Genomic DNA, 72,089 nt, shown 5'->3' on the forward strand with positions numbered 1-72,089 from the left:
TGTAGTTTCTTTAAGGAATCCTATATGGCAACCTAATTGATTGAAATAATTCACAAGTCTCAAGAGGAACAACATGGATTTACTGTGCCACAGGGGGGAAACCCAGCTTGGGAGAGATTCAGTGGCAGCCAGCTGTGTACATGGCTGTCACTAGTGTGTCAGCAGACTTCAGGAAGAGGAATAAATCAGGATTCAGTGCTGAGTATGATGGTGAAGTAATCATTTTCCTCAAGCAGAAATCGTCTTCAATTTTCAGCACTTCATTTAGCAATCAAATAATGAAATCTCAGTTTTAGAAAATGATTTGTGATTGCTAGAAGGGCAGTTGGATCATAAAACTATATAAATAAAGACTAGGCACTGTGGTGCTGTGCCGCTAACAATTTAAGGAGCAGACAGTGTGACTGGGTGCTAAAGCCATTAAAACACAGTGTCTGCCTGTACTCTTGCCTCCCGCTGGTCTTATGTTAACAGCACAGCACCAACATTTGACATCATGCGGAGTGGCACAGGAGCAGAGACACAACAGGAGTCCTGAGCGTGTTTTGTCTGGATCAGAGAGAATTAACAACTACATGCCCCCCACAACCACACTGATTTATTCTTAAACCTGTCTAGGAAATGCAGAGATTCACTTCCATCATTTTTGACACATTTTTTTTTTATCATCAACAACTTTTCAATTTAAAGATACAGTCTGTCCATTTCATGCTTTACATTGTGATATAGATATATTATTAGGTACATATTTATGTAGCTGTTGTCATATTTTCAAAAGTGCTACAAAATAAATTTCCCATTCAGTCAATATAAAAACCACTTCCCCATTACTCAGGAGTCCTTATGTCAAGTAATAATTTATCACCCTGCAATCAAACATAATATAAAGTAACAAATGATCTGCCATTACTGTTATATATGCATTCAAGAAAAAATAATTAAATCCGATAATTGAGTAATGTTTTACTTATTTGTACTGTATGCTCCCCACTTGTAGTAACAAGTTCTGAGATGTATACGTCAATAAGCCTAAGATGATTTATACATTGGACACTTTAGCTGGTTGCCTTCGTAATGATCCTTTTTACACACTTCCATTGGAAGATTAATCAGCACGTTAAGCTTTGGATTTCCCATGTGGGACATTATTATGAGATACCCCTATGTCAGGAACTAGATGTCCCCTACTAATGATATGTCTCATTAAGTCCATTTAGCTGAAATTCTGTTGGTGAGAACACAGAAAAAACATGTGGTAAAAAAAACCTTTACCATAATGAAAGAACAGCTACAGCAAATGTGAAGCCTCCATTGTGAGATATATAAGTTTGAGTGGGTGGATTCAGGTGCTTTGTGTGTGTGTGTGTGTGTGTGTGTGTGTGTGTGTGTGTGATGAAGATGCTGTTCTGACATATCTGTAACAAGCTGAACCTTCACTGCAAAACAGCCAGACCCAGGTTGTCCACTCAGACTGAACCTTTTCTGCTACTGTATGTGTATGTGTGTGTGTGTGTGAGAGAGATAGAGAGAGGTGGGGGGGAGTGTGAGAGAAGGAGAGAGAGAGAGAGAGAGAGAGAGAGAGAGAGAGAGAGAGAGAGAGAGGTATTCATAAAAGAAGAGAGCGAGAGAGATGTAATCCAGATAGGGAAATAATGAGAAAGCAATAGCTTGGAGAAAATTGTGCACTGATTGCTTCAGCTTAAACAGAATGCTGCTTTATTTTAGAGGCTTTACAGGCTTTTCTTGTTGGGAAAATATTGCTTAGGAGCACTAATCAGCCATGGGGTGAAAATAAATAGGCGAGGCAATCCTGCCATTTCAACAGTATTGATTATTGTAATTAAAGCATACGGAGTCCTGAAACGTACAGCTTAATGAGTGGCTGGTGAAACCCCTTATTTAAACTGAAGCCTTTTCCTCTATCTCTCTCTCACATGCTCTCTGAAAGAACTGATCACCAGCTTTTCTCTGCTGTATCTCTGAATGCATAAGCACAGTTATGTCTTAATTTGACCAATGTTTATATTAATTATCATGCTAGGCTGATTACCAAGCATTACTGTTTTTTAAATCACAATTAAATGAGAATGACACCCAAATAATTTATTACAGTCTAGTGCTGATGAGTTTAAATAGAGTTTTCATTATAACGCTTTCTGTAACTTGGGATGCATTGAACTATGAGACAAACTATTTGTTTGATAGAAAGAGCACTACCGACATGTGGAGATATCCCCACTGTGAACATATTTTACTCTGCAGAAATGCAAGGCTACAGATTTCAGACAAGACAAGGCTGAAAAATCTTGACAAGACTAATGTAAAGAATATTTGAAAGTGGTCAGTAGGGAGTGCAGTATATTGAGGAAAAAAATCGAAGAAATAATGGAACAGTGTAAAAAAACATGAATAAAAAAGTAAAGAAAGTCAGGGAAACAGGATAGAAAGGGCTTGACAAACAAAATCCTCACACAGGAATGAGGTTTTCTTGTTGATGCACATGCTCTATCTAACCTCCTCTGACCCATTAAATCCCTGTAATCAGGGATCTGGCACTGTGGCTGTAGGGAGGCTGATGTTGGGGTAATGAGAAAACCCATGTCGGTAACACTTTAGAATACCGATCCATCATTAATGATTAACTACACAGGAAGAAATGAATAACACAATATTAACTAACTAGAAACTCTGATAAACAAATTAGCAAGTAATAGCCCACAGATCAATGCGGTAGCTCACTGTTAGCTAATCAATAACTACATTACTGACCAAATAGTAGTTATTAATAGTTTCTTAGTAGTTCTCTTAGAGGCATGAAAGAAATAGTAGTTACTGATTAGCTAATAATGAACTACCGCATTTATCTGTGTGCTATTACTTACTAATTCATTAATCCGAAGTTCTAGTTAGTTAATAGTTGTTACTAGAAAGTTAATATTGCATTATTAATTTCTCCCTGTGTAGTTAATCATTAATGACGGATCAGTATTCTATAGAATTACCCCCATGTCTCATATGTAGCTGCAAGTCAATATGGCACGTCTCTCCATTAATCTGGATCAGTTCAGGAACACTCAGATTTACAGATATGTATATCTACACTCAACGGCCACATGAAACTGCACTGTCAATCAATATACTCAGCTTTTAAGTCTTACTTTGATGCCTGAGATATGTTCTAACCCAGAGTTTCACAGACAGATGTTTAAAAGTCAGACAGAAGTTACTGCTTTACAGAATGGGTTTTTTTTTCTTTCCTGTGAGTAATCCTTACATCTCAGCTGTCTCTTTTTTATGTGCTTCAAAGGAATTGAAAAATTGCAGTAACCATACAAAAGTGGCTAGGTTTACTAGGTTTACAGAAACAAACTGTACTTTTCTGCCTGACAGTGCAGTACGTCCATATCCATACTCTGGTCAAGTGTCCATTTCTTATCACATAACGGTATCTGTGAAGGTAGGACAAGTTCTGTAGAGCTTGTGGGGCAAACCAGAGAACAGCATTAACAATTTCACATAGTGTATATATTTTACATGCATTTTATATTTAAATGTGGAGACCCCACAGAGCTCTTATACAAGCAGAGATATAATAAGTTTGTTGGCCTGCAGTGATAGAGGCAAGTGATCCAAACATACCAGAGTGTCGCAATACTATAATAGTATTTAAAATAAAGAAAATGGGATTCTATCAGGCATACAGTATAAAAACAGTCTACATCTCTTTTATTTTATTCCTTGATTTAGTAAGCATAGATAATGAGTGACTAATATGTTATTTGGTATTTCAAGTTATGTGAAGATTTCAAATGGATCATGAATAAGAAATTTTGCTTGATAGCAGTCACTCTTAACAGAACATTTCATTAATAAATTTGTGATATTACTCCTAAGCCATTAGAACAAAGATATTTGATAAGAAAGTGAAGATAGATAAGAAAATAAAACAAATATCACAAACAATACTCTCCAGTATTTCTAGCTTCAACAATAGGTCTCTGTTTGGTCATTTAAGTACCCTGGCAAGAGGGGTAACTAAATTCATTATGGGTACTTAGTTATAGTTACTTGACAATATAAATAATGCCACAATGTGTGATCAGTTATGTACTCTCATATGATACGGTATCATCTAGTGGAAAAGCAATACACACTCCCAGAGGCACTTAACCACACAGGATTTCACAGATGAATTGTGTGCTGAATGAACAGTGTGTATATCTGTCTGGGACATGTTCTTAAAGGTTTGAAGCCCTCATTTCATATCAAAACAATATTATCCTTGGGATGGAGGGCACATTTTTTGGGTAAAGAATTTGAAAGCAAATGTTTTTCTAGGTTTTTCCTTTAATTAAATACTTGCTTGGTGTCTCCTGCTCTGTTAGGTTTTCTAATAGATTCCTTTGGTGTGGTGGGTCTGTTTTTCTTTCTTATTTTTTTTCCTGCTGCTGTAACAACAGTAATGAAAATTAAACATATTAAAATGAATGTTTTTCTTTTAGTAGAGGCTAGATTTCTGACCTCCTGTTTTCTTTTTAATATTGGGGATTTCTGAAGAGAAGAATATTTCAGTGACCTGTTTGATAAACAGGGCCCCTATAGAGATATTGGAGTTATATTACTGACCAAATTTCGCCACTAGGATAAATATTACATGGAGCTTAATTCTAGTGTATTTATTAGTCAAGAATAGAGAGCTTTTCTTTGAAATATCTGTTTGAAATGGAGCACTGATATCTAGCATATGCCTTGTTTTCACTCTGCTTCCCCTACAAATGCGTGATCTTTCTGTCAGGTTCTTGGTTTTCTCTGTTCTTTTGGTGGAATAGGAAGTGACATGGTTTGGGCATCCATCTCCTACAGTATGCACTGGCTTGACTGATGAGTGGAAGGCAAATGCTCTACAAAGCATGTCCTCCATATACCTTACACTGCTTCTCTATTAGCACACTGCTTTTTCAGAAAGACATTTGCACATTTCATTGTCAAATGAGATTGCTGTTTAATGAACAATAAAACAAAGGAAATGATGAATACTGTCTATCTGAATTTTCTCACCCATAATGTATTATTCAGATTGCATTCAATTGTTTGAGTCAATATGTGTGATGATGTAAAGCATATTGGAGGCTTGCAATGCTGAAAATCCATAATTTAACATGATGTGTAGTTAGGACTTGGTTATATATACAGTATGTGTTTATATTAAAGATAACCAAATATGAGTAAAATTTCTGGAATGAATGTGCTCTAAACTGATACATATACAGTTAAAAATAGGAGTCACACTACTCCTTTTTTTAGAGACCTTGCCACAGATGTTGACACGGCATCTGGTTGAGACTTGAGTTGTGCACTGGGATACTGTGGGACACAAATCAAAACTTGCACAAAAGAGATGTTTTTACTTTCATGTGAGTGTGTGTGAGTGGTCAGCTATGAAGCTCAGCAGGACAAAGAAAGTCTATTTATTTTCATGAATGTGAGTACCTCCATGATTTAAAGCATCCTTAATAACAGTGTGGTCATGGACATGGTGGCTACAAGGTTGTTTATATTTTAAAAAATATAGAACTAGAAATAAAAATAGAATCAACTAAATTCATTAGAAAATAGTGTGGGCTTGTACCAACCAAAATAATAGTTGTCCTAGTGGGATTTAAAAAAAAAAAAAAACAGTCCCATGTTCATCTCTAGCTGAGACCAGTTATGAACTTGAGTGATGTAATTAAGGTTGAGGAACGGCCAGAGCCAGAATTCACAAACCAAGATGACAGTGCTGGCATTTCTACCTCTGTGTTTCCCCCCTCAATATTTACATGCATTTCCTAAGGCATATTCAAAAAAAAAAAAAAAAATAGTCCACACTTACTTTAGGTTTACAGTAAATATGATTGCAGATGTGGATATTTGGAGCACTTAACAGATACAGATAGCGGCGATGCACCACACCCTTGTACACTGTATATACCCTGTATACCCATATGTGATTGTCTAATAGATAATTATTGTGTGTTAAGAGAAGGGTGATTAATATAAGTGCACAGAGGGTGTTTAATGAATGCAAAGACAGAACTGATCTCTGATGCTTTCACTTGGCAAAGTGCTCCTTTCAAAGAATATGATTCTCTGATTAATTATGACAGCTGTGGCACCTGCTGTCTTACCCTGGTTAAGCTAATTATCAGCAAGCACACAACTGAGACACGAATGGAAATAAACCACTTCTGAACCACTGGCATAAAACCATCCTAACAACTAGATATTAATTACATGAAGCAAAACTTAATCTTGATTTCTGTGACAATGATCTTATACAGTTGCAAGGCATACCATTAATTGAACTGAGGCAGATATTTAGGTGGTATCGCAAACAAGATCAATTGCTGATGAGGAAATATAATAGTGAATAAGACTCTTAGCACATCTGCTAGCTGTCAGATGGTGTGTAACGGTGACAGTGCAGTGTCTGGGAGAAGTCTTTGTTTTTTCCCCCCCAACCATTCACCAGTAGATCCGGCTCCACTGTCAGTTCACGACAGAGTTGTGCAGAATGCTGTGAAAACTAATCCATCCAGGACAGGCAATGTTAGCTTCTGTGTGGTACCAGTCATGATCTGAACTACTGTCTTCTTCCTCTGTCTTAATCTGTTTCTACTTAATTGTGGTTTGTATTGAACAAAAAACATTTGATTTCTCAAGGGTCTGTGTTGTTAAAGAATGACTGATCAAGGACCTTATTCCTACTAATTTATACTGCATTTTAATCCCAAGAGGTTTATTCTAGCCCATGAATGGAATTATATGTCCCTATAATTCACCACACTACAGTAACAGCTGAATAACCGTGTGTACATGTTTGTGTGTGTTTTGTGGGGATTGTACAATTGGGTTGTACCAAGATACCATTAATCACCTAGAGCAGAATCGTACAGGCATATCTGACTTCCTGGAGGTACTTGCATCGACATCTATGCACATTTTCACATGAATGTTTTATCAGTAATTCTACAACAAAAGAAATTGTTTTACCGCTACACTTTATTGGTGATTTCTCTTACATTTGCTTCTTTTGACCTTGACATTGAATGAGCTTGTGCTACAGAAAATGTGACAGTCAGATGAATTTGGCATGAGAATACATACATTTCTGCTCTAACGGTGGTGTTAGTGCTAACAGAGGTGTTAGTGCAGTAGACAGGTTGCTTAGGGGTGGAAGAATAAACCTGATAGCCTGACAAATTTGCTTAAGAAGACATTTCATAGAGCACAATATTGACTATATAATTAATTTAAATCAGAGCTCCTCCTTTTATGTGCTGTGATTTTTCTATTCTCTGAGAGAACTATGATTAATGCTTCGTGCTGCAGAAAAGAAACTGCAAAATATTGAAGAGAAAATATTTTTTATAAAAGCATTTTTCAACCCAGTTGACGTACAATGCCAAAGAAATTCAATTCAAGGACACACATCAGAAGATCATTAGCTGACTACAAATCCATCCATGTATCCAAGGAGATCTTTGAAGACTGAAGAATTTATGCTCAGGTAACTATTTTTATTCGTTATTTTTTTTAGCATGCTGGCTGAGAAGAGCCATTTTTGTTTATTTTTGATGCTTTACAGTACGTCAGATCATGATGAACAACTTAAATGTGGCCAAGAAATCCTTGTCCTTGTTGCTTTTACAAGGACATTTTGACATGCATTGCTGTTTTTTGTTTATTTGTTTGTTTCCTACATGGTTAGGAAATTCCCTCAAACAAGGATGCTTTTGTTGTTTTCTTGACAAAAGTTTTGTTTTGGGCCACTGCCCCTCAAAATATCTGTGCACAGATTGAGATTAAATTATCGGTGTTTATTATATATTAGTGCAACTTTCTGCATGTTTAATTCATATTCTTTCTTATAGAGCATGTTTGATTTAGTGTACTCCTATGTGTTAATTATTACATTAACTAACAAACATGCACTAACATGAACATAAGGTGGTTGTTATTCACACATGAATTCATAAGACTCACATCATAGTTAAAGTGCTTCATTAGTTTGTGATTAGTACATGCCTTAACACATCATTAGTTAATATTTAAGTAAGTATCAATGCAGGTATTAGTGCATGATTATTCATGTACTGTTATTGTAAAGCGTTACCAGTTTTCCTGTATTCACAATAAGATGTCGAGAAAAGAGCACCCTGTTAAAGTTGGTAAAACATACAACATACACATACATCTCCAGGGAAGTGCTTATTCATCCTCTAACCACTAATATTCTTTTGGTCTGAGATTGCTGGGCTGTGCAGTTATTGGCAGTGCTGTCTGTGCTAGCCTGCTAAGTTGCTATAATGCAAAAATGTTTCTGACCTATAATATACAGTTGTGCATCATTTTAGCAAGATCATTTTTAGCATTTCATCATACTTATCAGTAGCGATGTGATCATGCTAGCCTGAAAATATTCATCCTTAATTGTGTGCATATTTCTGTGCAGGCTTGCCTGAGTAGAGTGTAATTTCACTCATTGCCATTGCTCATATTGAAATCAGTTGGAATAGGTAAACTTTTGACTGCTACTAAAAATGCTTGAATGTGAATACTAACTTGTGAATTGAAAATGATTGCAAAGGTGAATACTAACTAATCATAGCTCAGGAGACAGGATTTGGCAGAATATGGGCAGGAGGATATATGACAAAAAAATCTATGTATGAATAGGTACGGAGTATTATTAACAAGTCATTATTAAATATTAGTAATTCATTTGAAGAGATGCATAGATGACCATTCTGCCCAAGATTCCTAAAATTATGTCTCAGATCCCGTAATGCTGAATCGTATTACTGAAGAAAGGCTGTACACCAAGTTTTATTACTTTTGGCAGATCTTACTTGTTTATTACTTCAGTGAAGACTAGTCACAGAGGTTTTCAATCTTCTCACACCTTACTTTTAGACTGGTCTCTAATATTCTTTTTCTCTCTTTCATCACAGTGATTTAATCGGAGACATGATAGATCATTACTCAAGCGCCACATGCTCCTTGTGTCATGCTGTAATGGACAAGCAGGTCTCAAGCAATATTCCCCCTGTCCAGTTTCTTCAGTTGAAAGGATTACAAATCAGTATATAAACTATAATGAAAAAAAACATTGCAGTGTGATCGACTCAAGAAAAGCATGGTATGGTATTTCCACACATAATGTCTAAGTAAATTTAACTAAGCCTATTTTAAGTAAGATTTACTTGGCACCAAGGATTATTCCCATAAACACTGTAAATTTAACTAACAGGTTTAAAAAAAAAAAAAAAGGTACATTTTACTCAAACTTGAGTAAAATGAACTACATACAAATTTAAACACTGTAAGAAGTTGTGACAACGGGCCTGCAGCACACAAAAACACAGCGCTCCTTGTGCAACTGCCGACAGCACCATTTCAGCACCCCGTTTATTTTGGACGGCTGTGAGGCGGGGCAGCAGAAACACACATAGCTGGTGGTCAATGAGTGGAACAGCTTCTCCTCACCGTCTGGCAGAAGACAGCCAGCTATAAAAGGGAGCAATAGAAACAGCGGGGTGAGTTGTTTCTCCGAATGCATGAGTATTGACGCATGTCTCTCTCTGCCCTCCAGACGCCGCCGCTGCTACCGCTGACGAAAGCCACTTGAGTGGATGCTCAAGTGGTGGATGAAGAAGGCCAACACTGGGACCTCCTTCTTCCCTATGTCCTCTTCATAGTCCAGGAGAAACCCCTCTATGGAGTTCACCCCCTTTGAGCTCTTCAGCCAGCAACCTCGAGGACGGTTAGAGGTGGCCCACGAAGTTTGGGAGGAGCAACCGTCTCCATTCCGCTCCTTGGTAGACTACATACAGGAAATGCAGGAATGGGTTGACTGGGTCACGCCAATTATCCGAGAGCACATGGAAGCGGCGCAGTGAGAACAACAGCGGACCTATGACCAACCAGCCCAACCCTAGGAATTCCAGCGAGGCGACCAGGTGCTCCTGTTATTCCCAAAAGCCTCCTGCAAGTTCCTGGCCCACTGGCAGGGCCCTTATATGGCTCAGGAAAGGGTTGGCCCAGTGAACTACAAGCTACAGCAGCCAGGTAAGCACACAGACACCCAATTGTATCATATAAACCTACTAAAAAGATGGGTTCAGTCTGCCACAGCACTGTCCACCTTCTCTACTGTTCGTACAGGGTCCAATGAGCGTACCTTGGTCCAGTGGGGAGAGGACCAAACCCATGCGCAGCACCAGGAGCTAATGGAGCTGGCCCAACACGAGATTAAAACCTTGCCAGGAGTGGTGATCAGACAGAGGCCATACTGTGTCCCAGAGGCTTGCCGTCAGGCTAGTGAGGAGGAAGTTAGCCAGATTTTACAGGACATGGTCACTGAGGAGTCCGCCAGCCCCTGTTCTAGCCCTATAGTGGTGGTTCCGAAGCCCGATGGTGGCAACCGCCTATGTAATGATTTCCGGGGGCTGAATCAAGTGTTGGAGTTCAACAGCTAGGGGAGGGGAGGCTAACACCTAGGGGAGGCTAGTTCAACAGCTAGCACCTGGGGAGGGCCGGTTCATCACCACTTTGAATCTGACAAAGGGCTACTGGCAGGTCAGCAAGACCAAAGACCATCTTCAGTACCACCAGGGGCCACTGCCAGAACCAGGTCCTCCCCTTCGGCCTACACGGGGCACCAACAACCTCCCAGCACCTGATGGACATCGTCTTAAGACCAGTTTGCGGCCACCTACTTGGACAATGTCGTAATCCACTCCTTGACCTTGGCTGACCACCTTTATCACCTCAGGGAGGTACTCGGAAGCCTCCGGAAAGCCGGGCTGATGGCCAACCCAAGAAATGCCATCTGGTGCTGACAGAGGCTCAGTACCTAAAGTACTGCATTGGCCAGGGCCTGCTAAAACCACAGGAGAAGCAGTTTGAAGCAGTGAAAGGGTATCCCTGAACCACATCAAAAAAACAGGTATGTACCTTTTTGAGGCTGGCGGGATACTACAGGAAATTTGTCCCTAACTTCTCCTTTCTAGCTTTCCCCTCTCAGACCTCAGCAAGAAGGGCCAGTACGACTGGCTGCGATGGACTGAGGATGCAGAGTGAGTGTTTCGGGCTCTCAAGCAGGCCCTCACCAGCCTACCCATTCTCAGGAACTCAGACTTGTCCTTCCCTTGGTCATCCATACAGACATGTCTGAGACAGGGCTGGGAGCCATCCTGTCCCAGACCTTCAATGGGGAGGAGCAGTTGGTCCTCTACATCAGCAGAAAGCTCACCCCTGCCGAGCAGAAGTACACTGCAATGGAATGAGAAGCCCTCGCCATCAAGTGGGCCGTGTTCAGCCTGTCCTGGCTAGAGTGGCCACACAAGTACACATCATCAAAAATTATCATTACTGCTTAATGGCCACCAACAACTTAAATGGTTCCAACCAGCACTCTAATGGGTAAAAGCCCTTACAGCAGCCTTACGGTTTTCCTCATTTGTTAAGGCACGCTTGAAACTGGGATCCACTTGATCTTCATCATCACCTTCTTAGCACAGCAGAAGTCTTCTCTGGCAAATGTCTTAACACTTTTTCATTTGTTTCACACATTTTTCACACCCTTGGTCAAAACAATTACCACAGATCTCACTGAATGACCCCAAACTCTATTGGATTAACTGTGTTGAACAAAAGGAAAAGATCTATTCACAGCTGTCAGAAAGTACTTGCATAATTAGGAATCTCTAATGAACCTGTGTGAAACTTTGCCCAACTCTTCAAATCAGTCCTCATCCATCTATAAAAGATGCCACTTCTGTTTTGCTATTTGCAAACATGCATCGAAGAGGCCAAAGGCACAGAAGGAGAGTAAGAGGCCATGGCAGAGGGGCCCAAGGAAGCATGCATGTGTGGTGGAGGAGCCACAGCAAGAGGAGAAAATAGAGCCCAAGTTTCAAATGAAATTCCTGTTGAACAGGAGGTCATGGCAAACAATGCAAACAGACTGCATGAAAGCAGGCAGCAGTAATTGCAGATCAGGGAACATTTAGAAATATCAACAGTGTGAGTTTGGCAACTATTGATAGAGTCCTTAAATTAAACAGTGTCAGAATGAAGCACCTGTATAGAGTTCCATTCCAAAGAAACTCTGACATCGTGGAGGAAAGATTCCAGTATGTGCCGGTACGGATTTGTTATTGTACTGCCTTGTTATACCATACAGTTACAAGCAAATGGAATAATTAGCTTTTTGAATTTGCTTTTTTCTTAGAGAATAAGGAGATTGAAGATGAAGGGGTACATCAAAAATTCATTTCTGTGGATGAAGCTGGCTTCAACCTCTGTAAAGTGAGGAGACGCAGGAGGAACATCATTCGGCAAAGGGCCACTGTTACAGTGCCAGGTCAGAGGGGTGCCAATATCACCATGTGTGCTGCCATCTCCAATGATGGGGTCCTTTGCCACATACCAACTACTGGCCCATACAATACAGAATGCCTCATCACATTTCTTGATGTATTGAATGAAAGACTGGTTCCACCCAAAGAGAGAGGGCTGTTGAGGCCTGGCATGATTCTGTATGTCATCATTTGGGACAATGCCGCCTTCCACCACTCTCGCCTTGTGAATGAATGCTTTGCAGCACAGCCCCATATGATAATACAGTTCCTCCCTGCATACTCTCCTTTTTGGAACCCAATTGAGGAGTTCTTCTCTGCTTGGAGATGGAGGGTGTATGATCACTGGCCATATGTGCAGATGTCCTTCCTGGAAGCAATGAATGCTAGCTGCCTGGCAATAGGTGCAAAGGACTGCCAGGGATAGATATGCCATTCAAGGGGGTATTTCCCTCGGTGCATTGCAAGGGAGTATTTGAGTATTTCAACTCTTTATTTTTATTTTTATTTTTTTTAAAGATATTTCCACCCATAAGTTTCCTTTGGTTGCTTTTTTTTTTTCCAGTATTCAGCATTTCTGAGTTTGAAAAGTATCATATATTTCATATTGCTAGCTGTATTTTGTATTTTGTTGTCCATTGTGTAATGATTGATTGAAAGAATATATTCATTTGACCACAAGTTGTGGTGTTTGATGGAAATATTTGCTTTTGTTGTATGTTTTTAAATGTTTAGAGCATTTTGCAAACAAAATTAGTTGTTTTGGCCAGTGAGCTTCAGTATTAGTCTGTGTTAACTGTTTTGAAAATGTGACGTCAGAGTGGACAAATTGTAATATCTGTTGTTTAGTATGTTTCAGCATCTCAAACATTCCATTACCAAATATATGTGGAAGAGTCACATAGGTAATAAAACAAGGCTGAATCCTCCAAAAGGTGAAAAGCTTGTCCAGATGCTGATGTGTTCAAGCTGTATTGATTTTCTGTGCTTATTATTTAAGGCTGTGTTCATGGCAGCAGGCCTGAGAAATGAGCAATTTATGAAGGTTGCAGAACTATGCTTGGTTAACTTATCCCAGTAACTGAAGGTAATTGAGACCATGGTTGCAAAAGCAGGATTAATCTTTTAAAGAAGGATACACCGTCCTTTTAAATTACACTTTAATCTGATCTAAAGCATCCTGATATATACAATTGCCCCACTAAGTACACAGTAACCTACTTTGTTTTCTATCCCAAGAGCACAAAAACCTGTACTGAATCAATCAATTAAATCAATAGGCTTTACCCTTGAAGCCACATTTCACAATTACCAGGTAGAGGGAATGAGGAAATTTGATCAAATGACATCACATTGAACCGCTGGAATGCTTTTGCGCACCAGCTATATATGCACAGAAGAAATGTGTATATATTATAAATATGTCTAAAGTTGTTGAAATGCAAACATCAGATATCAGACATCAGTGTTTTTTTTCTTCCAGATGCTATGACTGTGGACATCCTCTGAGTTCTCTCCTTCAAACTTAACGTCACCTTGCTTGATCTTTCACTCATAATCTTGATTAAATTAAGATTTAATGGTCACTGACTTTCACACCATATCTAGGATCATTTACAAAAAAGGTGAGGTTTGCAAGCCTGGCACTTAGTGCCTTCAACACAACATAGTGTCCATAAGAAATGGACACTTAATTGAGTAAAGTAACAGTTAAATAATATGACATTTTACCACTGATAAATGGTAAAAAAAAAAAAAGAAAAAAAGAAAAGATGTGCTAAAACTTCACATGTCCCAACAAGAATGAGAAATGAATGGCAATATATAATGTATAAATTAGCAGTTTAATTAACCTGACAGTTGCATAGGCATCTCAGTGTTTTTATTCATTTTAAGCAGCACACTTCACTTCTTTATAATAATAATAATAATAATAATAATAATAATAATAATAAGAAGAAGAAGAAGAAGAAGAAGAAGAAGAAGAAGAAGAAGAAGTATAAGTTAACACCCAACTCAGGTAGAAGGTGTAAATCTGAAATGGACCAAAGCTTCAGGATTAGATATTCTAAATGTCAAAAAAGCTCAGCCTGTATAAAGGCTGGAGGCTTCCACTGGTTGACAGGCTTTAAAGTATCCATGGTCTTTAGTCTGCTGTTCCAAGCATCCCACTGTATATCTTTAAATATAAGACATGCTCCATCAAAGCCCATAACTGATCGGACCCATTTAGTGTTCAGCATAAAACAAGTAATTTCAATAACACTGGACGCAAAACATGCTAGAAAAATACCTTCTTTCACCCCCCTGACCCCACACACACAACATAACAAAGCCACTGTTTATTTCCCTTTTTTTTTCTTTTAATTGGTCTACTATATATATTATTTTCTGGCTTAGGGAAACAGTGCTTAGTTTTTATTAATTGTTTGTTCAGGCACTAGAAGTAAAGTTGACAATAAGTTCAAATCCAGTTTCATTTAAAAAGCAAATATAAATGCTTTGCTGTTAGGGCTACAACTACAACTTGATTATATTGTTTTTCAAATATTTTGCCAAATAATGTGCTAAGTATGCAAATATTCTACAAGGATAAGAAAAGCTCAAGACTTCATTCATTGTAATAAATGAAAGGAACTGGATGTAAAATTGTTAAATTTCACTGTTTTGAAAAACTTTACTGCAAGCTAGTCATTGAAGAACAGTTCATAATGTGAGTTGTGCTGCATGGTGTTGATTAATCTCATGGCTATGAGAGCCAAGTCAATACACAATGAGAATTCAAGGCTGTGTTCCAAGCAGCATACTGCACACTAAGTAATATGAGTAAATAAATAATCTGCTGTCATTATGCTATTATATAAGCATTATGAGAATAAAAGTTTTATTGTGCACACCAGTGTGATTCACCGAACAAATATTCGGTGAATGAGCAAAGTTTTCTTCCTTTTTATTTCAACAAGAAACAGTTTTTCAGCTACCACCACAGCCAGTTAGCTCTCACAGTAACTACCTGATAAAGCAGTGCACAACAGATCTGCAATAAAGTTAACATGTTTGGTGGTATCATAAACAGCACATAACCAACAGAATGAACTAGTCATCTAATGTTATATTGGACTCTTTCACTGCCTCCCGAGAATACAGTTATGGGGGAAGGGATTACATTTGATGTATCTAAGTTGGCATATGACATACAGTACTGTACAAAAGTCTTAGACACATGCAAAAAATGCTGTAGAGCAAAGATGCCTTCAAAAATAATGAAATTAAATGTCTCTCCATTTTTAAAAAAATACTATAAAGAGCAGAAACAGTAATAAATGAAACAAAGGCAATATTTGGTGTGATGACCCTTTGCATTAAAAAAAAAAAAAATTTTTGCAGCAAAATCCAGCAGCCTTCATTGTGTTTTTTGTCTGAAAAGTGTCTCTTACCACTTAATATACTGGTTTCTTTACAGACATACAAAACGTTTTCTGTAACATTTAATTTTGTGCTGGAAAACTAACGTTTGGAACTATAAAATGTTTTTGTACTGACTTGATAATGTAGAAGTCATAAAATAAAAATCTACAACAAATTTTGTACTAAAAAACTTTTGCACAGTACAATTTCCTGCCAATTCTGACCCAAAACCCCTGACATAGCACTGACTTTGAAATACTATTACAAGATTAGCAGGATGACTTACAGAAGCTCAGAAACACCGTATTATACAGAATTTCAAACTGTATTGTAAACACCATTCACAATTATTCAACCTTTCTCCCCCCTTCAATTATTTCACAGTTGAAAAACAACAACAAACCCTTACACACTGTAATTTTAATAAACCAAAACCCAGGGTTGAATAGAAAAAAATATAAAAGACTATTCTGCGTGACATAAACCTATTAAATCTAAAAAAGAACTTAAAATTTTACATTTATGCCTTATCAATTTGCTAAAACATTGATGCTGTTCACAGCAGTCTGTGTATTATTTTAAATCTCTGCTGTCATACTTCTTTAAGATCTGTCTGCCAACATTTGTGCCCCAGATCCTCATATGATTTGAAATAGCTGACAGAGTGGAGTGAGAGCAAAGTAACAAAAAGTACCCTTGCCAAACTCTGAACAAGACAGACCAAAATACTTGGCTAGATGATATAAAGACACAGAGTTAACAGAGAGGTAAATGATTATCAAGTTCAGTTTCTAATGACAACTGTTTTTATTTCACACATTTTCACCCTCCTTATCAGAGAATATTTGTTATTTCCTCCCTTATGTGACCTTGCATGTTAATGGATATTTTGAAGTATGAATGATAAACGGTGAACAGCAGAACATGGGATAAATGATAAATGAGACTCTGTACCAAAGCATGCACTAAACTCCATGGTCTCAGTAAACAATGCCACCAGGGTTCCTACTGTTCCAGAGAGTGAGCTAGTGAGCTATAATTTACTTGAATTAAATTTCAGCCTCTCAGCAACATACAGGCTAGCAGGTCGGGAAATTATAGGAAACGTCTGGTTTACGCATGTAACCCTGTTCCCTGAGAAGGGAATGAGATGTTGCGTGGGATTCACGCTGTTGGAAGCGACCTCGTGCGTGCCCAGTATCTGAAGCTTGTGTAACATCATGCCTATTTATAGACCTGCTGTGATCAGGTGGCGTGCCAATTAAGAGCGTCGCGTTATATAGAAACAGCACCTGTGAACTGCGCCGTCAGCCTCTATTATTTGAAGCAAACGCACAATTCATAGGCATGCCCCAGTATGACAAAGATACGCAATGTCTTGTTCCCTTCTCTTTCAAAGGGAACTCAACGTTGCATGAAACTATGGGAACAAGAATACCCACCCCATCATACTAAGGACATGGCCTGTTCAAACGACACTCGAGCTCTTGGTGGAATGTATATCTAGGCTGTAATATCGAATAAATGTGTGCAGCATAGACTACCCCACCGCAGCACACACATCCTGTAAGGGTACCCCTTTGAACAAAGCCTTCGAGGAGGTGAGCCCCATAGTGGAATGAGCCCTTATGCCCAGAGGCATAGCGAGACCGTGTGCCTCATAGGAGATAGAGATTGATTCCACTATCCAAATAGACATGCGCTGCTTCGAAATATCATCACCTCTACTGTTGCCGCCAAAGCAGACCAGCAGCTGCTCCGAATTTTTATGCCACTGGCCAGAGCGGTGGACATAATTACAGTGAGCCCTTACTGGACACAGTAGGTGCAATTTCTCTTGTTCTGGTGTGAGGAATGGAGGAGGGCAGACAGTCTGCAACACTACCAGCTGGGCAGCAGATGTAGGCACTTTAGGAATATAATCCAGCCTAGGATGTAGAAAGACCTTGGCTAATCCAGGGGTCAAGTCAAGGCAGGAAGGGGCAACAGAAAGAGCTTGTAGATCTCCTACTCATTTGAGAGATGTCAGGGCCAGGAGAAAAGCTATCTTTAGAGTCAGAAGCTTCTCTGAGGCTGACTTTAAGGGATCAAACGGGGCACCTGACAGACCTTCCAGGACCACAGAAAAGTCTCAGGAAGGTATGTGTGGTCTGCAAATGGGCCTCAGACACCTGACATTACTCATAAACTAGCGGTCTGGCTGGCCTAATCGGCGGCCACATAGACCCTGATTGTAGAAGGGCCCAACCCTGCTGAGAAACACCCTTATAAGAACTCCAGGACTGTAGCTATTGCACAGAACCATATTTGAGCTGACCAATAAGGTGCTATTAGCAGCAGACATAGACGGTCTTAGTGAACTCTCACTAGAACTTGTGGGAGCAGTGTGATCATGGGAAAAGAGTACAGATGTAACCTCAGCTACATGTGCACCATGGCGTCCAGCCCCAATGGTGTGGGAGGAGTGAGGACAAACCACAGCAGCCAGGGTGTTCTCTCCTTAGAGTCAAACACATCCACTTATGCTTGGCCGACCCTCCGCTTGGACTCCACCACTTGTGGATGGAGCCTCCAATCCCCAGGCCTCAGCCCCTGCCTCTACAGGATGCCTGCCCCCACATTCTGGTTGCACGGAATATACATTGCAATAGATGACAAAAACTTTCCCTCTGCCCAGAGAGGAATTAGTTGTGCCTGCCTGAACAGGGGGCATGAACGTAACCCTCCATGGTGGTTGATATATGAGACCACTGCTGTGTTGTCTGTCACAACTAACACATGGTGATTTCTCAGTTGAGGAATAAAAAATGTCAGTGCTAGAAATACGTCTCCAGACCATTTATATGCCACTCCAGATGAGGGCTGCTCCAGAGACTGTGAGCTGGACAGCCATCTAAGACTGTGCCCCAGCCCGTGGGGGAGGCATCTGTCATTACTGTCTAACAATAAGGAGATGCCCCTAGAGTAGGACCCGAGGCTAGAAACCGGGGACACCTCCAAATTCTCAGAGCATGTAGGCACTGCTGCGTGACACTGATTACTCTCAAAGGTTTTGTCCTTGGATGAAACCCCCAACTTTTCAGCCACCACTGAAACAGTCTTATGTGCAATAGGTCCAAAGTTATAACATTGGATGCTGCTGCCATAAGCCCCAACAGTCTCTCGTAGAGACTAAAGGGGATGCCCAGATCCAGCTTTATCTTGCTCAATGTTGATAGGATTGACCCTATGCGTGTTGGGAATAGAAACACCCTTATTGTTGTAGAATCCCATATAACCAATAGAAAAGTTGTCCTCTGCACTGGAGAAAGCATTCTTTTCATGAGGTTCAACCTGAGCCCCAAGCTCTTCATGTTGGCGAGAACAACATCTGGATGTTGAATCACCAGTTCCCTGGATCATGCTAGAATTAACAGGTCATTCAAGTAGTTTGGTACACGGATGCCCTGCAGTTGCAAGGGAGCCATAAAGGCATCCATGTACTTTGTGAAGGTGCAAAGGGATAAAGGGAAGAAACAGATATTGGTACATGTCCAAATGCAAACCTCAGGAACTTCCTGTGACTGGGCGATATTTCTATGTGGAAATATGCGTCTTTTAGATCTATCATCACAAATCAGTCCTTGAACTGAACCTGTGGAATGATAAGTTCAGATAACGCTGATCTTAAATTGGCCGCATACTCCCATCTTTTGCGGACCAGGAAATAATGGTTGCAAAAACCTCCCTCCCTCAGGGAACGGGGTACATGTTCTATGGCCCATTTGTCCAAGAGGGATCTTACTTCCTGCACTAACCTCGGGCTCTACTCTGTGCTGACTACTGTGGTGAGCACACCTCTGAACTGGGGGGGTTGAGCTCTGAACTGGACCTGGTAATCATTTTCTATGGTAGACAGAACCCATGGAGACACATTTGACAGTAGTTTCCACACTGCCAGATGGTTTTTTAGTGATGTTAACTCTTCCACATTCTGTTCGAGGGAAAGCATCAGATTTTATTCCACCTTCGGCATAGCTAAATAGCCGTGCCGATGGCCGAATAATCCGACTTTGCGGTGTTATAAATACGGTTAGTGCATGGTTTTCCCCAGAAGCGTGATATTTCATCATGCAGTTCTGGAAAAAAAGGGGATATTAAATATATTAAGGCTGAGTTTTGATGAGTTTGAACAGTTGTCAAACCTTTTTTTTTTTTTACATATTAAATGAAAATGATAGAGGTAGTACTAGTGGAAGTAGTAGGAGAAACACCTCATGACCATAGTAACTGGCACCTCCCCACTTTCTTGCAGACTTGCACAGTATCTAAGTACCTTGTTTACAATTTTGTTTACACTTACGCTCTCTCCTTCCTAATATATTTCCATTAGCATCTCTTTTGTTTTCCACTGTGCTATCTTATTCTATCTATCTATCTATCTATCTATCTTTTTATCTATCTAGATAGAAAGATAGTTTTGTGGAATGCTTGCACACTTCATAAAATGATAAAATAAGCCTTTTCTATGGCTGTGGATTAGTATATGTCCACATTTTAGATTGTGAGCCCAATAAATTCATTTGGTTTAAACTGGCTACCCCATCCTAAAAGGTCTGGCTACAGCAGTGGACATAGCTACTTATCACTAGTGACAGTGTCTGCCAATAGTGTAATATAAAATCTTGAGTAGCATGAAAAAGATTTTACAGGCACCATCCTGCATAAAAAAGGTAAAACATTATTTTAGCTTTTTGAAGTATTTAAATTATTGAATTGGTTGGATTTGCTATATATTCATTGCAGGCCCTAGTCAATAAGTAAAGTAATTTAGTAGTTAGCAGATGTATAAAATCATAAATTACAATTTTTTTAGCACAGATTGGTTGATACTCTCATCTCTTTCAGAATGAACTTGCACATCAAGTCTGTCAACTTCAACTTCCATCTAACTGATGATCATGGCTCAATCAGAAGTAATGCCTGGCATCAAAGCCCTACCCGTCCATTTACTGCTGAATCTAAATGGCGTTTCAGGCCAAGTGTGGCACATCAATCATCATAACCACTCACACTAAAACTGCTCTCACAACTGAACCGGGTTCTTAAATGTAATGCATGAGCCAATACTACACAAATGGTGGCAAACCAGCAACAAAACTCATGAAAATTACAAGAAAATAATAATTACATTTATGATTAAGTAATTTAAGAGAGAATAAAATCCTGATGTATCTTTGAGGAGGCATTATACATCAAGGATAATTCAGGGTAAAAAAAAAACAAAACAAAACAAAAAAAACCCACTGTTACAAGAAAGAGCAGTTGCATAGTCTAGGTGATGAAAGTGCACTTATGAACAGAGCTTAAAATAGATCCATGTTCAACTACCCTCTTGAGCTCTAGAAGTTAAATTATATGTAATAGCCTCATGGACACAATTCTTCCATCTATATTTTAGCAAACCGATGTGTCAGGCACAGAAAGCCACAAAGAGCCATAACTGAAGTGTGGAAATAGTTACAATGAGTCAACAAGTCAATATTTATATGTCAGTAGATGAGTGGTAAATAATAAGGAAGTCTATTTCACATTGAAGTTACTATTCATTTAGACCTTGCCAACCTCTTGTTTAATCTATGATAATGGAAATCAGGTATTTCACAGGCACCACTCTGAATTAAGAAGGTAAAATTGAGCTTTTTTTGGGAAGTAATTTAATAATACAATTTGTTGAATTTATTGAACATTCACTGCAACCCTAGTCAGTTAGTAAGTTGATTTAGTACGTAGTGTTATGAGGCAGAAGCGGATGCACTTGCAAGTAAACAGCAGCTTTATTGACGACACAGGCAGACAATTCCAAAACAAAAGGCGTAAACATAATCAATATAACAGGCAGAGGTCAAGCAATTAGCAAACAACATGAACTAGGCAAGGCTAAAGCAAAATGTGAAACACAAAACAAGATCTTTGACCAGTAAGACTATGGCAATATAACAACCTGGTAATGACTTGAGATTACCACAGAGGGTAAACTTGAAAAGAAAATGAGAGTCCTTATATACTGTGGTCTGTAATTGTGAACAGGTGTGTGTAATCAGTAAGATGGTGAACCTGAAAGTGACAGTCTCTGTTGGTGCTGGGTGTTGTAGTCTGTAGTGGCCATGTTTGTAGGCCACATGCAGTGCATCCGGAAAGTATTCACAGTGCTTCACTTTTTCCACATTTTGTTATGTTACAGCCTTATTCCATAATGGATTAAATTAATTATTTTTCTCAAAATTCTACAAACAATACTCCATAATGACAATATGAAAGAAGTTTGTTTGAAATCTTTGCAAATTTATTAAAAATAAAAAACAAAAAAGCACATGTACATAAGTATTCACAGCCTTTGCTCAATACTTTGTTGAAGCACCTTTGGCACCAATTACAGCCTCAAGTCTTTTTGAGTATGATGCTACAAGCTTGGCACACCTATTTTTGGGCAGTTTCTCCCATTCTTCTTTGCAGAACCTCTCAAGCTCCATCAGGTTGGATGGGGAGTGTCGGGGCACACCCATTTTCAGATCTCTCCAGAGATGTTCAATTGGGTTCAAGTCTGGGCTCTGACTGGGCCACTCAAGGACATTCACAGAGTTGTCCTATAGCTACTCCTTTGTTATCTTGGCTGTGTGCTTAGGATCGTTGTCCTGTTGGAAGATGAACCTTCACCCCAGTCTGAGGTCCAGAGTGCTCTGGAGCAGGTTTTCATCAAGGATGTCTCTGTACATTGCTGCATTCATCTTTCCCTCCATCCTGAGTAGTCTCCCAGTTCCTGACGCTGAAAAACATCCCCACAGCATGATGCTGCCACCATCATGCTTCACTATAGGGATGGTATTGACCAGGTGATGAGTGGTGCCTGGTTTCCTCCAGACATGACGCTTGCCATTCAGGCCAAAGAGTTCAATCTTTGTTTCATCAGATCAGAGAATTTTGTTTCTCATAGTCTGAGAGTCCTTCAGGTGCCTTTTGGCAAACTCCAGGCAGGCTGTCATGTGCCTTTTATTGAGGAGTGGCTTCCATCTAGCCACTCTACCATACAGACCTGATTGGTGGAGTGCTGCAGATATGGTTGTTCTTCTGGAAGGTTCTCCTCTCTCCACAGAGACATGCTGGAGCTCTGTCAGAGTGACCATCGGGTTTTTGGTCACCTCCCTGACTAAGGCCCTTCTCCTCCGAGCGCTCAGTTTGGCCGGGCGGCCAGCTCTAGGAAGAGTCCTGCTGGTTCCAGACTTCTTCCATTTATGGATGATGGAGGCCACTGTGCTCATTGGGACCTTCAATGCTGCAAAAATGTTTCTGTACCCTTGCCCAGATCTGTGCTATGATACAATCCTGTCTCAGAGGTCTACAGACAATTCCTTGTCCTTCATGGCTTGGTTTGTGCTCTGACATGCATTGTTAACTGTGGGACCTTATATAGACAGGTGTGTGCCTTTCCAAATCATGTCCAATCAACTGAATTTACCACAGGTGGACTCCAATCAAGTTGTAGAAACATCTCAAGGATGATCAGTGGAAACAGGATGCACCTGAGCTCAATTTTGAGTGTCATGGCAAAGGCTGTGAATACTTATGTACATTTTTTAAAAAAAATAAATTTGCAAAGATTTCAAACAAACTTCTTTCACAATGTCATTATGGGGTATTGTTTAAAGAATTTTGAGGAAAATAATGAATTTAATCCATTTTGGAATAAGGCTGTAACATAACAAAATGTGGAAAAAGTGAAGCGCTGTGAATACTTTCCGGATGCACTGTAGTATTCTGGGAAGTGAAGTTGAATGCCGTTGACATGACAGTTACTAATTTTTAAAATAGATCCATGTACAACTACCCCCTTGAACTCTAGAGGCTAAATTATATCTAATAGCCTCATGGACACAATACTGTACTTCAGTCTGCATCTTAGTAAACCAATGTGCCAGGAACAGAAACAAATGAGTGGTAGATAATAAGGAAGTCTATTTTACATTGAAGTTGATATTCATTTATGCCTTCCAAACCGCATGTTTAATCTATGATCATGAAAGTCAGGTATTTTTTTACTAGTGACTCTGTGACTCAGAGTTTTAATGTAGACATGGGATCATAAATTGTGATAAAACCATACATTGTGTGGTTAGTGGTAACTATGTAGAGTATGTGATCAGGGCTCAGCAGAGTCTAGTTTGCTCTGTGATTTCTTCTGATTATCACTCACTCACTCATCTCACTCATCTTCATCCACTTTATCCTTTCTCAGGGTCATGGGGAAACCTGTAGCCTATCCCAGGAAGCATCGGGCACAAGGCAGGGTTCACCCTGGACAGGGTGCCAATCCATCGCAGGGCACACAATCACATACACATTCACACATCCATTCATACACTACGGACACTTTTGACATGCCAATTAGCCTACCATACATGTCTTTGGACTTCGGGAGGAAACCGGAGTACCCGGAGGAAACCCCCGCAGCACGAGGCGAACATGCAAACGAATCGAACCCCAACCCTGGTGGTGTGAGGCGAACATGCTAACCACTAAGCCACCGTGCGCCCTTCTTCTGATTATCATGACTTATAATGACACATTAACCATTCTGTTATGCATCAAATGGGAAGGTGGATGTAAATGAAACTCAGTAAACAGTTACTGCAAAATCAGGCTGGATACTTCCCTGAAAGGCTAATATTCACCAAATTATATTAATCAAAGGCACTGTGGTGCCTTGGTTAATAGTGTCATTATGAAATACAGGTATAATCCTAGCCACCATATATGCAAGCTAAATAAAAATCAACTGGCAACTGTAAACTGGGCTTGTGATACTCAGAGAGGCTCAGCTGTTGTGATGTCACCTGAAATTAGATCACTTCTCTCTGTCATTAGGGAACCAGCTGGGGAAGAAAAGGAATGGAATTTCAAATCAGACTCTTCAGCCCTTAAGAGAAAGAGAGGGATAAGGTTCTATAATGAGCTATGTGTGTGGGAATTTACATGCTACTGATATATATTTTTATTATATTGTAAGGAAAATGAACTTCATTCTAATAACACTGGTAATGAAGCACATGTGAAAAGCATCTTAGAATCAGACTTACTCCAGAGCATCTACATAAAAAACAGATATATATATATATATATATATATATATATATATATATATATATATATACACACACACACACACACACACACACGTGTGCGTGCAGGAATTAACACCTATATTTGACACATTTGGTGGAATTGATGCCTGTTCTTACCCTGTTCCTGTTCCCATAATATGATTTGTATAACTTCCAAGCCAGTAAGTGTACATGTGAGAATCTTTCTTTGTTGATGTTACGATTGGGGTATTTGGAGTAATAATTAATTAGCTTTATGGTGTGACAGAGAAGAACTCAAAGTGTTTGGATATCACATCAGAACAAAACCCACCTATCTGGCAGTCATTGAAATTCCTTACAATATATCTGGATAATTCTAAATAATATAATTCAGAATAATATAAATATCTAGAATAATTTTACCTGTAAATGTTCTGGCAATTAACTTGGACAGAGTTATGTATAAACTTGGGCCAAAATCAAAATCTGACAATTTCCCAAACAAACAAAAAACAAAACAAAACAACAACAACAACAACAACAACAACAACAACAAAAAACAAAACAATGCTCTTGTAGACTTAAGTAAGAAACAAAAAAGTGGGGCCATCTCTATTTTTATAGTATGTAGTAGGTAAACCAATGTCAGCTGAAATACAGTGGATATAAAAGTCTACAAACCCCTGTTAAGTTTTTTTGTGATGGAAAAAAAAAATTAAATAAAGATAAATCATGTCTGATATTTTTTCATTTTTAATGTGATATAGAAACGTTTTAGGAAAAAAGAAAAAACGTACAATAATCTGGTTGCACACGTGTGCACATACCTCTTAACTAATACTTTGAGCAGAGTCTACTAACTTAGCACAACTTGATTTAGCAAATTTATTCCACTCTTATTTGCAAAAAAGTTCCAGATCTAAAAAATTCCTTTGCTGACTTGGATTTGGATTGGGTCATTATCATGCTGGAAAGTGAATTTTTTGTTCATCGTTCTTCAAGAGAGGCCTGCAGGTTTTGTGCCAATCTATCTTGAGTAGAGCCCCAGTCCCAGCTGAAGCATAGAAGTCCCATAGAATGATGCTTCACTATGGGTATGGTGTTTTGTTGTAGTATGGTCTTATCAGAACACATTTTGCCACATGGTTTGGCATGATTTGGGCTTGTTTTTTTTTGTTTTTGTTTTTTTTTTTCTCGAAAGGTTTTCTGTTTAACCACCCTACCCCATAGGTCAAACAGATTAAGAATATGAGAGATTGTTGTCAAACGTAGGGAGTGACCAATACTTGCCAGATATTCCTGCAGCTCCTTTAATAACCTCCCTGTATAGCCTTCTATAGGATTCTGTATTTGGGGTTAATCATAATCACTTCACTGATGCCAGGTGTATGATAATTACATTTGAACATGAACTTGAATGTGTTTGGATAATTCTGTGCACAGTCACCTGTCCCATTACAAAAGGGTGTACACAAATGTGCAACCAGGATATTGTATGTTTTTCTTTTTCCCCTAAAAACTTTTCTATTTGTTTTGCCTAAAATATTGTTGCCTGCTATATACTGTAATCTGAAATGGTTTATCTTGGTTTCCTTCTTTTATTCCTTTTTACATCACAAAAACCTGTTATTCTAACAGGGTTGTGTAAACTTTTTATATCCACTGTAAGCATGTTCAAATGATTTAGAACAGGTGTCCTCAACCTTAGTTTGGCCAGTGAGCCAATTTTATAGGCCCAAAATTCTCTGGCCTGGGGGTCTGGTGTAAAATGGGCTTAAGAGGAGCTCCAAATTGAATGGCATGTCTAATGGGATTTTAATAATAACATGACAGTTTATAATATTTTTTTTATATAATTGTCCATAAATCAAGTATATGTGCATCAAACTACAATATACTGTAAATATTGGTATTGGAAGAACTCTTCTTTGACACCATTCGCATCTCAGACGACCCCAAGATAATATATATTTAATATATTTAGAGATATATATTATTTAATATATTTAGAGATTGAAAATCTATTTAGAGTTTTGAATAAATGGTACAAATCAATCTCTGCTAATTATTTTCAATGTTAAATGACTTCTATGATCAATGGTCAAGCACACTGTATCGTGCAGTGACACTGAAGCAGTGTGACCTTTAGTAGTGAAAGGTTTCATCTCTGGGGAAAGGTCTGCTGGAATAGCATTCCCCAAAGGAGCTGCTCCAATTCCCCTGATTGATGCCCATGGTTAATAAAGCATGAGGAGGAGGATGGTCATCTTTATTTAATGGCCATGGTGTTCTTTCATTTGCCTGCCACTAAAAGCAGATCTGCCCTGATTTACAGTTCTGCGAGTCACAGTAATGAAGACATTAGCATAAATGGACAAAGTGTCTTTAGACTTGCTGAAATTCTGTCATCAGCTGCCATATCCTTCCATGACTGCAGTCCTCAGCATGGGAACACTGCATAATGCTGCTTATTTAAAATTATTATCCACATTAGAAAGTCAATGCTGTGCTCTATCCATTAGTCAAATTATTAAACTTACGCGTTTCCCCCCCTTGTAAATATTAATGCACAGTTACTTTGGTATTTGATGAATTTAAAAAATAGAAAAATAAGAAATTGTGGCATGTGCAAAAATTTGGTCAAATACTTAACTAAGTCAATACTTAGTAATACCCCCTTTGGCAGATATCACAGCTTGCACATGCTTTTTGTAACCAGCTAGGAGTCTTTTTTATTCTTGTTTAATGGATTTTCACACACTTTTACATGCGGAACATTTATTTTCTTGAGATATACTTGGGCCATCTTGCATGCATGGAATGCTTGTATTTCCTGTATTTCATTAAGTAATTCATGGTGGATTTTGAGGTATGTTTTGGATCATTGTACTGTTGTAGAAGCCAATCTCTGTTCAGCTTAATTTTCTTGACTGACCATGTAACATTTGCGTCCCAAATTTGCTAGTATTTACTGGAATCCGTTCTTCCATCTACAGCACTTGTTTTCCAAGTGTTCCAGCATTTTACATATTGTTTTGCATACTTCAGATGTTCACTTTTGTGATGAGGTCTCAGGTAAGGTTACCTTCTGATCATGTTTGTGCAAGCAGTGCTGCAGCATAGAACAGTGCACCACCACTCCTGTGTCAGCTAAACCTTTCTGCAGGTCCTTACTGTCATATGGGGGTTTTGCTTTGCATTTCGGGCCAGAACACCAGCATAACATTTTTCTTGGTCTTCCAGATCTTGCTTTGACTTCCACAGTGCCCCTTAACTGCCATTTCTTAATGACATTTTGTACAGTGGAAACTGTGAGCTGGAAGCACTGTAATATCTTTTTTATAGCTTCCCTCTGCTTTGTAGGCATTAATTAGCTTTATTTTCATATCCCGAATCAGTTGCTTAGAGTGACCCATGGTTATTGGGTGTTAGCACATAATTTGTATGCTCTAGAATTGATTCCCAATGACAGTTCTTGACCTGAATAACAAGTCCTAATGTGTCAACTAAGGCCTACCGAGTTATATTTACTCATTTAACAGTCACTTTTATCCAAAGCGACTTACAAATGAGGAAATACAAGCAAGGCAATATATCAAGTGGAGAACAATACAAGTAGTGCTACGATACAATGGTGGGGGGTGGTTGGTTGGGGGTTTGTTAAATGTTCACGAAAGTTGTGGGTCTTCAGCCATTTTTTGAAGATAGTGACAGATTCTGTTGTACGGATTGAGGTTGGAAGTTCATTCCACCACTGAGGGACAGCCAGTTTGAAGGTTCTGGAAAGGGACCTCGTGCCTCACTGAGTAGGCACTACCAGGCGTTGGTAGTTAACTGATCGCAGGCTGCGCAAGGGACCGTAAACCTCAAGGAGAGTGTTAAGGTAGGGAAGTGCTGTTCCAGAGAAGGTCTTGTATGTGGGCACCAAGGCCTTGAATTAGATGCGGGCAGTTACAGGAAGCCAGTGGAGGGAGATGAAGAGGAGTGTGACATGGGTTCTTTTGGGCTGGTTTAAAACAAGGCATGCTGCTGCATTATGAATCATCTGAATGGTTTTGATGGAGCTAGATGGGAGTAGTGCATTGTAATAGTCCAGTTTTTAGATAACAAGAGCCTGGATTAGTACCTGTGTAACTTGTTCAGTGAGATTGGATATGATTTTCTTGTTGTTGTACAGAATGAACCTACAGGATTGTGCAGATGTTGAAATGTGGTCCGTAAAGGTCAAGTTGTCATTGAAAGTCACACCAAGGTTTCTGGCTGTCCTGGTTGGCTTGACTGTGGTTGAGCTAAGCTGTACGGTGAAGTTGTGGTTGACTGAGGGGCAGGCAGGGATGACGAGAAGCTCCATTTTTGCCAAGCTGAGATTAAGGTGGTGTTCCTTCATCCAGTTTGAGATGTCAGACAGGCAGGCAGAGATGCAGGCTGAGACAGATGGATCATCAGGCTGGAAGGACAAATAGAACTGGGTGTCATCAGCATAGAAGTGATATGAGAAGCCATGAAACTGGCCCAAGAGATGTAGTATAAATAGAAAAGAGCAGTGGACCCAGAACTGAACCTTGGGGAGCCCCAGTTGTGAGTTGCTGAGTTTCAGAAATCCCTCCCCTCCACAATACCTTGAAGGATCTGTCTGAGAAATAGGATTCCACCCAGTGCAGGGCTATTCCGGTGATGCCTAGGCTAGAGAGAGTTGACAGGAGGATCTGATTATTCACTGTATCAAAGGAAGCAGAGAGGTCGAGTAGGATGAGGACAGATGATCTTGAGGTTGATCTTGCTAGTCGTAAAGCTTCAGTGATGGAAAGTAGAGCAGTCTCCATGGAGTGACTGCTTTTGAAACAAGACTGCTTGGTGTCCAGTAGGTTGTTCTATGTGAGAAAAGTGGAGAGTTGAATAAAAACAGCTCTATCAAGAGTTTTGGACAGAAAAGGGAGGATGGAGACATGTCTGTAGTTGTCAACAGCAGCAGGGTTAAGTGTTGTTTTTTTAAGCAGCGGGGTAACCCGGGTCTGCATAAATGTGGTAGGGGGTGTGCCGGTGGAGAGGGATGTGTTAAAGATGTGTGTGAGTGCAGGTAGTAGTATGGGAGAGATGGACTGAAAAAGGTGAGAAGGGATAGGGTCTAGAGAAGTTGTAGGATGGATAGAGAGGAGGAGTTTTGAGACATCTGTCTCTGAGAGAGGGGAGAAGGAGGACAGTTGAGAGTTAATTATGAGAATTCTGAGGCAACTGGATGGGTGTCCAAACTTTTGCACATTCCACAATTAATAATTAATTTTTTCCCTATTTTTTTTTTTTTTTTAGTTAATCAAATAGAAAGTAACTGTACATTTACAATAACATTTGTAGAGAATGTTTTTCTTTTTCAAATAGATTGCTGCAGTGGTTGTGTTTACTTCTGTTCACTTAATAATCGACAAAATATGTCATGGGGTGACCAGACGTTTGCATGCAACTATTCAGTTCTGCTCAAGGCAATGTGTACTGAGATCTTTAGCTCTCATTTCAAACTTCTGGCACATTCAAATGATGCTACAACAGAAATAGTAATGTTGTTCTGAGACCACTCTATAAGTACAATGTCAATGATTTCCCACTTCAATTATGAAATGTTCTCTTACCAGATGAGAGCTCTCTTGAGACTTTAGAAAAGCCATGCTTGAAATCAAGAGCACCTCACACTTTGCAAAATCGAATCCCTTGATAGAAACAAATAAGAAACATGTTAGTGAACAGACTGTTCATTCATTACACCTAATACTCATTTAGTATGAAAGAAATGAATTATCTCTCTCCAGTGCTATTTCATCAAAACTGATCTGGTCCGTGAGGCTGGATGCTGTGTGCGGCTGTTTAACACGTCAGCATCCCCCAGGTACAATTTACTATGTGCAGCAGACTGTTCTGATTTCTACGTGCATAATGTCCATGCTGTTTAGACTGTGACTGTTTTTTAGGTTCCTCTGCCTCACTGTAAGACAGAGCTGCTGACTCAGATTTAAGAAAGTCTGATAACCAGTGTCTGATTAGGTCTGTCCACAAATTAGCATTAATTACCCCAAAACAAACAGTGATAATAATGACAGATAACCACAGTAATCTGTTATTAGATTATAGTCTATTACATTACCTATTTATGCATCCATTTATCTTGTACAGGTATTTTCCTCTGCTTTTTATGAAGAAGTTAAACAAGGGTGTGAACTCTACTTGTGTTTCACATGCGCTATGTTCCGTCCAATAAATATAAGCTTAAAGAAAGAAAAAAGGGAATAAAAATAATCAAAATTTTGATCTATTTTGCCTCTTCCTCCAAATTACTAAAGCTTATCTCCATTATGGTCCAAACTCAAACCTTCTGGTTATGTGAAAAACAACACAAAATTAAAGCACTCTTCAAAATTTTTGACACTTTTCGAAAATGTAGTATTACCCCACCTTCTAATCCCATGCTATGGTTTAATATTGTTAAATATTGGTAGTTGCCAATCTTAACACAGCAGACACAGCATCAATGTGAGATGGTTTAAATACTGCTCTTACTGATTAAGCAGTATACTGATTAATCAGTAATCATTACTGAAATACTGATTATCTTCCTAAAATACAGCAATCCATTCAACACTGGCAAACAAATGTTTTACATTAAACAAAATTAGCTTGTTATAAAAGTAGATTATATCAGCATAGTCTCTCATAGTTATCTAATCAAAAAAGGCATGACCTTCAATTTTTAGCTTAGTGACTTTTTATAAATGAAAGAATGGCCCCATACAAAAGGGTTTATAAGTGGAAAAGAGATTATAGTGAGCATCAGAAATCTCACAAAACTAACTTTTTGGCTGTGAAAGAAAGTGGCCCTTCAGGGAGTTCTCACAAGGACACCTTCTTAAGTCTCCTATTCTCTTCTTTTGACATCCACTCTCTATCCACCAAGGCCATTTAAAAAATCATTGCTTTTCTAGTCATGTAAAATGTACTTCAAGTTCTACTGCCATGAGACGAGTTTACACTTGATTTAACAAGCTTGTCATACTGAAACTTGTCACACTGACACTGAAAACACCATTCCCATGTTTCTTCTCTCTTAAATCCACATAACTTGACATTACAAACTGCACTATATGATCTGCCTCATACAATTAGAATATACATGAAAACACAATGGCACAATTTTAAGAGGGAAAGGAATAAATGGAAGTTTTTACATTATCCAATGTATTTCTGTTTGCTCTATGTGCCATTTGTGTGTCTATGTTGGTGGTGGGATGGGTTTCTTTTGTCTCCTCCCCCTTCTATAGGCCCCGCCTACTGGATGCGTCATGTTCCAGCTTGCTAGTGGATGATCACGTCTTGTCCACGCCTGCTCCGGCCTTGTGTAACAGGATTGGTTGCCTGCATGTACTTAAGCCTCGTCAGTCTCCATCCCAGGGCAGATCATTGCGATTGCTTTGTGTATAGAGAGAAGTGCTTTTCGCCTGTGTATGACCTTATGCCTGATTTGACTTTGTTTATGCTCTGCCCCGTTACGATTCGTGTGATACACTTGTGTATACATGTATATATTATTTTGTTAATTAACACACTAATAGTCACCTCTGTAAATAGTGCACGGTTAAGAGTGGTTTGTAGGAAGTCAGCGCCATTTGTGTTGATTCTTCTTTTCTCCTGGTTTTGGGTTAGCTAAGGAGTGAGGGAAGACAATTTTTGTTTTCTTTTCTTGTAGTTTAGTTAGCTTTCTTTTGGTAAGGTTAGAGGGTATTTTTGTTTATTATTTTGGCCTGGCCGGCTTCTGAAGAGTGAAACCACTGTGTATATATAAAAGGTGCTCTGTCTGGAGAATAAAACAAAGCAAACGCAATCTTGGTCTCGCCAACCCTTTTCTTTTTTTTTTATTTTATTGTATGTTGCGGCCACTCCGGTTTCCTCCTCCAGTCCAAAGACATGCATGGTCGGCTGATTGGCATGTCTAAAGTGTCCGTAGTGTATGAATGGATGTGTGAGTGTGTATGTGATTGTGCCCTGCATTGGTTTTCACCCTGTCCAGGGTGTACCCTGCCTTGTCCCCGATGCTCCCTGGGATAGGCTCCAGGTTCCCCGTGACCCTGAAAAGGAGTAAGCGGTAGAAGATGGATGGATGGATGTATGTATGTTGCGGCCCGACCTAGACCGGGTCGTAACAAAGTGTAATGTAATAATGTTTGCAAACTATTTATTTGTGAGGGAAAGAACAGATTTAAATTCATAGAAATGCTACAGGCATAGAATCAAGCAACAGTCAGACTCCTTTCATTACTTAACAAAAGCATAATAGAGTATAGCATGCTGATGGCAATCCATAATCAGATACTGGGTTTAAATAGGAAACAAACCGAATGCCAGCCTTTTGAACAGCTGTTGTCAGAGTCTTAACATTTTGATCTACTCAATATCTCTTCTTCACACTTAAAGGTAGAAATGTATACAGTATGGACATGACAGTTAAAGTCCCCTCCGAAACTACTGGAATGACAAGGCCAATTCATTTGTTTTTGCTGTAGACTGAAGACATTTGGGTTTGAGATTTAAAAAAAAGATGATTATGGTTTATGGTAGATGTGTTAAACAATGTAGAACATGGCACATTTTGTATCTTACCACCCATTTTTATGTGAGCATAAATATTGGAACATGTGACTGACAGGTGTTTCGTGTTACAAAGGTGTGTCCGATTAAATTTATTGTTTAAACAATAAATAGCTCTGAACATCTACTCTTGGTTTTAGCCTTCAGTTTCACATGTGAAGACTCCTTTTGTTGTTAAAAAGGATAATCCAACATGAAGAGCAGGGAGATGTCTATGGGAGAAAGCAAGCCGTTTTGAAGCTGACAAAAGAGGTAAGAACATTTAGAGGCACTGCACAAACACTGGGCATAGCCAATACAGCAATTTTGAATGTTTTATGTTGTGTAATCCATCTAGATGTAAATACCAGTAAATAAAAGGTAAAATCCTAAACTCTTGTATCATATCTTCTTTTGATCTCAAACCCAAATTCCTTTGGTGTATAGCACAAAAAAACTGAATTGGCCTTGGCATTTCAGTAGTTTCAGCAGGGACTGTATTCCAATGAGAATGGCTAAAGTAGCTCTCACTGATATTTTAAGCACTACAAATACACCTATAAACAGTACAGCTGGTGTGATGCAAAACATTATGACCATTATAAACACATGTAGTACCCATAAATTTAAATAAGATGATCCGCTGTACATAAACATATTCTCTATAACTACTATTTAATCTATAAACACTATTCATCTGTAAACTCATAGTTAAGTTTTATCTATAACAGTGTGTTTTAAGTAGTGATGGTGAAACAACATTTGAATTTAAATTAAGTTGTTTTTTTTGTTTGTTTGTTTTTTTTTTTTTTTTTTTTTTTTACAGCTGCAATGCCTTTTGGAAATTCAGTCCTAATTGCAGCCCTGATAATGTCACATAAAGGTTTGCGATAGCAAAAAGATCTGCTAAACCTATCAATAATATGCATGTCCATTACTTAATAATATTAACACTAATAATAAAGAAGGTAAAAAGTAATTAAAAGGTGATCTTGATCAACCAACACAGCATAAATGACATTTTTCTCACTTCTAATTTCTTAGCATGGACAAGACACACCTTGAGGCAAATTTGGAAATGAACTTTGTAGATTCTAGAAAAGGGTAGAGTCCAAGGTAGAACACTTGGACGCATGTCCAAGGAAATGGCTTATAGCAAATCTGAAGGTTAAAATGCATAGTGGCTTTTGGATTGGAGCAGATCACAGTGAACCTGTTACTGACCTGGAAATAGTGGATAAAACAACTTAGCAACCATAACTGGTCAAATTTCATGACTACCATCAAGAAACGGATTTTGAGGCTGTTTTTAAAACTGGAAACAGAAACAGAAGCATGGCATTCACACAGATCTGCTTATATTATTACAGACATTGCCTCACATCTGTTTATATCTGCATATGGATATGAGAGGCACCATGAAGCCCTTTAACTTCAACTTATGTCATGTCACTTGTGCATAGTGCAGAGCTTCACTGAACACAGACCCCCATATTTATGTAAAACAGAAGATGAAAAGTGGCCATGGAGCCTGGTGATTGAGCTTTACATGCATACATACAGCATTAAAGTGTTACTCTTCTAGCAATTTTATGATGTTTATGTGATCAGTGGCTTGTGCTTGTGTCTGCCGCGTATGTATTGCTGTTATTAAGTTTTCATTTGTAATTGGAGTGGTTACACAGAAAGCATAGAGACACAAGTACCTAATAAACAAACTCCAGCCTGGGGATTGTGCTTTATATTGCACATCCAATCAAATAGTCCTCTGGTCCTAGCCATGAAGCAACCACAATTCTAAGTTATGATCACTTACAAATGTGTTATAACAGCCAAGCAAACTGTGCACTGAAGCAGACTTAATAAATGTTAATAGACTTCTATTGTGCAAGACTCATATGATTTAATATACTAGTTAAAACATATGAATACATTCTATCAATATCTGTGTGTGTGTGAGAGAGAGAGAGAGACAGAGAGTGCGAGAGAGAAAGAAATCTTTTTAGTAACACTTACTTTTAGTCTACCTACTGGCATGTTTTTGGGAGGTGGGAGGAAAGCAGAGAACCCAGATGAAGCCTATGTGAACACAGGGGAAACATTAAACTCCACAGTCAGACAGTAACCTGAGTTAAAGATCACCAGGGACTTTGTGGGGAGGCAATGCTAACCACTGTATCACCATGCCACCCATGGTTGTTTATGTTTAGTAGGCAATCTATACACACTCTATAGACTATTATCTTGTCCCTTTTTGGATAGTCCACATTATGGCTGTAAATAGGTAGATTAGATTAGATAGTTTGTGGTGTGGTCCTGTCAGTGTTACACGGGTCTTAGCATATGCTTTACATTATTTTCATATCACATCAAATCATTCATGCCCTCTGGATGGGGGCAGAGTCATCATGAAAGAGACCACACCCATTCAGGATAGAAAGGTTTCGCCTTATGATACAGAATAAATTTATATTGATTTGCATTGACTTGCCCCTCTAAGAGGACAAGAGGACCCAAACCATGCCAGCAAGATGCCTCCCAAAGCAGAACAGAGCTCCTGTTTGAACCTGTTCTGGCTAGTCTATGTTGCCGTTAGGTGTGGTTGTGTGTGTGGTGCCTCTGATGGACTGGTGTTCTATCAATAGTGTATTCTTGCCTTGCAACCAGTGTTCCCAGGATGGGCTCCAGATCCTCAACAACCTTTCAAAGATGCAATTAATGAGAAGATGGTTTTATTAACACGTCGATATTGTTCCATGCTTATCCCATCGTGCTGCAAATGTCACGTCAGCTCTAGCGAAAGGACAATCTCTCACCAATATTCATCACATCTAAGAAATTTGCAGCACTCTAATGCCCCTTACACATGCAGAGTTCGAGCCTGTTCCCAATTACCTGTGATTGACATGCTCCTAATTAACAAATAAATGAAGTACATTAATTCATTAGTGATTCATCTACACCAAGTCAGAAACAATGCCCATTCTTCATGAAGCATATGTTAGATTATTGAATGAACAGATATAACATGAATTAGTCTGGTAATGACACAGGTTATTTTGACCCAAAGATGTGGGGGTTTGTACTTATTGCTTACTTTTTTCAGATAAATACAATGAAGAGAAATAATGTTCAGACATTTTTTTAAAAAAATTATTATTATTTAATATATACTATAAAACCAATAGTATGTTGGCACCTAATCATCACACTCATATGTATTTCTATTGCATATATCCACTTCAAATGTAAACATTATATCTTTTGAGCGTGTATTTATAAATATGAACACTAGTATATATTCATAAGCATAAACAGTGATATGTTTTCAAAAAAATGCAGGTTCTAGATATACAGTAAATGCTGCAAAAACTTTTCTAGTGCAAATTGCATTTCACGCAACAAGTATGGTGAAGGCAAAGGAGCTGCCTGCAGTTCTCAGGGACATCATTCTTAAACAATATTTGAATGGGAAAAAAAATAAAGAGCCATAGCAAAGAGTAAAGACCTTAAACTTCACTGCCAGGACAACTGGATAATATGCAGGTTGAAATTTCATGGAGCCAAAAGTAATCATTCCTAGACATGTGTGCCATGCAAGATTTCACAACTCTTATACTACTGATAAGGAAGGTAAGAAAGAGGCCAGTAGTCACTCAAAAAGACTTGCAGGATAACCTGAAAGTAGCAGGAGCAACAGTTACACAGAGCACAATAAGTAATGAACTGCACCACAACCATATCTGTCCTTACACCGCATGCAAAACATTTAGACAAATCAGAACTGTTTTTGAACAATACATCTTTGGTCAGACGAAATTAAAATCGAAATATTTGGTAATAATTCAGCTTGTCATGTTTGCAGAAAGAAGAGTTGTACATATAATCCCAAGAACAGTATTCCATCAGTGAAGTATACAGGTGGGAGCACCATGATATGGGGCTGCTTCTGTGTAACCAGTCCTGGGTCATTACATCTCATGAATCATGAATGGAGATATGAATAGAGATATGTTGGAGATGAAAATGAATGGAGATATGTTCGGGGACATATTAGAGGAAAATCTAATCTCGTTGGCCTAAAAAACAAATCTGGCAAGAAGATGGGCATTTCAATAAGACAACAACCCCAAACATACAGCCAAACATACAGCCAAATATACAGCCAAAAAGCTGAAGCCCTTGCATGGCTGAGCCTTAAAAACCATTGAAGATTTATGGTGGATTTTGAAATTGTGAGTCCATTAGAGGGCCCCTACTAACCTTGGGGAACTGAAGATGATTTGCCAAGTGAATGGGCAAAGAAAATGATCAATTTTGAATACAAACATTGTTCATATTTATAAGTATTTAGTAAAAACACTGCTGTGTGTAAATTTGAAGTACAATGTATTAAATAACAAATATGAAGGTATCTGAAAACGTATTTTCCCACAATGTAAATCAGATGGAAAGGAATGGTGTGTACGTTCAACATTGTGTTTTTAGCAGTTCTTAGTGAGAACTGAATTCATTCACTGTAAAACATGACAGCCTCATTAAGTTATGTGATCTTACAGGTGCATCTCAAAAAATTTGAATATGGTGGAAAAGTTAATGTTTTTTGTTTTGAATTAAATTACGGAGAGAAAAAACTTTTCCACAATGTTTGCATTTTTTGAGAAGCACCTGTATTTCTTCTTTTGTCATGAAATGTTTGGATATTGAACTCAAGTTTTTAAGTTTTCACAAATTAAACTTAAAAGAATCAATTCAAGTTGAGTTCACTCACATTTTTAAGGCAGCAGGTGAACTTTTGTTTCTAAGTCTAAGATGTAAATTGAAGGTGTTAGCTGAGATCTGGAGTTTCCCCATTATGTGCAGAATGATGCTATGTCATGGGTAAAGAGTGGAGCTCAATGCCTGTTTTCACACTACTCTGTGTTCTCTCAACACTTCTCTCCTCTCACACAAAAATCATTTACACTGCATACAGAAACAAAGAAAATGAGAGCTAAATTTAATAGATGTACTATACGCCACTAGATTAATTCATTGCTGGTGGGTTTGCCGAATTGCTGACAAAACATTCCTGAAGGAAGATTCTTCATATTCTTATTTGTATTCAACTTATTATTCTTATAACTGAACAGTAAAATGTTTACTAAATTCACAAAATTATTTGTGATTTGTGTGGTTCAAAGTCAGGCCATATTTGTGTTACCTGCATTTGGTATTTGGTTTAAGGTCCTGGGAGTGGATTGTGACAATACTCAAATAAAAATGAGTAATGAGACTCTGAGCCCTTTAGATCTTAGGCACAGACAGCATTTCCAAAAGATTGGATGACATATTCTGTTCTATCACATCCGCCAGCCCCAGACACACACCTCCACCTGCCCCACTAGCTCTTCAAATGCCTTTAGTGCCCTGAGTGCCAGACTCTGTTTGGCGCATCACAAATGAATGCTATTACTTGAATGTTAATACATCTTTAGAGTGCTGCACAAAAACAAAATGATTACTGGAATGTGTCTAATGACTAGTAATAGACTAGAATGGGATTTGGCTAATTGGTGTCAGATACAAGCTTAAGGGTTTTATTTTGGTTGGCTAAAACACTGTTCTTTTTTAAACAAAACTGAGGTAGGTGTAAATAAGGTTAGGTGACCAAGAATATGTTCTGCAATACATTATTATTTGTATAGGAAGCTGTTGTCCCTACACAATTCAAATAATTTGTAAATGACTGAAAATGTTTAGAAGGGACTGAAAATCTCTAGAAGAACTGCTAATATAGTGCATGGAGAGGGACACTACAAATTTATATTTAAAGTATGTTGAAACAGTTATTGTCCAACCTGACATTTTATTTACCTATGCTAACATATTTTTATGTTAATGTCACCATTTGCCTCCTGGGTTTTTCCATTGCTGTCTCTCCTTCCCTACCAAGACAACACACCTCCAGCTCCATGTTTTCCCCCATAGGAGAATAGTGGGAGGTATTGGAGGGAGGGCAGAAGAAGAAGATGCTGTGACATTTCACCCATGATGCTTTCCTGGAATGAATCACTGGAGTGCTGCCACAAACATGACAGCTACTGTCATGCTTGGTCTCTGTGACTTGTACAAGCCAGTAACTAAGCAGCACCTTTCTTCTCCCTGCTGTTTCTGTGGACTGTCTGAACAAGGTCTAGTCTCATAATTACTTCATAGTCTCATTTCTCCTCCTCCTTTTTGTCCTCTGAAACACACTGTGCACTCAGACAGAAGTGAAGAAAAGGCAAAACAATTTGCTTTTCTATAAATTATTATACAGTACACTGTATGTTTCTGCTGTAGAGAATTGGGTGCATAGTACAGGAAATATGATCTCAAATTTGCAGTACGTTCTGTTAGCCACATGGTAATTTCTGGCAGTAAAATTAATGTGAAATCTGTAAGTGAAATCTAATTGTATTTCATTATGAAAATGTCACTATGCTGCATTGAGCACACTTGGTTCTTCAAAGGAATGAGATAAGCTGATATGATTGGATATCACAGCATCACACATAACCACACCTCTTGACAATGCAATCATTCAAACCCGACCCCTGTTTACATTTGCGTCACTCAGCGCTACATTACCATCTGCAGCGATGGTCATGAACATACCAGTAATATACAGAAAATATGCTCTGCCTCATGCCTTGTGTTCTCATTTGAAATAAACACAAAAATACAGCCAAATGTGTTCTTCATTATTCAAGACGATATCACAACTTTGTTTATGGTGTCACATCCTCCACTGATTAGTCATCTGGGCCCAGTTGTTCAAAAAGTTTAATCTGGATCAGAATGATTTGGATTTGAAAATCCCATGTTTTGCTATCCAGGATCAAGTAATCCATCTTACTCTACATTTGTGTCGGTTTTTCAAAACAGCATTGGATTGGATCACCCTAATCTAAGTACAAACCTTTCAAGATTACCAAATCCAGATCGCTAGTGCTCTAAATCAGACTACATATCACAATGTAGGCTACTGGCTATGTAAAGAACAACAGGTAGATTAGCCAGCATGGAGTCACTAAGTGTTTTTATTTGAAGAAGCAGCAAACAGCACAATAAAAAATACAAACACCTCCTTCCTACAAACAAACAAATATACATTATTCGCAGATACATTATGGACATTCTAAACATATTTTAAATCATAAAAAGTCTAAATGTCCAATAGTTAACAAAATAAGAACGTTCAGAGTTCTTCATGTGTGGAAAGCAATAACGAATTATTAGAAAGTACTTTTGACTGGTTCATCTCCAATGCTTGTGTCACTGTAATTAATATACAGTGGCAAATGACAGTTGAAATTAAATAAATTATTTTTGTTTGATATTGACAGCTGTTTGGGGGATTATTTAATGGGGACAAAAGCTTCTTTCTTCTTTGGTGTACTGTACTGAAAGGCTTAATTAAGTAGCCTAATGTATACTTTATCTGCATTATCACTGTAACGGTTAAACAAATCAAGTGCAAAATATAAATAAATGTATATACTACATGATACAAACATTGTATTATTTGACCAGTTTTAAAGTTTTATTACATTTTGTTCCTGAAATCCTCCCTGAATCCATCCTTTTGCTGGAATCAGGATAACCCTGATCTTTTGGATAACAGGTATCCCAATCCTACTAAAACGTTTTGAACAACACATACTGAAGGTTTGATCCAGATCAAAAGCAAGATTTGATTACACGATCTAATCTGATTTCAGAATCCTTTTTTTTTCTTTTTTTTTTTTCTTTTTAGATCCAATCTGATAGCTGAAATTTGATCAGATTACTTCTGAACAATTCGGCCTTGAGTCTTATTTCACAGATTATTTTCAGTACTGTATATTAGCCCTTCTCTCAGTGTCTCCATTTTGTGATATTGCCTTCTTATTGTCTTGCATTGTATAGCATGTTAACTCTTGTTTCTTCTGTCTTCTGTTACTGTATGCTGTTAGCTTGGCCTTTTGTTTCTACTGTTCTTCCTTACTTGTAGTCATGTTATCTGTCTTTCATTATCCTTGATGTTAGTCTAGCTGTTTGCTTAGCTATAGCCTACTTATTGTTTTGCGCTCTCTTGCCTTGGTATATATCCTTGGACTTGTTATTAGATTAGATTAGCCTAGACTATCTTAGACTTAAATTAGTTCGCTAGACCAATTTTACTGTTATTTGGATATTTACCTGTATTTAGTATCATCCCTGTGTTCAGTAAACCCCCCAGCTTGAGTGTTTACTTCTGGTGTTGACTGATTCATTACAGATGATTTTGTCCACAAAACACTGATACAGCAGAGAGAACACTTTTACTGGAGCTACCAGTAAAACCAGCTACCAGGGAAATCAGTTTGAAGCAGATCTTACTCAACAGATTACTGCCACTATTACGCCAAGCCAACAACTGCCTGCAATACATCCCTCTAAATAACAGCCAGCCTCTAGGGAGTCCTCCCTATTGTTCCCAATGATTCCAAGATAGCTTAACCTGAGAAGTATGATGGCAACCCAGTAGCCTGTAAAGGTTTCTTGTGGGGTTACAAACTGAGCTAGCCTGCTATGATTATTCCTATTTTGTGACCAGCTCATCCCTTGAGCGTGCTTTGTGCATGTTGAGTTGAAATTCACTGTTACCACCCGAACCCCCACAGTACAAGCAGAAGGCAATATTCTGTCATTTCTTTTTTCCTTCCAGGATCAGATGTGTGCCGACAGTGAACTTTAGCTTGTGTGAGGAATTAGCCTGGGGAAGGGCGGCGTACAGACCCACAGGAGGCAGAAGAACGTTCACAAACGGTGGTTTATTGGTGCAAGGGTGAAGTGAGTGGGTTGTGAGGGGATGAGTGCGGGGCTTGTGGAGGCGTGACTGCCGGTGTAGCCTACTCGTGGCGGAGGCAGGATTCCCGAGACGGGGGCGAGGGTTTTCCCGGGCCGGCGTCCTCCGTAGGTGGGACTCTCACCACCCGGCGATCTCGTCCGCGCTTGCACCTTTTGTGGGGAGAGAGAGAGAGAGAGAGAGAGAGATTAGCGTGGGGCGTGAGGTTACCGTCGTGCTCGGTGATTGTGAGTCGCTATGTCGCTGGAAAACACGCACGGAGTCCGTCTTGTCGCTACGGTCTTCTCTTCTCCCGTACGGCCGGAAGCGCGCCCTTTTATCCTCCTCCACCGTCGCCTGAGTGGTGGAATTTCTCCGTTGGGTCCGCCAATCGCTGGCAGGCGTCGCGTCAGTCCCGCCCCGCCGCGGCGGTCCTTCCGGCTGGCGGAATGTTCGGCACGAAGCTGCCCACGTCGTGCCGGTGCGGCAGTTGGAGAAGGAGCGATTTCCTTCTTGTGTGCGCCGGCTCTCTGCCCGTCGCGACAGTACCCCCCCCTCAGCTCCGAGCCTACTGCCGCTCGGTGGTGGGCCCAGAGGGTGTCTCGTCGTGAGAGCCCATCCGCGTTACCATGCTGGGCCCCCGCCCGGTGCTTAACCTGAAAGGAGAAGTCTTGTAAGGCGAGGAACCAGCGGGTTACCCGGGCGTTGGTGTCCTTCGCCTTGGCCATCCACTGCAGGGGGGCGTGGTCCGTTATGAGGACGAAGTGCCTGCCTGCCAGGTAGTATCTCAGCTCCTCGATGGCCCATTTTATCGCCAGTGCCTCCCGCTCGACCGCCGCATACTTCCTCTCGGCCGGGGACAGCTTCCGTCTGATGTAGAGGACCGGGTGTTCTTCCCCGTCGAAGGTCTGGGAGAGGACGGCGCCCAGCCCGGTCTTGGATGCATCAGTATGCACGGTGAACGGGAGGTCAAAGTCCGGGTTGCGGAGTACCGGCGCGCTGGTGAGGGCTCCTTTTAGGGCCTGGAAGGCCCTTTCTGCATCGGCTGTCCACCTGACCTGGTCTGGCTGGCCCTTCTTTGTAAGGTCTGAGAGGGGAGAGGCTACAGCAGAAAAATTAGGCACGAACCTGCGGTAGTAGCCCGCCAATCCCAAGAAGGCACGTACCTGCTTTTTCGATGTCGGACGCGGGTAGCCCTTCACAGCCTCGATCTTCTTTAGTTGGGGCTTCAGCATTCCCCGTCCGATGCAGTATCCCAGGTACTGGGCTTCCGTCAGCCCTAGGTGGCACTTCTTTGGGTTGGCGGTCAGGCCGGCCGCCCGGAGTGCTTTCAGGACCTCCCTGAGGTGGAACAGGTGGTCGGCCCAGGTGGAGGAGTGGATGACCACGTTGTCCAGGTAGGCCGCTGCAAACTGCCGGTGGGGCCGCAGGAGGATGTCCATTAGCCGCTGGAACGTGGCGGGCGCCCCGTGCAGCCCAAAAGGGAGAACCCGATACTGCCAGTGGCCGGTGGCCGTGCTAAAGGCCGTCTTGGGCCTTGCCTCCGGTGCGAGCGCCACTTGCCAGTAGCCTTTGGTGAGGTCCAGGGTCGATATGAATCGGGCTCTCCCCAGCCTCTCGACCAGGTCGTCCACTCTGGGGAGGGGGTAGCTGTCGAACTCTGACACCTGGTTCAGCCTCCGGAAGTCGTTGCATAGCCTCACGCTCCCATCCGGCTTCGGCACGACGACGATGGGGCTGGACCAGGGGCTGCTGGACTCCTCGATGACGTGGTCCCGCAGCATGCGACTGACTTCCTCCTCGATGGCCTGGCGCCGAGCCTCGGGGACACGGTAGGGCCTTTGTCTCACCACTACACCGGGAGGAGTCTTGATTTCATGCTGGACCAGCTGGGTCATCCCCGGGGTAGCCGAAAACACATCTGCGAACTGGTCGATCAGCTCGGTAAGCTCCTGTCTTTGGGCGGGGGTGAGGTCCTCCCCTAAGCCGACCAAGGTACCCTTGCCCCGGTCCGAGTCCTGAGCTGCGAACGCCGACACCACCGGGGCTGGTTCCACCCATTTTTTCAGCAGGTTTACATGGTATAGCTTCTCGTCCGTCCGCTTACCGGGCTGCTGCAGGCGGTAGTTGACCGGGCCCCGGCGCTCGAGGACGGTATATGGACCTTGCCACCGGGCGAGGAACTTGCAGGCGCTGCTGGGCACTAACAGGAGGACCCGGTCCCCCGGCTGGAATTCCCGGGGCTGTGCGGGGCGGTTGTATACCTTCTTCTGCTCCTCCTGCGCCGCGTGCATGTGCTCCCGGACGATGGGGCCCACCCTGTCAATCCTTGCTTGCATGTCCTGCACGTACTCGACGACGGAGCGGAAGGGGGATGGTTGCTCCTCCCAGGCTTCGCGGGCCACGTCCAACAATCCCCGCGGGCGCCGCCCGAACAGGAGCTCGAAGGGCGTGAAGCCCGTGGACGCCTGGGGGCACTCCCGAATGGCGAAAAGTACGTAGGGGAGGAGGAGGTCCCAGTTCCTTCCCTCCTCGTCCACCACCCGGCGCAGCATCCGCTTGAGGGTCTGATTGAACCTCTCGACCATCCCGTCGGTTTGGGGGTGGTAGACCGACGTCCGGAGGTGCTTCACCTGCAACAGACGACACAAATCCGCCATTAGCTTCGAGACAAAAGGCGTACCTTGGTCGGTCAGAACGTCCTTGGGGATCCCCACTCGACTGAAGAGGAGTACCAGCTCCCTGGCGATGTTTTGCGAGGTGGCCTTGCGGAGCGGCACCGCCTCGGGGTACCGCGTGGCGTAGTCGACGAGGACCAGGATGTATTCATGGCCCCGGGCAGACTTGGGTAGGGGCCCCACGAGATCCATGCCCACTCGCTCAAACGGGACGCCGATAATGGGCAGGGGGATCAGGGGCGCTGGCGGGGGCCTCCGTGGGGCCGTGCGCTGGCACTGCGGGCACTGTTGGCAAAAGGCCCGGACCTCCGCATCCATCCCGGGCCACACGAAGCAGTCCCGCAGCTTCTCCAGGGTATTTCGGGCCCCCAGGTGGCCGCCGAGTGGATGGGTGTGGGCTAGGTGCAATAAGACGGCCGTCTTGGGTCGGGGCACCACCAGTAGGTCCACCTGCTCCCCGCGGCGGCAGGCCCGTTGGTAGAGGAGCCCCCCTCGGACGAGGAAGTACGATGTGGGGAGCATCAGGTCTGGACTCTGGTCGACCCCCTCTATCACCCGTACCTGAGCCCAGCAGTGCTTCAACCGGTCGTCCTCCTTCTGCTCCCGGCCGAACTTCCCCTCTCGGTTCACCTGGGGAAAGACAGATGACAGAGGGTTAGTAGCTTGGGGGGTCTTACCTTCCATGGTGGCCTCTCCGTTGTCCTGGGCCAGGTAGGCCGGCCGGGCCGGGGTCCCCTTCGTACGTCGCCGCAATCTCCGGGGCTCGGCTCTCGGTACCACCAGGAGTCCTGGCCAGTCTCGTCCCAGGAGGAGGGGCACGGGGAGTTCGGGGACGATTCCGACCTGGAGGGGCCAGGTGCCGGCTTCGCCCCGGATCTGGACCTCGGCTGAGGGGACTTCCCGGGTGTCCCCATGGACACAGGTCACGGTGAGCATCCCCCTTGGGCGGCGCTCCTCAGGCAGGATGGAGGGCCGGGCGAGGGTCACCGTGCTCCCGGTGTCCAGCAGGGCGGTTACCGGTCTCCCTTTGACCCACACCGTCAAAGAGGGCGCCTCCGGCGGTTGCTGCTGATGGAGGGCGCAGCCTGCCAGCCATGGTTTTGTAAGCAGCCGGGCGGCTTCCCTCTCCGGCTCTGTAGGCATGGGCTCGTCTCGGGGGTGTTCACAAGTGGGCGCCCTCTGGGGGTTCCTCCAGGTGCGGGGCCGGGTCTGGCGGTCGGACCGGGTGCCCGGGGCACCAGGGGGCCGATCGAGGTGCTGCTGCTCCCCGGGGTCGAGCTCCAGGGTGGCCAAGGTTTGCTCCAGGACAGTTAGGAGTTCCTGGGGCGTAGTTGGGGCGTGTGCCCCCACGGCCTATCTCTCTGCCCGGGGTAGTGCCCTCAGGAAACGGTCGACCGCCACTTTCTCCGCCACCTCCGAGGCGGTATGCCGATCCGGCCGGAGCCATCGTTTGGTGGTCCGGATGAGGGCATTCATCTGGCAACGTGGTCGGGCCCCTGGTCGATAAACCCAGCGATGGAATTCAGTAGCAGCCTGGCCAGGGGTTCGGCCACACCATGCCAGGACTCCCTCCTTCATCGCCAGGTAGTCCGCGGCCTCCTCCGGCTCGAGGGCATAGTAGGCTGTTCGGGCCTCTCCCGTGAGCAGTGGACCAAGGGCGCGTGGCCAGTCGTCACGGTCCCACCCCTACCGGCGGGCGATACTCTCGAAGGCTTCGAAGTACACCTCGAGGTCCTCTTCGGGGCCGAGGGGGGGTAGTAGGCGGCGGGTCTCGCTACTTGCGTCGGGGAGAGGCACGGAGGCGGCGGGGGTCTCAGTCCTCATGGCGATCAGTGTCTGTGTGGCGACCTGAAGGCTCTCGGCGAGCTGCTGCGTCACAGCGTGCTGCTGGAGGCTTGTCTCCAGCAGGTGTTGCAGGACGTGGTCCATTTTGGGGGGGGGGGGGGGTTGGTATTTATTTATTTATTTATTTATTCTCTCTCTTTTTTTTTTCTAAATTTATTTATTTATTTTCTCTCTCTCTCTCGTTGTTTTTTTTTTTTTACGTTTGTGGTAGGCGAGTCTGTACTATGCCCGCATTCTCCACCAGTGTGGGGAATTAGCCCGGGGAAGGGCGGCGTACAGACCCACAGGAGGCAGAAGAACGTTCACAAACGGTGGTTTATTGGTGCAAGGGTGAAGTGAGTGGGTTGTGAGGGGATGAGTGCGGGGCTTGTGGAGGCGTGACTGCCGGTGTAGCCTACTCGTGGCGGAGGCGGGATTCCCGAGACGGGGGCGAGGGTTTTCCCGGGCCGGCGTCCTCCGTAGGTGGGACTCTCACCACCCGGCGATCTCGTCCGCGCTTGCACCTTTTGTGGGGAGAGAGAGAGAGAGAGAGAGAGAGAGAGAGATTAGCGTGGGGCGTGAGGTTACCGTCGTGCTCGGTGATTGTGAGTCGCTATGTCGCTGGAAAACACGCACGGAGTCCGTCTTGTCGCTACGGTCTTCTCTTCTCCCGTACGGCCGGAAGCGCGCCCTTTTATCCTCCTCCGCCGTCGCCTGAGTGGTGGAATTTCTCCGTTGGGTCCGCCAGTCGCTGGCCGGCATCGCGTCAGTCCCGCCCCGCCGTGGCGGTCCTTCCGGCTGGCGGAATGTTCGGCACGAAGCTGCCCACGTCGTGCCGGTGCGGCAGTTGGAGAAGGAGCGATTTCCTTCTTGTGTGCGAAGGCTCTCTGCCCGTCGCGACACTTGACATCCATAAAGCATGCTCTAGGGATGTGGTGAGAGAATCAGTAAATGCTAACACTACCACATCATTTAAAATCACAATAGTTTGTATTGGGGTGTTAACTCAATTATGCCAATGTTACAGGCATAATTGACTCAGGAGCTGCAGGCAGCTTTATCAATCAGCACCTGGTCCAATCACTTCACATCCGCACTCAGCTTTGCCACATGCTTCTCCAAGTACACGCAGCAGATGGATGTCCTTTGGGCTCATAGTGGTTCCAATAAAAAAAAAGAAAGAAAGAAAGAAAGAAACAGACACTACTGGTACAAGTAGGACATGATTGCTATGAAACCATGACTACCACCTGATTATAGCAACCTGGTGGAGGTCTTTAGCAAGACCAAAACCAGAGAACTTCCTCCTCACTGTCCCTGATACTGTGCCATAGACCTCCTGCCAGTTATATCACCCCCTTTCTCTTATGTTTACCTGTCTATTAAAGAAACTTCTGCTATTGAGGAATATATCACTATGCCCTATGGCACAAGTTAATTTGTCCATCAACTTTTGCTGCATCTTCATGCTTCTTTTTTGTGGAGAAGAAGGGTGGTGGTGTCTGACAATTCATAGACTCAGAAACTAGGTGAAGTCACAGTAAATTTCTCTTACCCTATGCTTTAGCTTCCAGCTACACTGAACCAATGTCATAGAGTGGACTTTTTCGAAAAAATTGGACCTGCATAGCGAATACAACCTCATTTGCTTTCATAAGGGAAGGAAACAACTGGAAAACTGCCTTCTTTTACATGGTTAAACTATATGGTATATCTATTGCCTGTCATTTGCGAATGACCACCTCTGTGGTATGCTTAATAAGTTGATAATTGTGTATATTGATGATATTTTAGTATACTCATCAAGTCTAGAAGAGCATATCTGTTACATGGCAACCATTTTGATGAGGTTACTAGAGTATATGAAGGCAGAAAAGTGGGAGTTCCATATAGCCATTTTCTCCTTCTTAGGGTATATCATTTCCCCTGAAGATATCCACATATTTGTGCTATTGTGAGGGTTTCTATTCAAGGGGTTGAATAATTTTGAAACTGGAGAAGTCATTATAAGTTACATTTTCAGTTGAATTTGGGAAAACCACTTGAAACATTCGTTGTGTTGAACTATTTCAATTGCTTTTGTTTGATTTGTTCATTGCAAACAGCTGAAAGTCTGTACATTTTGACAAGAAACCTGATTTGCAATGGGGGTTGAATAATTTTGATTGCAACTGTATATGTTTATACTATTCACAGTAAGCACAATGAAGAATGAATGTGAATGGAAATTTTGAGCATAATCAAATTTATTCCAGACACAAGTAGCATTTCCTCTGAGCATTTCCTCTGCAGTGGCAAGGCTCCTGGCATTTTCACCTTTTTGCAAAAATGGGTAAGCACAGTTGTGTTTGATTTAGTAGGTGGAGAGAGCCCTCCTGAGTGCCATTCTTCTGATGTGATCACTTAATCTTTTCTGAGCTATGGCCCTTCTGTGTAACAGACATTTCTTAAAATACAGCTCCCATAACACTCTGCCAGCGTTGGGCGTGACTTCTTTAATCAATTCTTATATTGTTTACGTAGTATAATTAAGCAATATTGTGATTAATATGGAATTGCTGTATTTTCACATACAGTAATCATATTTCACAAGCATTTCTTATTTATACACTTTATATTGATATGCCCATCATTTATATGGATGTTAACAGGTTAGTTGAATGTTTGTCTATATTTAATAAATATGATTAGAATAGAGATTAATAATATATTTAAAACAGGTTATTCCCAGGTGTTTGCCTTCAATGTGAAGTAGGTGAAGAGCTCTCATTTGATGAACTATGCTACAATGTAAGGCTGAAAAATATCTGACACTTACACTACACACTCAATTAAGAGTGGAGTCCTGAAAAGGTCAGGTGGAATAGAGCAGCAAATGATCATGCTATAAGTGTCAAATCCAAGCAATAAACCAAAGCAAAAGTGAGATTACACCAAGTGACACTGAATCAATACAGGTGCATCTAAAAAAAAAAAAATAAACGATTATGGAAAAGTTATTTTTTTTCTGTAATTTAATTAAAAAAGATTTCAACTTTCATATATTCTAGATTCATTACACATAAAGGGAAACCTTTCAAGCCTTTTTTTTTTGTTGTTTTAATCTTGATGATTACAGCTTATAGCTCATGAAAATCAAAAATCCAGTATCTCAAACTATTAGAATAAAGAATTTATAATACAGAAATTTCGACCTGAGAGAGTTCTAATCAGCTAATTAACTCAAAACACCTGCAAATGTTTCCTGAGCCTTTAATCTCTCAGTCTGTTTCAGTACACACAACCACAATCATGGGGAAGATGAAAGTAAATGTTGCATTTAATTTGGAAATCAAGGTCCCAGAGTCTGGAGGAAGAGTTGAGCGGCACAGAATCCAAGCTGCTTGAAGTTCAGTGTGAAGTTTCCACAGTCAGTGATGATTTGGGGCACCAGGTCATCTGCTGGTGTTGGTCCACTGTGTTTTTTCAAGTTGAGAGTCAATGCAGCGTCTACCAGGAGATTTTGGAGCACTTAATGCTTCCATCTGCTGACAAGCTTTATGGAGATGCTGATTTCCTTTTCCAGCAGGACTTGGCTCCTGCCCAAAGTGAAAAAACTACTAGTAACTGGTTTATTGACCATGGTATTACTGTGCTTGACTGGCCAGCCAACTCGCCTGACCTGACCCTGATAGAGAATCTATGATAGACACCAGACCCAACAATACAGATGAGCTGAAGGTCGTTATCAAAGCAACCTGGGCTTTCAGAATGCCTCAGCTGATCAGGCTGATTGCCTCCATGCCACGCCGCATTGATGCAGTAATTCGTGCAAAAGGAGCTCCAACCAAGTATTGAGTGCATAAACTAACATACTTTTCAGAAGGTCGATATTTCTGTATTATAAATTCTTAATTCAAACATTTTGAGATATTGGATGTTTGATTTTCATGAGCTGTAAGCCATAATCATCAAGATTAAAAGAAAAAAAAAAGTCTTGAAATATTTCATTTTATGTGTATCAAATCTAGAATATTTGAAAGTTCCACTTTTTGAATTAAATTACAGAAAAAAAATTAATTTTTCCATGATATTGTAATTTTTTTTTGATGCACCTGTATATAATATGAGGACTATGCAACTTATAGCCAAAGAGTCTGAGAGTGACATTTCTTGATTTGTATTTGGTACAATATGTAGTATATATGCTCAGAATTTTAATTGCAAGGTAATTGTACTAAATAACAATATGTATTGGTGATCTTAAATCTGGGATATGATGTTTTAAATGAAAAACCATACTGCTTATATTGCTATGATTCACACATTAAAATTTCTATAAGTTGCTCCACAGTCCTGTATGCCTCAGGCTTTAACCCTCTGATAAGCAGTGAGGTTAATGAGGACTGACAGAAGATTTTTAATTTAGAATTAGTTGAATCTTTCATAAAAGAAGTTGTAGAAGAAATTCACTTAAACATTATATTTATCTCAAGTTGTTTGATATAGGCAACTTTGAAGTCATGGTATAGCTTTTTTAACAATCAATGAATCAGTGACCTTTGAATTGTGTGTCTGAAAATAACAGCAGCATAGAGCTGAATGTTGTTTAGCACTGAACCTTACACTCAGCAGAAATAATAATGGAACTGGGGCACACTGTCCCTATTCCCATGCAACCTGCTCCCAGAATGCACCATACCTTGCTCTGTCAGGTCCCAGGAGATACATTTTTGGTGGGGGGGGGGGGGGTGGCAGTGCTCAAAACAGTAATCAACTTAATTCGTTTTTATTATATCCGCTGTTGTATTTCACATTTGCCTTCTCAATCTCTGCTGATGACATGTTATTAATTTGTCAGAGGAGTGGCCTTAATTAAATTACCCCAATATGCAGTAATTCTAGGGGGCATTTCACCAGGTATGAGTACTTGACACAACTGACTGCTTGAATCTACACTTTGGTCTAGAAGGAAATCAGCCCCAGCCTCTGCTTCATACGGTTCTGTGAATTTTGACTTACACCTGTTAGTTGTGCTGTTGTTCTTGGTTCTAGAAAAGGAAAACATTCCTTGAACACCTAACCAACTAATTGCACTTACACCTCTACTCTGTGCACTTTGCTTCTCCTGGAACTCAATTAATGGATCTTGTATGGTAGCACTACTTGTATTGTTCTCTGCTTGATATATCACTTTACTTGTATTTTTCTCATTTGTAAGTCACTTTGGATAAAGCGTCTGCTAAGTGAATAAATGTAAATGTAAATGTAAAACATAATGTACTTTTAGCCATTCCTTAACAGCAAATAACATGATGACTCTCATTTTTATTTAAGAAAGCTAGAGCCCTGCTAGCCCATTTATACCAGCCAGCACTGATTGTTTGTATATATTATTGCATCTGTATGAATGGGAAAATGATACCCTGCATTCAAGATGGCTTCGCTTTCTATGTTTCTATGTATGTCCCTCTGGAAACATAATAATTGAATGCAAGGATGCTTGCAATTATTTTAGAAGTCTGCTGGGGCCAGAATCTTTAAAGCAACAGTCACTGATTTTGGAAATGTTTTAACTTTTAAATTCTGTAAATTGAAAGTAATTACAAAATTGCTTTCTCTGTAAAGCAACTTTCATACTACCAATGTATTGCCCCTTAGCATGTGAAAAAGGCATTTGGGAAGATGATAAAGGTCTGTATTATTTTATTTCTTTTGCAGTGTTTTTTGTATGGGTTGACATTTTAATAATTCTACTTCAGATCAAACTTAAAGGCAAAGTCAAAGTCAAATTGATTTATATAATACAATTAAAACAACACAAGTGCTGCACATCATACATAATATGGAATGCATTAAAATACAGCATAATATAGAATTTAAATAAATATCTAAACAAATAATTACTATAAGTAAACAAACCAGACATAACTAAGACCAAAGAATAAGCAGCTAGACAGGGTAGATTATAAATATGTCTGAGAGAAGAAATAAGTTTTCAGGGATGATTGAAATGAATTTATTGTAGGGGAAGATCTGATCGAGATGGGCAGACTATTCCAAAGCCTCACTGCCATTACAGAAAAGGCCCTATCACCTTTGGTTTTTAATCTTTAAAGGCAACAACGAAACTCTAAATGAAATAGGAACTGATAAAGACAGACTATATGGATTGTAAGACTGAACTTTCTATCCACAAAAACACTGGAGCCCCTGAGATTTAGGCTTGCCCTCAAAGAGGGCAAATAGTTCAAGCTGTCTGTGCATAGCTTCAACAGTTAAACTTGGTAACCTGCACATGCCCTTTCTCCAATTAATTCAAATCTCAGTATTAAAAAGGGAATATAAAGAGATAAAAAAAAAAACCCAATCTAGTTTTAGGATTAAAACCCACAGAGTACATAAATCCACAACTCACCATAATGTGCTTTAGTAGTGGAAAATTGCCATATAGAAAGTGCTGCAAGGACAGCCAGAGAGAAATCTATTGAAACATTATGAACATCATAGAAGTGATTAGAAAGGCTCCCATTTTCACTCTCCAAAAATCATTAAAAATGCCAGTTTAAGGGAACTGGGGAAGTTAAGGGAAGACCAAGAACTGCCCATATGCTGGGCAGAAATGCAAAGCAAAAACCCCACACAGCAAGGAAATGCAGGAAGGTTTAGCCGAAACATGAGTGATGGTGGACTATTACTTACACAAACATGATCTGCATGGAAGAGTCATCAGAAGGAAACATTACCTTCCACTTCATCACAAATGGCAACATGTGACATTTCAAAACAAAACCTTGTTAAGCCAGAGGCATTATTATTATTATTAAGGTCTCTTAGTGGCTAGTACGTATGCCTCGCACCTCCAGGGTTCGGTGTTCGATTCCTGCCTCTGCCCTGTATGGCGCTTGCATGATCTCCCCATGCTTTGGGGGCTTCCTCTGGGTACTCCGGTTTCCTCCCTCAGTCCAAAAACATGTGATTTAGGCTGACTGGCATCTCTAAATTGTCTGTAGTGTGTGAATGGGTGTGTGCGATTGTGCCGTGCGATGGGTTGGCACCCCATCCAGGCTGACCCCACCTTGTGCCCAGAGTCCCCTGGGATAGGCTCCAGGCTCCCTGTGACCCTGTGTAGGATAAGCAGTACAGAAAATAGATGGATAGATGGCCTAAGGATAGGTGCCTAAGGCTTTCACAGTCCTGAACACTGTCAAGTCAAAGCTCATTATTGTCATGTGTTCAGAATATAATGAAATTCATACTTAGGTGTCATCTCCCCATAGACTTCAACAACAATTACATTAAGTACAGATTATAGAACATTGAATCCTAACACACCTTATATGTCATACAAAGCCAACATTAGTAAATATGTTAGACATTGCACACAACAAACATTCCTTTGAGACTATAGCATGACAAGTGAGACATAGAGCAATCACAGAGACTACAGTGACAAGTTAAAGTGACAAAAACAGTGCAAATTAGTTGAAATGTTTAAACAGCAAGCTTACAATGCTGTGTTTAAGTGTAGTTAAATAAAATGTAGGTGCAGTTTAATGTTTATTGAGCAGCCTGATGGCCTGCAGATAGAAACTAGTCTCTAAATCTTATGGTCTGAGTGCTAATAGCTCTGTAACGTTTGCCAGACAGGGGAATGAAGAACAGTGTATGCAGGGTGATTAGTGTTCTTATGAGGCATGGTGCTTTACTTATGCAACTTGTATTGATCTACATTAATTACTGGTAACTACCAGTGTTCTGATGCAGTGCTCTCAGCAGTGCTCTTTGGTCTTGTTCTGAACATTTGCTGTAGCATGGTCTAAGAGAACACAATATACAGCATGTGCATCTTTTTCTTCCTCAGTTTCCTTGTTCCTTTCCAGGCTATCACTGCACATTGCAAGTTTACAATATGAAACATTTATAAATTGTAATTATTTTGCTATACTTACCCAGTCTATGAAAGCAGAAAACCTGTACGAAACCCACACGGAGATGTGGAGAACACAGGGCACTCCATACAGGCAGTAACCCTAGCTTTGAGGATGCAACACTAACAAAACTTTTTACATACTAATCTTTTGGTGCTTCTTCATTAATCACTACTTTTGAATATGAGCTCATGGTATACAAATTGATACAGCTTATTAAAAAAAGACAACAGTTTCAGAAATGTTTAGAAAATAAACTACTAGAGATAGTCTGTTTAACATTTCCATGTTTTTGAACTGAGACTGTAGTGACTATCCTTAAATAAATTGTACATTTAGTCACTTCTTGGGTCTGCTGAGTTTTTTGACTCTTCCTTTGTTTATAAATCCATTGTCCACAAGGTTTTGGTTGAATTCCATGCTGTTTATTAACTTATTGATGTTACAAATAAAGTTGAAAATAAAAATTTATAAAAATGCAATGTTTGCCAAACAACTACGACAAATTGCATAAAAGTCCAGCACAAAAACAAAGGTGAAGGTCTAGAGACTGTGTGCTCCCAGCAGGCCACCCTCAACAAGCAACACCTGGGCTTTTAAGGCATCACCTCACCTGCAGAGGACACACAACTATAGAAATACAAGATTAGTAAATGGCTCCTACAGAGACAAATATGCATATTGCAATATGTTTTTTGGCATAAAAACATTTCACAATTTGACATGAAACCTGCCAGACAGGGATGTTTTGGCTCTGCTTTTACGAAGGGGAGTTGTGAACAATGCAACTCGCATAGCTTCCACATCTGCATGCATGAGTATAGTCAGGTGTCATCATAATCCTGGCCTATAGTGTGGTGTAACAGACACTATATGAGATATATTTGACATGACCAAGCATACTTAATATTCCTTCTGAAAACATGCTGTTTCTCCTTTCTTGCTTTGGAAATCTCTCCCATTGTTTACTACAGGCTATCCCTCTATCCCAACATGCACTTCTGTTATGACTGAATCAGAGTAAACAGGCACTGTTTACTCTGTACACTGTGTGCTTCCTTCGACCTGTCCGTCTGTTCACTAGTCCAATCAGTGTAATTTACAGAGCTGGGTTTGCAGTCAGTTGGCCGGACTGAATGGCCTCCTGGAGCAGGGCCTAAACCTCCCTGAGCGTTTGGCGGGGGACAGCATGGCCATATGTCTGCTTTAAAATGTGTGACTGGCTGCAAGGGTTGAAGTAGTGAAAAGAAGGAGGGACAATGTGGGACTAGTTTAGAGGTCACTATGAGGCAGAGTATTAGATGATGTTATCATACGCAGAAAACATCTCTATTCAGCAAATAAGCAGGAGATAGATAAATGGAGGGTTTGATTTAATGGAAGGTTTGGATGGTTTCTGGAAAACTTGTAAACAAACGCCTCTCTCAACATTGACTGCATAGCAGTAAGCCAAGTACTAATTGACTGGCTGCCTTCACAGCATTAGCAAACATATGACAAGTCACCAACAATTTGATCACCATTTTGCTTCTTTGCTGATTGATTGGTTTTTCCCAGTCCAATCCGGCTCACACTACACTGGTTAGAGAGACCCACCTTCCTTCAAAAAATGGTATTTAACAAAGGGATGAATTTTCCAGTGAATTGCACTGTACAATGTATGAAGTAGCTAAACTCCAAATGTGGAATTATATAAGGAACAATAGGGCGATTGAGTGAGAGAGCGCGAGAAAGATAGAGAGATTGAGGTGCCACGTTGATGTGTGTTCTGAGATTTTAGAAGAGGTCATCATCCATCAAATGACAGTAAGTCATATCAGAGATATTCTGGTCCAGCTCAACATGCAGTGTTCAACATTGGAAATAATTCACTATCTAATTTTGATTTATCTCTGTGCATCTGCCTCTGTGTAATCTGGAGCAGTGGGACTACATTAATAAACATACAGCAAAACAACCAGTAAAATATACCTCTGTCCATGCTTGAGTCCCATTTCTCTGACTTCATTTCAGTGCTTTAACTGTGTGTCTGTGCTCCTCCATGGCATAGCCCATTAGTGTCCTGGCTGCACTATTTCAGTGACTGTTTCTGATTGTGAATCAGCGGGGAAGCTCTAAGCCAGATACAGAGTTCTGATTTTGCAACCAATGTCAAGCACATATCTCTGTTAACACTTTCTGAACCACCATAAGTCATACTTATGTATGTGTTCTTTATTTTGGAATTATTCATATGTGGAATATGATTGAATAATGGACAATTAAGATGGAACAGAGAAAGGGATGCACACTGATCATATTAATATCACCACTGGAGTAAACCTGTGTTCTCAGGAAGAAAATAAATGTCATGTTAGTGAGATGAGATCACCTCAGTGCTGCATTACTGCAGCCAGGGCTGTGGATTCGGACAATGGAATCTTTCTTGGTAAATTTCAACTCTAAGAGAGCTAAGAGCTTTGACAGAATGTGATAGATTAGAAACTCTAATTACACTGAAAGCAGGCTGCAGATAAACAGGCACTAAATCCAACAACATATTTGATAAATGAAACAGTTATATAAACTTTATTTTAAAAAACATTTTCTAGACCATTTATTATACCTAAAACTATAACAGAGACCCAAAAGTTCTACTAAGATATTGTAAATAGTCCATTGCACAATATTCATCCAAACAATCCTTTTCATTCAGCCTTCAGAGGCCTTAACCTCTCACAAAATTTCAGGACCATAAATAATTTCTTTACTATTACAGAAAAGTATGTATAGTATGTTACAACTTACTTACTTAGACTGTTACTGGAAACTGTCATTTCCTGTGACTAAAAAAATATTTTAGCTTAGTTTAATTTTAGTTTTGTGAGAATGTGGTAGTGAAACTCATGCAGTACAGTAATGTAGTAGTGAGACACATTCAGTAACAGTAACTCATACAATACGGATGTTGAAATGTGCGTAAACACTAAGTGGAGCATTACTCACTGATAGACAGCCATCATAGAACTGAGAGCTCAGTAATTAACAATTCAACTAATGGTTATGATCAATCCAGAACATTCTGTTTTACCATTTTTGCTAAAACAGTAGTGTACCAGCTGGTTACCCCAGTGAGCAACATAGTTCCAAGATATGTAGAAAACACTTTAACCTACTACCAACATGTGGCTGCCACATAGTTGCTTTTTATGGCAGTAAACTAAACAGTTAATTTTTTTTTCTTTGAGTCATAATCTCAGAAACATTTATAACCAGAAAATAAATACATACAATACAGTTTAGACAAATATGCTCACTGAAGGGGTTTCTTATAATTGACTATTTTTACAAATATCTATGAAATGCCAAATATTTTATTGGCAGGGACCAAAAACTGTTAAACAAAAACCTATCTAGTTTATATTTTATTCATAGCATCCCTGACGAAAATTTTGCACACACTTGTAATTCTCGCAAACAGTTTCACGAGGAGACTTTTCCATTTTCCATTAGTCTTGAAAAAGTTAATATGTATGCCAAGTATATTAGCTGTTTGTTTCCCCTAAGTGCTACTTGTTGGGCGGGTATTTTAAAAATGACTGGTCCATTTTTTAAATAAATCTATACAGTGAGGGAAAAAAGTATTTGATCCCCTGCTGATTTTGTACGTTTGCCCACTGACAAAGAAATGATCAGTCTATAATTTTAATGGTAGTTGTATTTGAACAGTGAGAGACAGAATAACAACAAAAAAATCCAGAAAAACGCATGTCAAAAATTTTATAAATTAATTTGCATTTTAATGAGGGAAAAAAGTATTTGACCCCCTCTCAATCAGAAAGATTTCTGGCTCCCAGGTGTCTTTTATACAGGTAACGAGCTGAGATTAGGAGCACACTCTTAAAGGGAGTGCTCCTAATATCAGTTTGTTACCTGTATAAAAGACACCTGTCCACAGAAGCAATCAATCAGTCATATTCCAAACTCTCCACCATGGCCAAGACCAAAGAGCTCTCCAAGGATGTCAGGGACAAGACTGTAGACCTACACAAGTCTGGAATGGGCTACAAGACCATTGCCAAGCAGCTTGGTGAGAAGGGGACAACAGTTGGTGTACGATTATTCGCAAATGGAAGAAGCACAAAAGAACTGTCAGTCTCCCTCGGCCTGGGGCTCCATGCATGATCTCACCTCGTGGAGTTGCATTGATCATGAGAACAGTGAGGAATCAGCCCAGAACTACACGGGAGGATCTTGTCAATGATCTCAAGGCAGCTGGGACCATAGTCACCAAGAAAACAATTGGTAACACACTACGCCGTGAAGGACTGAAATCCTGCAGCGCGCGAAAGGTCCGCTGCTCAAGAAAACACATATACATGCCCGTCTGAAGTTTGCCAATGAACATCTGAATGATTCTGAGGACAACTGGGTGAAAGCGTTGAGGTCAGATGAGACCAAAATGGAGCTCTTTGGCATCAACTCAACTCGCCGTGTTTGGAGGAGGAGGAATGCTGCCTATGACCCCTGGAACACCATCCCCACCGTCAAACATGGAGGTGGAAACATTATGCTTTGGGGTTTTTTTTCTGCTAAGGGGACAGGACAACTTCACCGCATCAAAGGGACGATGGACGGGGCCATGTACTGTCAAATCTTGGGTGAAAACCTCCTTCCCTCAGACAGGGCATTGAAAATGGGTCGTGGATGGATATTCCAGCATGACAATGACCCAAAACACATGGCCAAGGCAACAAAGGAGTGGCTCAAGAAGAAGCACATTAAGGTCCTGGAGTGACCTAGGCAGTCTCCAGACCTTAATCCCATAGAAAATCTGTAGAGAGAGCTGAAGGTTCGAGTTGCCAAACGTCAGACTCGAAACCTTAATGATTTGGAGAAGATCTGCAAAGAGGAGTGGGACAAAATCCCTCCTGAGATGTGTGCAAACCTGGTGGCCAACTACAAGAAACGTCTGACCTCTGTGATTGCCAACAAGGGTTTTTAAACCAAGTACTAAGTCATGTTTTGCAGAGGGGTCAAATACTTATTTCCCTCATTAAAATGCAAATCAATTTATAACATTTTTGATGTGGGTTTTTCTGGATTTTTTTGTTGTTATTCTGTCTCTCACTGTTCAAATAAATCTACCATTAAAATTATAGACTGATCATTTCTTTGTCAGTGGGTAAACATACAAAATCAGCAGGGGATCAAATACTTTTTTCCCTCACTGTACATATACTAGGCATCATCTTCTCTATTGAAATTTCTTTGAAAAAATAAATGAAAATGATACATTCAGTCTAGTCTGTCTAAGAATTTGATTGGCATTGTAAATTCAAACATGTTATAAACACATCAGTTCCACTTCTTGGTAATCTTTGTATTATTTGTGCTGGTTATCTTCCTTCAGATATCACCAAACACCTGGGATTTTCACATTTATTTCAGATACTGTTTTTTGCTCAATATCTATTAATAATATATATTTTTCTATTAATCAGTCCATACAGGATTTCATGGAGTTTTTTTTGGGATTGTTGTGGCCAAAAATGCTTGTTCCCTTTCAAAGGGAACTCCACGTTGTGTGAGCTTCACACTGTGTGAAGTGCCCTCACGTGTGACTGGTATCTGAAAATGTGAAATCATGCCTATTTATAGGCCTGCCGTGATCAGGTGACGTGGCATTTTGTGCATCACGTGATTATAAAACGGCACCTGTAAACCAGGTCATCAGCCTAATGTATATATAATAATATATACATATATATATGTATGTATATAATAATATATATATATATTGTAAGGGAAATAGCCCGGGGAAGGCGGAGCACAGATACGCAGGAGACTGGTTGTAGTGATACAGTGATTAAGGTTTTATTTTTCTTACTCGGTGCTGTCTGCAGTGAGGAGGCGTGTGTGGGTGAGTGTGAGAGGTTTTTTGGGGGTGTGGCTGGCGTTGTTACGCTCTCGAGGGCGTGTTGGGGTTCCCAGGAAGTGTGTGGGGGTTTCCCGTGCCGTCATCCACGTCGTGTGTGATCTCACCAGCTGGCGTCTTCGTCCGCACGCGAACCTTCGGGAAGAGAATGAGAGAGAGAGAGAGAGAGATTAGAGAAATTATGTTGCCGTGTCGGAGGTCGGAATACCTTTATGCAGCAAAAGGACGCACACGTGGTCTGTGAGTTAGTACTCTCCCTCGCACGGGTGGAAGAGTGTCCTCTTATACTCTTCCCCCGTCGCCTGAGTGGTGGAATTCTCCCGACTGACTCCCCAATCGCCGGCCAGTGTAGTGTCTGCGGTTCCGCCCCACCGTGACGGTCCTTCCAGCTGATGGTGTGTTTGGCGCGAGGCTGTCCGCTTCGTGCCTGCGCGACAGTCGGGGAAGGAGTGACTTTCTTATCATGCGCGCCGGCTGTCGGTCCGTCGCGACAGTACCCCCCCCCCAGCTCCGAGCCTACTGCCGCTGGGTGGCAGGCCCAGAGCGTGTCTCGCAGCGAGAGCCCATCTGCATTCCCATGTTGGGCCCCCGCCCAGTGTTGGACCTGATATGAGAAGTCCTGTAAGGCGAGGAACCAGCGGGTTACCCTGGCGTTCGTGTCTTAGGCCTTGGCCATCCACTGTAAGGGGGCGTGGTCCGTTACTAGGACGAAGTGCCGGCCGGCCAGGTAGTACCGCAGCTCCTCGATGGCCCACTTTATTGCCAGGGCCTCTCGCTCCACGGCTGCGTATTTCATGGCTGGTCCGTCGCGAAAATATATATATTACTTTTCTATCCCTCACCTCTTTGCAAATATGAGTCAGAGAGAATTCAGTTACTCCGTGCTCCCGTTTTATTTCGGGGATGGACGAACACATTTTCTGTGTGAAATGGTTGGGTTGGAGCATGCTGCAGCATCCCTTGAGGGGGCTGACTGTGTGCATTGTGAATGTTTCACAATTTGAGCTTGGGGCTCAGGTTGAACCCTAAGAAAAGAATGGTTTCTCCAGTGCAGAGGTTGACTTTCCTGCTGGTTATATGGGATTCCACTACGATGAGGGCATATCTATCCTCAACATGCGTAGGGTCAATCCTATCAACATTGAGCAAGATAAAGCTGGGTCTGGGCATCCCCTCCATTCTCTATGAAAGACTGCTAGGGCTTATGGCAGCAGCAGCCATCATCATAATGTTGGGCCTACTGCACATGAGACCATTTCAGTGGTGGCTGAAAAGTTGGGGTTTCATCTGAGGATGAAACCCCTAAGAATAATCAGTGTCATGCAGCAATTCCTATGTGCTCTGAGAATTTGTAGGTGTCCCTGGTTTCTAGCATTGAGTCACACTCTAGGGGTGTCTCCTTATTGCAAGACGGTAATGAGAGACACCTCCTTCATGGGCTGAGGTGTGGTCATAAACATTGGGGCTGGACGCCATGGTACACACGTGGCCGAGGTCACGTCTGTAAGCCTTTACCTCGATCGCCCTGCTCCCACAAGTTCTAGTGAGAGGTCGCCAAGACCGTCTACGTCTGCTGCTAGTAGCACCTTATTGGCCAGCTCGAATATGGTTCTCAGAGAAAATATCCCCGCTAGACGTGATTCCCATTCATAGGGATCTACTGTCTCAAGCCAGAGCGTTGAATAATCACCCTTGGCCAGAACTATGGAACCTGTGGGTCTGGTGCACCAGCTCATAGATTCTGGTCTCTCAACCGAGGTTGTAGAGACCATATTGCATGCTAGAGCACCATCCACGAGAAAATTGTATGCTCTCAAGTGGTGACCTTTTGTCACGTGGAGTGAGGAACATTAGTTAGCCCTAGTAGACTGCACAATAGCTACAGTAGCTACTGGAGTTCTTACAGTCATGACCATATTGATGGAGCCTCTGTGGGGCAACATCCTCTAACATCGAGGTTTTTGCATAGTGTCAGGTGACTAAGGCCCATCTGCAGACCACGCATACCTTCCTGGGACCTTTCTTTGGTCCTGGAAGGTCTGTCAGGTGCCCCATTTGGGCCCTTAGAGTCAGCCTCAGAGAAGCGTCAGACTCTAAAAGTAGCTCTTTTGCTGGCCCTGATATCTCTCAAGTGAGAAAGAGATCTACAAGCTCTCTCTGTTTCCCCTTCCTGCCTTGACTTTGCCCCAGGATTAGCCAAGGCCTTCCGATACCCTAGGCTGAATTATATTCCTAAAGTGCCTATGTCTGCTGCCAAGCAGGTAGTGTTGCAGACTTTCTGCCCTCCTCCATTCCTCACACCAGAATAAGAGAAATTGCACCTACTGTGTCCAGTACTTACACCCACCGCTCTGGCCAGTGGCGTAAGGTGGAGCAGTTGCTGGTCTGCCTTGGCGGCAACACTATAGATGATGCTGTGTCAAAACAGCACATCTCCAATTCGATGGTGGAGACAATCTCTATCTCCTATGAGGCGCACGGTCTCACTATGCGCATGGGCATAAGGGCTCATTCCACTAGGGGGGTTGCCTCCTTGACGGCTTTATCCAATGGGATACCCTTACAGGATATGTGTGCTGCAGTAGGGTGGTGTACGCCACACACATTCATTCGATATCAAAGTTTGAACATGGATTCCACCATGATTCAGTTAATGATGTGGTTTACAGATGCCATTTTATAATCACGCAACATGCGAAATTCCACGTCACCTGACTACAACAGGAGTATAAATAGGCATGATGTCACACAGACTTCAGATACCGGTCACGTGCGAGGGTGCTTCTCACAGTGGGAAACTCATGTAACCTCGCGTTCCCTTCTCGGTGAACAGGGTTACATGCATAATCCAGGTGATTTTGCTATGGATTTTTTCAATATTTGCAATGCTTATTTGCAATGAGTTTGCTTGAGTTTGTGCTTGCAAAATCACAAAATCCTGGAGGGACTGCTTAATGCTAAATGTTTATCTTTCACTCTATATATCTGTCTGGCTCTGAAAGTCCTAAAGGATCTTAAATCCATGAATGTTGTTTTCCACTGTTCTCTGTTATTTGGGCTTCTCTGCAAAGTTGGCACCATAGATTTTACCTGATTATGATACAGTCATGTTTTGATATATTGCTGAGTGCTTGTGCTGCCATGATTAGTGTCTCTGTGCTGGGAAATGCATTTTTAGTTTCTGATAGCATGTTTTCATATCAGCACTTTCGTGTTTTTCTTCTTCTTGTGGTTCCTGTGTGTTCAGAGAATCCCCAGCTATTTGTACGTCAGTCCTATATGTCAGTTATATAGTACTTCCTGATCTTCACACCTCCATTAGCCAGCCACCCATCTTCTGTTCAAGTGCTGGATACCAGTGTTGTAGATCAGAGTCATTTGGATGAGTCAGTCAGTGTGTCTTCAGGCTTGAAGCCTACTTTGAAGTTGTTCATATACAGAAGGTGGCTGCACTGTATGTAGCTTCACTCTTACTGAAAATGTATCTGTATCCACTCTTCATGCGGATCTAGCTTAGAGAATTCGGACCTATACAAAACAGGACTATGTGTATATTACTATGATGCACACTCACTATCCACTTTAATAGAAACACCTGTACAAGAATCTGAGGCTATCATGGTCACAGACTCAACCAAAACTGGACAGTTGAAGACTGGATAAAGTCTTTTTTTTTAAGGCAATTTTTTAATCATCTGGTCAGTTTGGGTGAGTCTGTGTTCATAATAGCCTCAGATTCTTGCTCTTGGCTGAGAGCAGAGGACCCCAATGTGGTCTTCTGCTGTTGTAGCCCATCCACCTCAAGGTTCAATGTTGAGATACTTGTACATGCTGAGATACTTTTCTGCTCACCACGTTCGTAAGGAGTGCTTATTTGAGTTACTATTTCCTAGCAGCTCGAACCTATCTGTCCATTGTCCTCTGACCTCTCTTATCAACAAGGTGTTTCAGCCTGCAGACCCCCTGCACACAGTAGGTTTTTTATTTTGTTTTTCACACCATTCTGTGTAAACTCTAGAGACTGTTGTGTGTGAAAATCCCAGGAGATTAGCAGTTTCTGAAATACTCAAACCAACCCATCTGGCACCAACAACCATGCAATGGTTACACACAGAGATCACACTTTTCCCCATATTATGATATTTGATGTGATCATTAACTGAAGCTCTTCACCTGTATCTGCATGATTTTATGCTTTGTGCTGCTGCCACATGATTGGCCAATTGAATAACTGCATAAATGAGCAATTGCACTGGTGTTCCTATTAAAGTGGACACTGAGTTTGTTTCACCCTTGATGCTAACCCGGTCAATTGCCTTTCATTGGAGCTCTATGGTTTTACTCCATGAGGCCATGTGTCTAGTCCCTGAAGAGTTATGAAAGAGAATGAGAGGACATCAAGGAAACAGAGATGACGTTGTTCTAAAGTCAGTTTCCCTCACTTCCATGAGGTTTCAGAAATCAGTGTGCTAGTAATGATTTCCACTTTGTATGAGACTAGTGGATACTCTGAAACACTGCAAAGAAACATGACACACTCCATCAACCCTTTAAAACAAGCATGCCCCACTATCATGTTATGCCTCATAGGATCTACCATACTTACCAAGTGATTGACAGAATGAAAACAGGTCATCTAGGGCATGAGGCAGATTTTTTTTTTTTACGTGCCAATCGACTTCACTGTAAGCTTCTATATTATAATAAGGTGACATTAGGGAGAATCCGCTCTTACCAGTGCATGTATAAATAGCCCATAATGCTAAAATGTCTGATGGATTTTTGTACAGAATTTTAAATATAGACTTTCAGAAAGTCTCGACCCTTTAATCCAGTGTGAAGTGTCATTCCTCGGTCCTGCCATATCTAAGAAGTCTTTCATCTATCATTGAGCCTTATCCGGCTGTGGCAATGCTGTGCGGATCTCACACAGTGACTCACCACAGCATAGAAGCTGAGAGGAGGGTTTGAAAAAGTAGTAAAGATGACAGTTATGTGGGCCACCTAAGGAAAATAAATAAAGAATGTGCACATCACTTCTTAGTTTCATTTCACATTTTCACTCCTTTATCTTTCTTACTAATGCTAATTTCTGAAATGTTGGCAGAAGAAAATGTAATAAGGTGTATGTAACTTCCATCAATTTTCCATTAAAAAATTCTGAAGATTTTGAAGATTTTCTGAAGAAAACAGTTACTACAGCCTTGAGGCAAACCATTGAACCTTTGAACATGGTTTGTTTTATCTCTCACATTCTGCTGAGTTAGGCATATCAGGTATCCATAAAAAGCTACATTGATGACAAGAAGTGACTCAGTGGTTCAGTGACGGTGTCCAAAATATGTAGTAAATGTGAATCAGTTGTCATCTCTGCCTGTTCTGTAAACTGACATTATGGAGGATTTTGAATTGCATGAATTATTTACACTGTTATGAGTTATTTAGCAGTGATGCTGGTCATGATGTTAGAAATGAGAGATAAAATCTATCAATAGCTTAATGTGCAATGTGTTATATCACAAGGGCTGAATGGCATAATAAGAATTATGTGGGGCAAACACACACACACACACACACACACACACACACACTTGAAAGACAGGTCTGCTACATTTGTGATTTCCATTTTTCAACTGTTTCATGTCTGTAATGATCTTCATGCATTGGCTTCATGCATTGCGTCCTCTGAATACCAAACATGCTAAACAGAAAACTTTGAATCTTTTGATCAAACAAACAAACAAACAAAAAAACACTAAATGAGTACTACAGTACTTTTTACTTTTACCATTTTTTAGTCCGATTTTTTTTTTTCTCCAAAGACATTTGGAGGAAAGGATGAAGGATGGGTAAGGATGACAGAGTAAATAATCCACCTTGTTCATGTTCTTTACACGTGTACCTTCTCATTCAATGCTGATGTTACAGGTACATCTAAAAAAAAACAAATTTTTTTTGGAGGTTTATACAGGTGTTTCACTCTGTATAATCACCTGACATGAATGATAGGATGCATGAATCTACAATTTTGGCTATATTTAAATCAGCCTGAGCCTCGCTTATTCTTACCATTCTGTGTATTTTTCTTAAGACCAGATGTGGCGCTGTTGCTCTTACTTCCACAAAAGACCAAAATAATACAAAATGTAAAAAAAAACCCCTCTGCATTGTGCATCCCAAAAGTAACCCTTGAACGCTAATATCATTAAGATACAGTGCCCTCCATTAATATTGGCACCCTTGGTAAAAAAACAAAACAAAAACAAACCTTGAGCATAGAAGGCTGTGAAATGTTATCTTTTTTGTTTAACTTTTTGATCTTTTGTTTAAAAAATTCACAAAAATACGTTGCTCTCATGGATATTAAACAATTGCAAACACAACACAGGTTTATCAAGAAATATCTTTGTTAAATATGGGTGTGCAATTATTATTGGTACCAGCTCAAAACATATTTGAAGTATATTCCCATTAATATTTAAAAAAAAAAAATTAAGTACACCTGGGTGACTAGGAAAATGAAATTGTCAACCACGACGTCCTGTTTCACAGGGGTATAAATATGAGGTAACACAAAGGCCAAATTCCCTTAGTTGTTCAGAAAAATGGGTAAGACCAAGGAATATAGCTGTGATGTGCGGCAAAAGATTGTTGAGCTTCACAAAATGGGAAGTGGCTATAAAAAAAAGGCAAACACATTGAAAATGCCAATTTCCACCATCAGGGCAATAATTAAGAACTTCCAGTCAACTGGAAATTTTATGAATCAACCTGGAATTGGACGTGTGTCTATATTGTCTCAACACACTGTGAAGAGGATGGTTTGAATGGCAAAAAAATCTCCAAGGATCACAGCTGGAGAATTGCTGAAGTTAGTTGTACCTTGGGGTCAGAAAGTCTCCAAAACTACAATCCGAAGTCACCTACATCACCACAAGTTGTTTGGAAGGGTTTCAAGAAAAAAGTATATGGAAAAGTACCTCATGCCCACGGTTAAATATGGTGGTGGCTCTTTAATGTTTTGGGGCTGTTTTTCTGCCAGAGGACCTCGACATTTTGTTAGGATACATGTCATCATGGACTCTTTCAAATATCAACAGATATTAAATGAAAACCTGACTGCCTCTGCCAGAAAGCTTAAAATGAAGATCCGTGGTTGGATCTTCCAGCAGGACAATGATCCAAAACATACATCAAAATCAACACAAAAATGGTTTACACCAGTAGACCTCGAAATTTGAAGGATCTGAGGAGATTCTGTATAGAGGAATGGTCTCAGATCCCTTGCCATGTATTCTCCAACCTCATCAAGCATTATAGGAGAGGACCCAGAGCTGTTATCTTGGCAAAAGGAGGACGCACAAAGCATTGACAAAAAGGGTACAAATAAATGTTGCACACCTATATGTAACAAAGATATTTTTTGATAAACCTGTGTTTTGTTTGCAATTATTTGATATCCATGAGAGCAGAGTATTTTTGTGAATTTTTTTTAACAAAAGATCAAAAGGTTAAACAATAAAGACAAATTTCACAGCCTTCTTTGCTCATATTTATCAAGGGTTCCAATGTTAGTGGAGGGCACAGTATACTACCAGAACGGTTCTGTTGCACTGAACATTGTTTTTACGTGATCTCTGCTAAACTGTATCCTGATGGAAATGCCACTAGAATGATTATTCTTCATATCTAAAATAGTTTGACCCTATTGTTGAGATGAGGCTTATGTCTCATCCTCAATCATTGACCTAGCTCACCCCAGGATCCATTTAACCTAATGCCAGGCATCACACAGATTAGATGCTACTGTCCATGTACGATCTCCAACTTACATTTAAGGACAGGCATGCAGCATGGATAAACCCGATTAGGTTTAATCTGTTCTTACATTATTGATATTAAATAAATGCAGCAGCACTCTTGCTTGCTTCAAATTTACCTGGGCTCTGCTTAATGTAATTACTCTGAATGCTGATGAATATAACAGTTGGGGAAATCCATCATGTTAAAAGCTCAAAAGAAATGGCAAAAGCCTTATTTATGATAGCTAAAAGTTGAGTGATGCGACACATAGTTGTATTTAATTCCATTAGCAGGATATAACCTCCCATTGATCACTGATACACACAAACCGTGTCTGACCGATGATCATTTAAATCCATTTTTCATTCATTTCTGATGCACGTTGGGTCAGGCCAATGAAGAAAAGGTGAACTGGAATCATATCAGTGTGATTCCACATGGAAACAGGGAATCTCAAATCAGTGAGAAAAAACATATGGCAGATAATGTGATTTGATTTACTGTGACACTGTGGCATTTCAATAAAATTTAACTGACATGTCTTTTATACTGTAAAAACTGTCTTCATGAATATGCTATAGAAGTGAAAAACCTGTGTTTGACTGTTCCACAATTGGATACATATGCTTTGCTGAATAAAGATGACATCATAGTCTGAGACTGTGACTGTGAGCTGAGGGAGGCTGACAGAAGAGCACGTCTGGATGAAGAATAAAGAATTTTATCAGAGAGCCATGCTGCCATCTGCTGTTCTAAACAATAAATACAGAACAGACACTAAACGCTGATCATTAAGGTGATCATGATTAAAATAAAATAAGATAAAATAAAGTGCAGTAAACTGTAAAAAACAATTGGTGTAACCATGCTTTGCCTTTAAAATTGTTTAAAAATTTAAACTGTTGTGCAGTATTATAGTTTGTCCAAATGATATTGGAGAATGGTTTTTCTGTAGTTTCTAAGAATGTGGTCTGTTACTTAGACTTAGAAAATTCCAGTGTAACATTTTTTTGTTTGTTTTGAAAATGAATATTTGGAAATATAAAAAAGGCTTGATGGACTCTATTATACTAACACAGACATAAAATAAATCTAAGACAAAATGTATATACAAAATGAGGTTGTCCTTAACCTTAACCCTAGCATTCTAGCATCTAACAGCACAAAGGTAAGGTGGTGATGCCAGTTTTATGCTGATTCCTGCAATGTTTAGATGTGTTACGGTTTCTTTCTCAAATGATAGACAAAATCTTTTTAAATATTCAATATGAATGCTAGAAGAGTCTGTACGGAGATTAATATATTGATTCTACAATAAACAAGCAGGGCATTTGATTTGAGCTGCACAAGAAGCCAGATACAGTTATGGAGTGAAGTCTCAGAGGTACATTTATTATATAATCTGCTAAATATATGATTTACCACCACCAATAATAGGGGTTGGGGTGGTAACTAGTTCATTATATCTTTTCTCCTCTCAGACATACAGCAGCAGAGGAATCTCATGCGGAAACACACTCAGGTGGTTAATAGCCACACTGATCTGTGTGAGACTAATGTAAACTAATACACAACAAATTCAGATGAAGTACTTTAGCTCTAACTTTAACTTTAAACACTTTAATTAAGGCAACTATAAAGAAGGGGTATAACTTTAAGTGACTGAAGATTTCTGTGGATCATGAAGAGATCCACAGAAATGAGGAAGTTGAAACTACTAATCTATCTCATTAGAGAGTGCCAAGCTGAAGAGAGATCACAGTTAGAGTAACAGAAAATATAGTGATTGTGGAATCTCACAGCTCTCAGTGCCTCTCTGTGGAAGTGAGAGGTAACACGTTGCTCAGCGTATGGCTCTGTGCCATCCTTCCTAAAATAGAGGAGATGGGCAGGGTGCCCAGTGCTCACTGGGAGTGACCGGGTCTTATCTTTAGTCCTCTGGCTACACGGTATGAAGCCCCATCTTATTCAATCACTGTCTCGTTAAAGTGCTGTCTATCACCATGTCCTTCCCCTTTAACGATCCTATTATCCCTTCTACGCTTGCTCTCTCTCTCTCTCTCTCTCTCCCTCACACACACACACACACACACACACACACACACACAAGCACACGCACAGTTTTTCCTATGGTGGATCTTATGGACAGTACAATAATCTCTCTTTCATTCATTTACCTATAGATAGACACATACCAGACAGATGGCACCCGACTGAAACCAGAGGTACATTAAGCATCATCTGTAGATTTCACCATTTTGACATGGTTTTTTGACTTTACATGACAGGATCTAGAGTGTCATATCATAGTATCCTAGCATAACGAACAAGATGTTTAGTGAACCCACTGGGCTATATACAGAAAAAAAAAGACAAGAGAAACAGATTGAGAAGTATCTTGATGATGTAGCTGTACTTTATTGCATGGTCCCAGGAGAGACCTGCATGAAGACATTTCAGAATGCAAATCAGATATAGATCAACCTACTGAGCTACATGGAACACACCTCAATAAGCAGAGCTATTCAATTTAGCGTGAGTGCCAGGCAACAGGAAAAGCATTTACAAGACTGAGCATTTAGCAGCCTCCTGCCCTGGGGCTCTTTGAAGCTTTAGTAATTCTATCCTCCTGTGAGAGGAAGTTCTTCCACAATTCTGTATGCCACAGGGAATCCTTCTGTACACTGTAGTACTGTGCCAACATCCCATTACCAATCCTGTCAAAAATATATCGAGCCACAAGAGAGCCGCTGGATTACAGAACAAAACTGAATATGTCAGATACATAACAAGGACGAAGAGCAAAATTAACTGAAGTAGGCTACAGGAGAAAAAAAGATGAATGAGAACATTGCTACTGTGAAGCACTGAACATGAATGATCATTAATCAGGATGGGGAAAAATACGCTAAAACCTTGGCTATCCATCCATCCATCTTCCATACCGCTTATCCTACATAGGGTTGTAGGGGAGCCTGGAGTCTATCCGAGGGAACTTGGGGCACACGGCGGGGGACACCCTGGACTGAGTACCAACCCATCGCAGGGCACAAACCTTGGTGATCCTATAATAGTAATTTACAGTCAGAGCTGTCAGTTCAGAATTTTCAGGAGGTTTTGTAGGTATACATCATATGCCATCATGGATAATCTGTCCGTACTGGATTTTGCAGAGGGGTTTTTTTTTTTTGTGAAAACTACTTGAATTGGTAAAATTTCAGTTGTACAAAATTGTCTTTCACAGTAATGTTTGCAGGTAAATGACACCTTTTAGCTGTACTCATGTTCAACGCATGTGAATCGAAGAGGGCTTTGGCTGAATGCACGTTCTGATGATGTCACGTGAGGTGTCTTGGTGGTAATTTTGAAAAATTGCAGTTTGTTTGCAGAGTTTGCTTGAGTTTGCTTTCATGAAATCACAAAATCCCAGAGATAATGGATAATCATGTCATAACCATGGAAAATGTTTTGCACAGAGTTGAAGGTAGTGAGTTAGATGACTAGTGAGATAAAAGGCATGCTGGAAATTACAGATTGGTTTGGATTTTTGTTTGTTTGTTTGTTTCTCCTTTAGTTAGCTAGCTTG

General features: G+C 40.8%; 1 protein-coding gene across 1 annotated transcript; it reads right to left on the reverse strand.

Moving 5' to 3' along the window:
* Window positions 1-10,643: 10,643 nt before the first annotated feature.
* Window positions 10,644-46,978, reverse strand: LOC128605716 (uncharacterized). Its single transcript, XM_053621429.1, has 6 exons — window positions 46,753-46,978; window positions 46,451-46,671; window positions 42,720-46,369; window positions 16,542-16,545; window positions 11,071-11,372; window positions 10,644-10,968 (listed from the first exon to the last, which is right to left on the reverse strand). Exons 1-6 carry the CDS (start codon window positions 46,976-46,978, stop codon window positions 10,644-10,646), a joined length of 4,728 nt encoding a protein of 1,575 aa, XP_053477404.1.
* Window positions 46,979-72,089: the final 25,111 nt, after the last annotated feature.

This window comes from Ictalurus furcatus, chromosome 3, assembly GCF_023375685.1.
Source record: "Ictalurus furcatus strain D&B chromosome 3, Billie_1.0, whole genome shotgun sequence".
Classification (NCBI taxonomy): Eukaryota; Metazoa; Chordata; class Actinopteri; order Siluriformes; family Ictaluridae; genus Ictalurus; species Ictalurus furcatus.

Bases quoted from the DNA above. Each gene is read 5' to 3' on its own strand.
- LOC128605716 (XM_053621429.1), bottom strand. From the start codon at position 46,978: ATGGACCACGTCCTGCAACACCTGCTGGAGACAAGCCTCCAGCAGCAC. The intron at 46,672-46,752 runs GTATCGCCCGCC...AGGCCCGAACAG, and splicing joins GTACTTCGAAGCCTTCGAGA to CCTACTATGCCCTCGAGCCG. The intron at 10,969-11,070 runs GTCTGAGAGGGG...GATGTGGTTCAG, and splicing joins TACTGGCCCTTCTTGCTGAG to GGATACCCTTTCACTGCTTC.